The sequence below is a fragment of the Dreissena polymorpha genome, chromosome 14 (genome assembly GCF_020536995.1).
Source record: "Dreissena polymorpha isolate Duluth1 chromosome 14, UMN_Dpol_1.0, whole genome shotgun sequence".
NCBI classification, from domain to species: domain Eukaryota; kingdom Metazoa; phylum Mollusca; class Bivalvia; order Myida; family Dreissenidae; genus Dreissena; species Dreissena polymorpha.
In genome coordinates this window covers 48834095-48906183 of record NC_068368.1, presented here as the reverse complement: position 1 = coordinate 48906183, position 72089 = coordinate 48834095, and the positions used below count along the sequence as shown (strand labels likewise).

The following is a 72089-nucleotide window of genomic DNA, read 5'->3' as shown; positions in this document are numbered from 1 at the left end:
AATCTACATGTAACTGGTTATACGAATAAGTGGAAATTAAATGTCCACAAACTCTGTCAGCAAATTTTATTAGAATACGTTAAAAACTATTTTAATTAAACTACAGACACATTAAAAATGGTAATTTTAATAATTCAAGGGCCATAATTCTGAAGTGTGATCTAGCTGGTTATAAAACATGACCGAGATATTATGCCTAGAAAAATTGTATCCAAGTTAAATGATGATCAACGTAAAACTGTTTGAAATAGGAATCATACATCATAGTGGAAAAAGGCAGGATCTCACCGATTTTAAAAGGGGCGTATAAAAGTTATATACCGGTATGAATGTTATGTGACAATTGGGTAAATTTTAAGTAGCAACAAAAGAAATGTAATAAAACATAACACAGTCACAGCTAGAGTTTGGGTTTATTTGGTTCAAAACAGTGTGTTTTTTTACCAGGACATAAAAGTTTATGCTGGTAAAATAATTACATCATAGTATTTCAGTTTGTTCTCAATGTTTTAAGCATATTGAGACTATTGGTAACTTTTTAATAAAGAAGCAAATTATTCATAATGCCCATCCATTTAATATCTGGAATTCTATTGTTTTAAAACAATCAAATGCCCGAAAGTTCAGTACAGCAAAGTAGGAATTGGGTATTTTTATGATAATGGTCATGGTAATAACACACAACTATCTAAGAAAAGGGATTATATCCACTAGGTGTTCATATCTTTCATCAAACAAAATTTCATTTCCAAACCAGGAATGTGACATGTTCATGTTAAAAAATAAAGTTTAATTCTGCAGTGTAAGAAAGTAATATACTTCAGACAAAAAAAAATTCCTTGGTCAATGATCGATGTAAAATATATAATGGTTGGGGCTGGTTCAGCTGCACAATTCTTCGTTACAATATTTGGTTTACCAACTTTAAAATAACACAGTAGAAAATATAGGTCTTGCCTTTATACTAAGATTGAGTTAGGGGTGTTTCCTTTAGTAAAAACTTGTATGAATCGGTCTGTAAAGGCCCAGTCTCACTATGATGCCAGTGGAGCCCGGCGAGTGATCCGGGATCTACCAGGATGAACAGGGGCTCTACCTGGATGAACCAGGGCTCCACACTGGCGACCAGGATGAAACGGGGACAACGGGGAACAACCCGGGCTCCACTAGGAAAGTATTTAAATGTTTAATACCTCCGGGATGAACAGGCAATTACCGGCGCGGCACTGGCAACAACCGGGACAGCACCGGGAACAACCCGGACAGCACCATAGTTCCACAGAGGCCCATACAGACCCTGACAGAGCTATGGCAACGCCCAATGTCGCTGGTGTTGCCCCGGTGAATGCCGGCAGTCTTGGTATAGCTACGGTACATGGGTTAACCAGCGCTCTGACGGAACACCACTGGGGCTCCGCCTGGGCATTACCAGCGACAACAGGGGTTAAACCGGGGTGTTGCCATAGCTCTGCCAGGGTCTGATGCCGGTATAGCCCCGGTGTATGCCGGTGCTCTGCCAGGACCCTACCAGCTTTTACCGCGGCTCCACCTGGGCATTACGGAAACAACTTCACCGCGATAAACCGTAGCTAGTCCAGGGACTCAGGACTCGGCCGGGTTGTTGACCAGCTTCAACGGCGGCACCGAGAAATAGTGTGTCAGCTTAAAAAAAATTCTATGAAGCATCCTGGTTCTCATCGGTCGACCGGCCATAGCAAACCGGGATGTACAGAGGCTCTACCGGCAATAGTGAGACTTTGGCTTTAGAATCAAAGCCATTATTTTAAGCCATTTTAGGAGGCGCTATGCCAGTGTTGTCTGGGCTTGACTAGAATTATCTCCATATTGATTGGTTTACATATCCACATGCAGGGCGTTTGTCATCTTTAAATTTGTATCTTGATTCTTAAGCTTATGAAATGATTGGTTAAGATTTGCATAGGTCTTGCCATTAGAAATATTGTTGATTTTATCCTTTTATCATACAATAAGTAAAGTCGTAAAACTTAAAAGCAATAACATACTTGTTTCCCTTTGTCATTATTTTTGTCATAATTTTTGAGTCATTGATATTTAAGTGTTGCGTAGCTGTACAAAACAATAGTCTCGTATGAAAAATTAAAGAATGTCGATATCTGCTAAAGATCATCTTGAGGGCGGTGCCAAGTTTAGCGATGTAAATGTAGTACGACTAAAGGCCGCGTATGACTAATATATGCGCCATCATCCAGAGTGGTTGTCCATTGTGTACACACCGGTCTTAATGACACCATCTGGTAATGTAACGACTCGCCCCCTTAACGACTCGCCCCATCTATGTATAGAATGAGTGGTTGCCGGCTCTTTCGGCCCCGTTTTTTTCAGGCTCATTCGGCCCAACTACCAGGCTTTTTCGGCGCTATTTTTTATTTGAATAAATCGTTGAAAATATGTTGGTCGAAACTCTTTAAAACTATGGAATATTGTTTATTACTGTATTATATTATCTTAATTGAAGATCATTCCATTTGAAAACAGATTCTCTTGCTTCAGGTTTATCGTCGTCAAAATGAGGCGTTATTAAAGAATAAATACGAGAGTCTTAGGCGGCTTTGAAAATAAAACAAATTACAAATAAATTTCTATAACATATATTTGGATAATTTTAAAGTTATAACAATATGGAATACATACGTCTTAACAACACAATACATTAATTTACTATAATTACATAATACATAATTTCCGCATATAAGTTGTTCATTTTATTAATAATTCAATTACATCATAATAATCATCATCATTATCATCTTAATAATCGTAAGCAGTTAAATCATAATAATTATAAGTATCAGCAATTACCGCTGGTCGTATTCATACCAGAGCTGTCAATTTGGCAAAGCTGCTGGTCAAGATTAACATAGTTGTTCCCTCTCGCACCAGCTGGGCCTGCTCCGGCAGGTACTCAGCCTTGCTCTGGTGAGCGCTTAGTCTTCTGACACTGACACGTCTGACAATCCGAAATCATGTGAAATGTCGAACCGCACAAGCAAAGCAGGATCCGCGGATGCCTGAGTATACAACGAATACAATGTATTAATGTCACTAACAATTTAATGACACTTTATATATTACTTATTTACGATTATCGATTGACTCAAATTAACATAACAGCATGATAAAGAGCTAGTCAGTATAATAGAGATAGCAAAATAATACCAATGAACACAATCTTTAAACTTTTGTATTGTTGTGAAATAATTGCGCTAAAAACTGCGAAACCTTAGTATATATATATGTATATGTATATGTAATGCTTATATCGGAGAAGTAGCTAGTACCTCAATCAATAACGTTTTCTAAGTTAAGGCTGATGTCAGGGCGGTTGCAGCAGTCATTGCAGGTGAAGGTAAGGATTATAACCCCTCTCTTTGCTCTAAAATATTCTGTCACGGAAATGCCTACAACGTGTTTGCACATTTCGTCATAAATTACGTTTCAAAATAAGGGAATCTGTAAATAACAAAACTGATTTATGAATTAACGCTAATGAACGAAACTGTTAATGTTTCATAGACACTTATCAGTTTAATTTCATAATAAAAGTTTGTTTATTTCTAATTTACAGCATACACTTGTTCATGTTGTGATACACATCGTTTTTGCATTACACATGTCTTGTTGTTTTTAATTACTCTCATCATAATTGATTCATTATTACGACCCCGTCTTTCATTATCGAGTGAAACCATTGACTTGCACCCGGTTGTATGACCTTTATCAGGTTGTTAAATACATGTGTTACCAGATTAACAAATTGTAATGAGGCCATTAGAGTTATTCACGTTTGCATTATATGCCTCAGTTCTCATTTAAAAAGCATGTTTACAATATTTCGCGAGAGAATTTTGAATTTTATTGTTAGTTTTATTATTTGTTACCAAAAGTATACATGTATGCATACCAGGTCGGCTATAATAGATTTTGTTGATTTCCATATACAATTTTCTAATATTGGTATATTGGTATTTGTATAAACGCAACATATGTAGATGAAAGATTGTATAAACTGTCGAAAATCTTTGACATTATATTTAATAGAGTTTGCATAAACACTTACCTGTAATTCAGTTGCGATGCTGCCATCGATCACAAACGTCACATGTGATAACATACTGCATCGAGCGAACGTCCTTCTTACAAAATAAACACGCGTCCTCTTCCATCACCCGTAGAGTTATCGTTGCAAGCTCTCGCATACAATCTCTGCGATCACAAGAAAAGTTTACTAGATTTGGTAGGATTTTACTGTTTCGTTTAAGTATTATACATGTATTATGAAAACGAGTATCATTATCTTTTATATTGTGAAAATATTGTATAAGTTTAGGTTTATAATAAGCAATAAATTTACCCAAATTAATAAAAATTACAAATGGCAACGGTAAAATTATTTTTCCATGTGGGTAAGCTATCTTCACGTTGTTGGTTATGAAGGCTGGGATTTGATCTAGCTATGCTGGTTGCAGTCATATCCCTGCGCGAATATTGATATAAGTGATCATGAATGAAAAAAAGCGGAATGTGTTCATAGAAAAGTCAACCGTCCTATGAAGAATTAGAGCGCATCATATCTAAGGTCCCCAAGAAAAACATCCATATTGTCCGATGCGACTGGAACGCCAATTATGGACCAGGCGCATACAAAGACTAGACAGGAACAGAAGGCATATTTGGCTTACGATAGACTAACAACAGGGGTTTGAGTCTTCTTGAGTTCGCCAGAAGCCACCAACTCACCCTGGCCAACACTCTTCACTCACACAAACCGTCCTTGACAACGACCTGGCATGCTTCAAACGGGCAATTGCACAACAAGATCGAGTTCACACTGGCGCCGCAACGGTTCCAGTCCAGCATCAACAAGACGAACACAAGAAAGTTTCCTGATGCAGACATCGGCAGTGACCATGACGTAGTGCTCCCCGCCATCAAGCTAACGTTAAAGAGCAAGCGCATAACGAAACACCTTCACATTCGATTTGACTTGAAGATATCGTAGGATCCAGTGATAGCAGAAGTATTTCAAGCAAAGATAGGTTGCAAATTGCAGCCCTGAACAGCTTTCACCATAACTAATAATATCCATCGGCCGAAGATGTTTGGGAGAGAGAGAGAAGAGAGAGAAGAGAGAGAGAGAGAGAGAGAGAGAGGAGCGAGAGAGAGATAGAGAGAGAGAGATCGATCATGCTCGCGCCGTAGCTAGCTCAGACGCTACGCTCAGCCTCATCTCTTCATCTCTCGCGACTTTTCTCTGATAGCTCACACTAAACATCACAATCGCCAATACAGCACAAACACCAACATAAACCCAAATATGAATAAAGCTGGGCGGGTCACCGCCTTTTTCTTGGAACGTTCAATGCAAGCATTGGGGGTTTAACTGTTTATAGAGAGCGCTCAACCTAACACTTGGCCCAGAAATTATTCAAATACAGTTAAAGTGTAAATAAAATTAAGTATAGCATTGTAACTCAAATTAAAACAATATAAAAGGGAATTAAAAACTCATTCAATTTAATTACTATTTAATTATCCAATTGATTGAATAGATACAAGAGTAACAGAGTTACAACTTTTTGACGAACGATCAAATAAAACTATTAACAATTGTCAACTACATTCCTTCTTTATAGAAAAAGATTTGAGAACATAGTGTCATTTAGTTAATATCTCAGATAATCATCGCGCAAATACAGGAAGAAGCAGCAATAATGGTTGTAAAAGTTCCATATTACATAGCTTGGTTGTTTATGTGACTGCTAAAAAAAATAAAAATAATAAAATCAAACAAGAAACGCCTATTAGAGAGAAAATATAAATAAAATGGAACGTTATAAACCCAATGACCTATGCATGTAGATTACAACTGGGAAAGTCGGTCGTATGACGTCACAAAAATCCATAATGACATAATGACGTGAACAAATTCCAGGGGTAGTACTAAATAAAAATATTAATTGGGCTGTGCTACTAATAAAACAAGTTTAGGTGATTTAATATTAAGAAGCAAATGAATAAAAATGGTAATTCCATTAAAGCGACATTATTGGAATCAAACAGTATATAGGTGTTTTGACAACTGAAGACAGAAATGATTTGATGTACGATTTGAGTCCAAATATAGTTTTCATGCAGGTTTGTTCATACGACACAATGACACAATTTTATTAAACAGTGAAAAATGCCTATAATTTTTTCATGCAGATTTGTTCATACGACACAATGACACAATTTTATTCAACAGTGAAAAATGCCTATAATATCACTAATGATTCCAAATTTTAAGGGAAGAAAGATATAGTGAATCGAAAACCATCAAACACGTATTTTTAAGTACATAAGCATCGTATCCTTTTGATAAAAACAAGTTAATTAAATTGAAAAGTTTAATATGAACATTTGGTTTAACATATTTTAATTTGCGGACACGCTTCAAAACATCTCCGTAAAATGATGGATGGGAGATTCCATTATTTAAATGCCATTTTAAAGGGATCTTTTCACGCTTTGGTAAATTGACAAAATTGAAAAAAGTTGTTTCAGATTCGCAAATTATCGTTTTAGTTATAATATCTGTGAGGAAACAGTAATACTGAACATTTACCATGGTCTAATATAGCCATTATATGCATCTTTTGACGATTTTAAAACCTAAAAATTATAAAGCGTTGCAACGCGAAACGATTAAATAATTTGGAGAGTTCTGTTTTTTTGAAATTAAATCACCATACTTAGAGTAAAATCTAGCATATTTATTTCTTAAGTTATTATATAAAAAGCCTTGTTTTAGCAATTTTTTAGTTAATATTAGATTACGATCATTAAAATCTTTAATACACGAACATGCTCTGGCATAATGTACCAACTGCGAAATGTAAATACCATAGGAAGGTCCTTTAGGGATGTTGCCATCTAGAAACGGAAAATTCACAATTTCAAAGTTAAAATCGTCCCGTTTGTCGTATAAACTAGTTTTGATCAAATTATTATTAATAGTTAAATGTAAGTCTAAATACGCAGCGTCTGTATTGGATATACACGATCTATTTAAGACTAGTTCTTTTGGGTAGATTTTGTGAATATATTGTTCAAATAATGGATTATCTAAATTAAGTTTGTCATCAATGTACATGTACCTACTAGTAAGGTTAAAACAATTAATCAAATCTACTTGCTTAGTTTTAGATAATTCTAACATAAATTCGCTTTCATAACAATATAAAAAAGGTCAGCTATAAGTGGCGCACAATTAGTACCCATAGGAACGCCAATAATTTGTTTAAATATTTTACCATTAAATTCAACAAACAAGTTATCCAAAAGAAAAGTAAGTGCTGCACAAAAGACAAGACCAGTCCAAATGATGTAATTATCTAATATCTGATTAGTAAAAAAAGCTGTTTTAGTGTTAAAAGCTAGATACAAACACTTCTCTCTAGCAAAAGTTTTTTCAGTCAAAGAAACAAGTTTGGATTTTATTAAAGCGTGAGGAAGCGTTGTATATAGTGTAGAAAAATCATAAGTACTTACCTGTGACACCTTATATTTTTTATTTTCAATTTTACCATAGTTAGACCACAGGTTAAATATGCTTCTTCCGTATGGAGTCCTCACACTTTACAAAATATACACAAAAAATGAAAATGTACAGCGTAGAGCAGTCCGCTGGGTCAAGCATAACTATTCCCCATACGACAGTATCACCTCCATGCAACAGGAACTTGGTTGGCAGACCCTACAAGACAGACGTAATGACACTAAATTAATCATTTTTTACAAAATTGTCCAAGGTTTAGTGATCTGTGCCCCTACTATCATGTATCGAGCGACCCACCAGATTCACTCGTCACATGCACTCCCCTCTCCTACAGACAGATCCATTCCACTGCATATTATTATAAGTTTTCATTTTTCCCACGTGCTATTGTGATGTGGAACAACCTCCCTACCACTACAGTTGTATCCTTATCTTGAAGAGTTTTCGCAGTGCCTGCTTTCCCCTTCTGCCCCTTGAACTCCGGGAGACATGTTTTTATCCGTTTTTAACTTTAAATCACTTCACCTTAAATGATAAATCTATCATACTTTTATCTTTCTCACTTATTCACTTTTAACAATTTTATCAGGCACTGACTACGCACCTGTTAATAATACCCGCAAGGGGAGTTAGACAGTATAGACAGACAGACAGACAGACAGACAGGCGAGCAGGCAAGCAGGCATGCAGGCAGGCAGGCTGGCAGGCAGGCAGGCCGGGCGGGCGGGCGGGCGGGCGGGCGGACGGACGGACGGAAGGACGGACAGACAGGACAGACAGACAGACAGACAGACAGACAGACAGACAGACAGACAGACAGACAGACAGACAGACAGACAGACAGACAGACAGACAGACAGACAGACAGACAGACAGACAGACAGACAGACAGACAGACAGACAGACAGACAGATAGAGATCGACTTCGAGGCCGTCAGATGAGGGCAATTAAAAATAGTGGACATCCCTTCCATTCCCGTGGATGAATTACTCATAGCAGCACACAACAGACTGGAGGAGGATTTCTGTATCGTCGTACCTCATTTCCCCAAACGGCTTAACCGGTCAAGGGAATGCTGCTGCTGCTGCTGCTGCTGCTGATGATGATGATGAGCACAGAAAGCCTTTTTTAAATATAATTTAGACATAAAAATCGTTATATGTAAAATAATACATGTAACATATGGATACGTTTTACATCGATCGACTGTTTCTTTTATAACCCTAAATGACCGACCGGTCAGCTTTTAGACAACACATGCTTTGTCTTGTTAAATGCTCTCAATTTAAATAATTTAAACTGATCAAACATTAATTAATTGTTGTTTTTTTACATTATTTTTTTATTGAAGGAAAAAGAAGCAATATTAGCTTTCAACCTCCGCGCAAAGATTTGACTGGATTGACCATCTTTATCAGTCTCTTGCACGACGGTTACATTACATTCATGTGTATGTGAGACTCACAACTCTGCGTGGCATTCTATACATAGATGGTGACGTCACTACGTTATTGTCAGTAAAGACCGGTGTGACACAATGCTCTGCGTGGAGATTACATCTTTATTCCGGTATGACTAAATACCGAAAACAGTTAGAATTCCCATATTTACAGCGTGATAGTGGCGTTAAACTATGATTTTGATGAATGTTTACAACAGTACGCATTTAAATGATGCTTTACATTTATTATTACTTTTTAATAAAATTTATATTAATAAAAAAAAATCTACATTCATTTTCTTTTTTTTATATACGAAAACAGTAAAATGTACGCCCGAAAACAGTGTTTTATTATATGAAAACAGTGAATATTAAGACTAAAACATCGCTTTTTCCTATGCATGGTTTAAAAAAGAATAGTAGTTTAAAGATATTTCAACTTATATGTTAAACCTTTTTAATAAAATTTATATTAATAAAAAAATCCACATTCATTTTCTTTTTTTGATATACGAAAACAGTAAAATGTACGTCCGAAAACAGTGAACAAATATACGAAAACAGTATGTATTCAACATGCTAGCAAGAAATAGATATCGATAAAACATAACCAATACTATTTTATTCATTTGTAATGAAATTAACTATTTCAAGAAACCACAAACAGCATACCAAATGGGTGTTATAATTGATCGCTTTAATATATTAGTTGGCAAAGTCGGCAATGTATGATTAAAGTAGCGGTTCGCGTGTTCTTTTGTGTCGCATTTTCTATAAATATCAAACTGTGATCATTAATGGATTGTAATTAGAGAAAAACTAAAGAACATGATTGGTATAATTTGTTTGTTGTTATCACAATTTCATAATCGTAATTTTAATTGTTTCAACAAACATTGTTGTTTTTCGTGTAGATTGATTAAAGCAATCATAAAAGAATTACTCAAATCAGACCGACTTATTTGGGTATAAAAAGTTGGAAGTTCAGTCTTGAATCCTTCTTAATACTGTTCAAGTTCATTGTGATAACGTGTGAGTGACTTACAAGTGCAATTGACAAGTGTAACGTGTGTTCGTTCATATGTACGGATAGCTGTATCCTGTGTGAGGTAAGAGATATACTTAAATATTTATGGTCCGTATTTTTCCTATAATTGTGTAATTCAACAACTACTTATTTTTCTTGCATTAATAATTAATTGTCAATAGCAAAGAATTTTGCGCGGTACTGACATCCGTACTTGACTATAACAATAATCTACGACTTTCACATTCTATATTTACTTTTACTTTAGTATAAATAATTTCACATCATTTAATATTGTACAGAAATGTGTTACTTTAAAATAACAAAATATGCAACCTATGAATTCGTTGTTTGTTCGTCAGTCGTTGTCAAACACTTTCAATTGTTTGTATAAATATAGGGGTTCATTACGTTTTTTGGAGTGTATTGTCACAGTTATCTGTCAGGTGTAAAACCGTTGTTTAATACCGGTATACATTTTTTTAATCCAATTACGCAACTGTAATGTGCTATTGCCCTAAGGGATTTATCTGCATTATTACCATAATCCGGTCATAAAAATGGTTGATCGAAGTGACACCAGACTGATAAGTGAAGATAGGGAAGAAATCTGCTGAAATAGCGCTTTAAAATGTACTGTCCGAAAAGTAAGAATCACCAAAAATATTAACCGAATACTTAGAGTAATTGCAATATGTTTCGTGCGAATGAACGTAAAATGCCAGATGTTTTATAGTAAAATAGAGTTTTGAGCAATATTTGTAAGGATATTGAGTATTGTAGGCATTATATCCTTTGCGAACGTTACTCATTTTTTTTTTACATTGAACATGTTATATTTATTCGCACTAATACTTCTGGACTGTAAATTTGTTGTTATGGAATCTTTTGATTTCAAAGGACATACAATTATTTAAACAATTTGACAAACAATCAGGGTTTTGATAGTGATTATGTTTACAATTATTATTAAATGAGACCAGAAAATATGTACAGATACGGCTAGTAAATTTCTGTGTTAAAACATTTCAAGGTAGAGTCGATTATATGAGTCGCGCTCTGATAAAACTGGGCATTATGCATGTGCGTAAAGTGTCGTCCGAGATTAGCCTGTTCAGTCCGCACATGCATTATGCCCAGTTTTATAAGAACGCGACTCATATTATCATGCTTGTATCCCTTTCAAATGTTCACACGCATTCATTAATTAGTAACATCAAATGATGAAAATGTCCGAGGGAAACAGTTTCTACCTTACTTTGTCAACAAATTGGTACCGACACTACATGATTACCGTCTTTAATAGGAAAGGTTAGCACATGGTTGACTAACAACAATTGTGAATCCGCCAATCACATATTAAAAACTGCTACGCAATGGAAGTTGATGGACCTCAGCAAATTCATATCAAAGGTAGAGCAGATCGTTGAGGGAGAAAAAATGGAGAGATGTAGGGCCGTGCGAGGTACGGGTAATTTAAGCTTGACGGAACAATTTAAACACCACCAAATTTCCATCGACCTTTGGGAGATGTTTACAGAAGAACAAAGAGAACGGAAAATAAAGAAATTCTTATGTGACTACGGGAAGTCTCACCCAAATGTAGTGGTTTCCACTGATGGCTCAAGAACACTGATTAAAACACCCTCTGCCGGTAAAAAACCCTGCCAACGAAAAAGAAAACGAGCAGAGCGGTCAAGAACGCCATCAGCAAAAAGAAAACTTTAAAACTGATGCCAAGCTGTTGCCTTTATTGTCGACACATTATGCATGAAATGTATTTTATTATGCTGTGATTAAATTTCCCTTATGCTGGGATTATTTTTAGGCATGTTGTCACTTTAAAGCTGTTGTCTTAATTGTCGTTGCGATCAGCACATGTTTAAACTTTAAAACACGGTCCGATACCGAATGTCATAATTATAATGCATCTTATTATGAAATGTTATTTATTTCCAGAATGTCTTTATGTAAAACATTTAATTTAATTTTGTCTACTCTACCAAAAATACCAATATTTAACATGCATTCATTGATAAAATATATATTTTGATGATGTGTTCTTTTATATAACCATTGACTTAATAACAGGTACCGGCTTTCTAAAGTTATCATATATTAAAATCATGATTTAACGGAAATAGCACGATGTAAAGGTGGGAAATCTAACTGTTTTCGGTAAATTTACTGTTTTCGATATCATGTCCTCGTATTATATAATGCGTCCATTTAAAACAGTAATAACATACTTATCGTACAAAAGAAATAATTAATATAAAGCATCATTTAAATGCGTACTGTTGTAAACATTAATTAAAATCATAGTTTAACGCCACTATCACGATGTAAAGGTGGGAAATCTAACTGTTTTCGGTACATGTTAATGTTTTCGGTATCATGTCCTCGTATTATATAATAATCTTTTATTTTGCCTTTTATACTTAGCTCTAAAACTTAAGCACTATATGCATGTATGCTATTGAGGATATGTACACACACTCATATTATATCTAAGATCAGGGCCGTACCCAGGATTTTTTACAGGGGGGGCCCAACCGGGGAGGGTTTGGGAGGGGTCCCCCTCCCTATATATATATATATTACTTTTTTAATTTGGCACTTTGCAAGGTGAATTTTAATGCTTATAAAATAACGTATTTTGTGATATGAATTAATGGAATATAACAAGTATATCAGCACATTTCGGAAGTCTTAAGCTTTTAGCATTGGTGTGAATTCACAACAATATTAAAAGCTTTTGATTTCCGAAACTTACAGGTTTAAACTGACGATTATCCACATCAACTCTCGTATTTCTTCCACCATTTTTTCACAAATCAATAACGTCACAGGTATTTTTAATCTGATTTTTTGGGAAAGACCTTGCCATTTTTGAGGAAAAAAATTGCGCGAAACGCCTAATTTTTCGGGGAAATAATGAGAGTCTTAAATAATCACTTTAACATATTTTACTGTTTTCAAACAAATTCAAGGAAAGAGATAATTTAATTATACAATATTTTTCTACACTGGATCAGGTTAACTTATATAATGAGATCGATTTGTTGTTTCAATTTTCATTTTTTTACCAATGAGCCATTAATAGGTTGATATTACTCAATTCTCGGCACTCAATTATTTTAAATACTGAATTCTGCCAAATTCTTATCTGTTACTCGGCAAATTTATGAATCTGTTTTTCTTTCTTTTAAACAAACATGTTAACTTTCTCATCGTAGTCTTTTTCAGTGATTTCCTTTCAAAAATTATAAATACTCAGTTTTAATACCTTTGTCAGTGTTTTTGTTCTGGTTCAAATTCAGGGCCCTATTCTCAATGCAAAAAGTATATATTGGGACCTAAAAATTCCCAATAAAAGGTTTCAAAAAAAAAACAATTAAACTTTTAGAAGGGAAAAATACGTCTAGGGCCTTCTCAAAGAAGGAAAAAAACTTGCGTCGGCAATTATCAGACCATAGTCTACGAACTCCTGTAGCAGTTGCTTCCATTCGCTGCACGTATCAAAATACATGTTACATCAACCATCGATAGATAAAGCATTCATGATAACAATGGGGGACTGATCGGGGATGTGTGTACAAGGCGATAAGAAACCATTGCCTAGAGGCTTATCTCGATTGGCGAGCGTTAATCCCCTTGTTTATCAGGGACAATAAAACATAGCTGCTCTTTTGTTTTGAGGGAAAGTGTACTGTGGGCCCTTGCACCAGAGAAAAAATTGCAGTGGGCCGATTATTAAAAAAAAAAAGATAGTTCGACAGCCAGATGGGGGGCCCGGGCCCCTGGGCCCATGGCCTGGGTACGGGCCTGAAGATGAGTCTGGGTATATAGACTATGTTTTCATTCATATATGTGCTTTGTAATGTAGCTGCTGATCATTTCCTCGCAGAACTGATCTGAGGTAATAGCAGTTTTCTCAAATCAATTTTTTACCTGTCGCACCTTTGTGCCCATATTTCTCACTCAGTTTTTTACCCATTTGCTTTTAAGGCAGCTTTTAGACATTTATAAGTCAAGATCAGCAGGTACAACACACATTTTTTAATCATACGATGTATTTATGTTATTTTGTTTTAAACCCACCTTTGATCTTTCATTTCAGTGAATCCACCATGTGTTTAATATAGTCATTTATTTATTTATTCTCATTGACTCTCGCATATGCTTGTTTAATTGTTACATGTTATGTTGTTATGATATGTCGGTAAATAGCTATACATAGCTAATGTTTATATTGACATATATGCACCGACTAAAATAAAAATTGAATTGAATTGAATAATGCTTTCATTTAAAACAGTAATTACATGCTTGTCGTAAAAAAGTAATAATCAATATAAAGCATCATTTAAATTAGTCCAAATAGACGTAAGCTACCCCGCTTACGTCTAAACGGCTACCGTCGTTTTCCTATTGCAAATTGAGTTCAACTTAAACTTCAGTTTTTCTCGTTAAATCTGTGCTAATGCATAAAATTATCATTAATTAGACATAAATGTGAGCGATTACCTCTTAAATGTGTAAAAATTGTGCTTTTAAACCACTTATGTACATTTTTAAAAATAAACATACACAACACACGAAGTGTGTTTGTCGTTTATAGAATTACATTGAATTATCTTGAACGAAATTATTTTTTGAATAGGTTACACATAACCAATTGTTGTTGTACAACAAACCACATCACTTTTTAGCTTTATGTACTCTATAATTAAATGAAACCTATATGTGTGTGTTAAAGCTACAAGTTGTATCACGGAGTGTATATTGATAGGAGATGAATCGAGTATTTGACCCTTACTGTAGTAAATTCAATCTTATGCAAAAACTATTCATCCGATTTTATTGGTTTATACGTTATCTTGTTGCTTATTAATTCCTCTTTCAAAAAATAAACGTTTTAGTATATTCCCGTTGTTATTAATGGATTTATAGCGAGATAAACACAAGAAAAACACATTTTATGTTTTACCACCGCGCGTTTTACCGTATTGTGGCTATCGATCTTGTACAATTAGCGTACAGCGAAGCGCCGAGGTTATACATTTTGATGTACCCACTCACGTCTTTTGTTGAATTATAGTTTCATTTCTTGGCCGATTTTGACAAATTATATATCATTAGAAAGCTTACGTTACGTAGCAAACAGATATATAAATATATAATAAGTTTTTCTTCTGATTTCGACAGCCCGGCGAGTTATAACTTTAACTTTTGCAAATATCATACCGTTTTGGAGTTTTAGAATCTAGATTTACGGTTGACATGTTCGTACTTTATACCAATTTGTAGCGTTCTTCTGATTTCGACAGCCCGGCGAGTTATAACTTTATCTTTTGCAAATATCATACCGTTTTGGAGTTTTAGAATTTTGATTTACGGTTGACATGTTCGTACTTAATACCAATTTGTAGCGTTTATATTTGGAGTTCAGTTTTAAAAATTACATCTTGCTTAGGAGAATAGAATTCTGTGTAGGATAGACAAAAAATGTTTAAAAACGAAAGTAATTAAGGAATGAAGGCGGAAGAAAGTAGCGCGCGTTCCTAACGCACTGAACTGATGCTACGGTTTTGGCGATTATGCTTTTGTTTAGAAGCCGGCCATTGAATTTCCTTTGCCATGATTATTATATTTTTTATGGAATATATTGTAGTATTTTGTTCATGAAACATATCAATAAAGCTTATTATAAATAAATCTTAATAAATTAACGATTTCAGCTCTTGTTTATAACACAGAAAGGGTGTTAAATTTATGATGAAACAGCGTATATAGCGGACCCTCTCGATTTTATTCGGCTTTGCATGCATACTTGAAATAAAATGGGTGTCAAAAACATTCATCGTTTGCTGTTAATTATCAACGAGGGAATTATGTATAATTATATGAAATGTTATTTACCTTAAATTATCAATTTTTTAAAGATTCTTGAAAATCACGGTCGGTGTTACGCGGGTCATTTCGTATTTTGACATCAGGGCATCATGTCCAACTATTCAAAATCAGATTTTTTTTCACTGGGACGATGGCGGCTTAGAATTAGACAGGCAGACAGATAGTTTATTCAGACTTATACAACAGTAAATCGTCTTCAACTCGAATATATAAATTATTTTTAGACGAATTGTTAGGTGATTACACATATAGCAGTGATGATTCTGAGAATGTTGCCGTGTTTCTTATCCGTGTAATCTAGAGTCCGTTGTTTGAGCATTTTTATCGCGGTGTTCAATAAAAGATATCTCAATAATCTTGTTTATTGATAGATCTGTGGTTCTATTGCCCCTGTGTTCAGCACAAACCAATTATCTTGTTATGATCATTTACTGTGCCGACCAATACTAAATAACACTATGGTGTCATACGCCACAGCAGGGACCTATACTTGTGATCATGGAGTCTAAGTGCAAGACTTAAAAAAGTATGTTGTTTCGCTGGCGGTTGTTAAATCCAAAACGGGGCTTCCCAGCTGGCATAGCTGCTGATATTCGAATCTGAATACTTAAACTTATTCAGACCTTATTCTTAACCGTTGCGCGTTTTACGATATCGGATTTTAGGCGTGAATACAACTCAGTGAAACTATTCAATTTCTTATACAACATTAAGCATATTAACAGTTATTGAAATGATCACTATCAGCGACATCTTTTTAAAGACTAAACACCTTTTCAAGTATCGAATTTAACATGTCAATAAAATATATTAATATCAACAAGAAATATCTTTAAAAAAGATATACGGCGTTGATTGTGGTCGATTTTTATGAACGATCAAAAGTTATCTCTATGAGATAAAAAGGAGCGGATGCCTTTTTTCTGCGCAGTTCTTAGCTACATCATAAGCAAATCAATTACGGGGTGTTGCGCCAGATTTCGTGGCTTATTTTGCTTTATGTGATATTATTACTCAGATATCTATATTTACAGAATAGAAAAACACAAGAAACATGAAAATAAACGAGTGCATATAGGTCAGCCGGCAATACTCGAATCTTATTTAATTGCATACTTATAGTATAGTGAATTATTGTGCTCATGCTTAATAAACTGGTCTAAATGGATAAATATTTCTAATTAATATTATCAAAATTGGCCCTTATCATGCAAATGTTGAAACCATATTCAAAATCGATGATTGACATACCACAATAATATCGCCGAATATCTTTATTTAGTATCTTTCTGATCAAAACAGACTTCAAGTGCACAAAGTTTACGAGACGGCGTTTATATAAAGATTTCTGCAACTGACCGCAAACTGACCTTGATACCTTGCGGATTGGAATGCAATGCATCACAGTCACTACGTTATTGTCAGTAAGGCCGGTGTAACACAATGATCGCAACCCCTTCTGCGAACTCCGGTGATGAACTGTATATAAACTCTGACTTTCACAAATGGCCGCGAAATGACCCGAAACCTCGCGGGTTGAAATGCAATGCAAGTAAGTACTAAATATGACAACATAGCCTTTAGTATAAACGCTTTTGCGCTGGTAATTCTCTGAAAATAACAGGTGAACGCACAAACTGTATTTATGTCGAAAATTGATTGTAAAACTGTTCTATCTATTGAGCCTTTTCATTAGAGATAAATTTGTTTCATGCAGTAAAACAGTGTTACAAAGACGCGGATATGTTTCCAATGTTCTGGTGTTCTACTCAAATCAGCCAATGGAATAAATGAAGTGTACTCATTCGTACCTAGCCGCGGGAAATTTTATTTGAGTATTATTGGACACTTACAAAGGTCAAGTCAGGGTGAAAGGCTGGCTTAATACAGCATACGCCGAAAAAAGGTTTCATTTAATATTGTTCACATTAAACCTTTAAATGAAAGTGTCGCTTAAACTATTTTCCGTGTCTTATTAAGCCGCGAATCGTTTGCTAAAAACAGTTATCAAAAAGGGCTACACGTTCTTATTCTTAATGAAATACAAAAATAAGTATAACATAATTAATAACGTCCATAAACACACACGGCAAGATCAAAGTTTTAATGGAAAACTAATATGACATTCCACGTAAATTATTATTTTCGTCTAAATCGAATACTATATATAGAGAAACAATGTATTTATAACCGACCAATGAGGTAACATTATGCAACTTTTATTTTACACAGTGCTATATGGCAACAATATGGAATTTGAACAGTGGTAGTGTTTTAAGGTCTGGACTATCATTACTTGTAAGTTTGTATAAACATTTTTCTAATGCAATTAGTAAAATAATGTTTATATTTTATGTTTAATAATTTATTGCATGATTATTCTGTGATGTTATATGAATTTGATGCCATTAAAGCTTCCGACATGAATTCATGTCGGAACGATGCTATTGCAAAATAACGTTAAACGATATGAGGTCGATGTAAATCGACCTCATATTTATAGGAGTACATTTAAATGCGTACTGTTGTAAATATTCATCAAAATTATAGTTTAACGCCACTATCACGCTGTAAAGGTGGGAATTCTAACTGTTTTCGGTACATGTTACTGTTTTCGCGAAAACAGTACTGTTTTCGGTATTTAGTCATACTCTTTATTCTTCCATTTTTGGCCATCGTATCCACAACCGCGAATGAGTCGATCACGTGTTGTAGACGGACTGGTGCAAATAGTTGTTCAATTTTAACGAAGAGCCAGCTGCATACCCGGTAGGTTCTCTTTGTTGGTGCATGTAATTGACTTTTCTTTATTTTTGCATTGTCAAACATAATTTAAAAAATCAGCCTTTTTTTCGAAGGCCGTCATGCCAGAATAATGTTGTTTCTGGGTGTGCATAAAACGCGGCATTTAGCGCAGACTGCAAATTATCGGGCTAGCTGAAATAATTCGCGTTCAGAATAAATCTGAACGCTGAAACTCCGGTCTGCAAAAACCATAACGAAAAATAAATACAATACTATTATATCAATATGCTTAAAATTGCAAAATAACATTACCAACTCATAAAGTTTTAGTTAATTAGTCCATTTTTACCTCAAATAGCGTCGATTTGAAGTTAAAAGGCATAATTTGTTTCAGTTAAACTTCTGCTTAAATCGCAATACAATCACTGACCTCTCGCCATGTTATGAAATATTTAAATATCAACCAATCAGAAGAAGGCATTACGGTGTAATAGGCTGCGTTATCGATTAAAATCTACCTGCCGTATACAGCGGGCACAGCGATTGGAATTGAAAATGTGAGTAGTGTGTTGATTTAAATTGGTCAGGCGTGCAAAATTGAAAGAGTCATTACATAATTCTTACGGAACATTATTGAGAAGTGAATTATCTACACAGGTACGTAAATATTATTGCAATCCGTTGATATTAACTGTCTGATATCGGGGCTTGAATGTTGCGCACCAAATTCCTTGCGCCTCGATATAGACAAAGAAGGAAAACTCTCGCTATTAAAAAGATAGAGTGGACTATTGACGCCAAGAGTCTGTCAAAGCAAAAATCATCAAAAGACTCTTAGGCCAGGGTTTTTTTTTAGAAAAAGGGGAAGACGCTGGACGCTGGGTAAAACTAAAAGGGGAAAATCGAGCGCGAAAAAGACATATTTGGGGAAAAAATAAAAACTGTTCATTTCAATGTCTATAACTCGCCAACAGACTTCAGATTTTTTTTTAGAAAAAGAGACATGTCTCTGACCTTTTTGTTCTTAAACACATGAACAAGTATGATATTAAAGTCAAAGTCCTAAATAAAGTTGCAGGGGTAGATCTAATAATGGGAAATGTTTTCAACTGGGGCTGGGTTGACGATCTAGATCTGCTACAGTATTGGAAGGGAAAGGTGCGGCAGCTGCCGATTGTCTACTTTCACTTTCACAATAATCCGACAGTATTAATCGATGTTGATTACATGTACCTCCGAATCCTGCTGGGTTTCAACGGTTTTTGATGATTCATTCTTAAAAAATGCGTCAACGCAATTAATATTTTCCGAGTCCGAACGTTTTATTTTGTTCGTGTATGAACGCCAATTGTGAGACTTTTTTTCTGTTTTAACTTTTATACACATCTTGGCTTTCACATAACCCGGATGAAAACTCGACTGGTTTCCGGTAATTAATTGAAAAATCACCCTTCTCGCGCAAGACCGGAATCCAGTAAAATAGTCACATGATTAATACGATTAGTTGCCCAGTTTCCATGACGTAATTTAAGAGCTATATATAGAATCACTGGGAATCCAAGATTTGAGTGTTCGTCGGGAGAGAGAGAGAGCGAGATCGTTGTACATGATACAAATAGGATAAGTGTCGACTTCCCAAAAGAAAGAAAAAAACATTTCTTTGAGGGTAAAATATTATATTTTGGTGAAAAATTATATTTTTGGAGGGGAAATGGTAGTTTTAGGGGAAAAATTCTGGTAGGGGAAGACGCCGATTATCGGCATCACTTTCTTAGTAAAAAAAACCCCTGTAGGCGGCAATTTATATTGACTAATTATCGGGCCATAAAACGCAGCCAATATAGACATCGTTGCAGTCAATATAGTCCAAATTATTGACGCTCTCAAATATTAAGCTACTTTTTATATGGGTAATATTTGGAGCGTACAAAGGTGGAAAGACCAAATTAATGGTGGGAATTTTTCCTTCTTTGTCTATATTGTTGCGCAAGAAATTTGTGTGCAACATTCAAGCCCCGATATATGACACTTAATATCAACGGATTGAAATAATATTTACATACCTGTGTAGATAATTCATTTCTTGATAATGCTCCATAGAAATTATGTAATGATACTTTGAATTTTGCACGCCTGATCAATTTAAATCCAACCACTATTCAATTTTTCAATATCTCTGGATTCGCTCGCTGTGTAGATATAATTCGATAACACGACCTCGATTTAAAGCAGCTGGTTTAAAGTGGGAGAATAAACAGCGTAAAATACAGTTTGCGTTCGTCTGTTGTGGTGCAGAGCGTTACATAGTAAACCGATGTTATACTTTTCTGGATTAATTTAGCATTGTTTTTTTTCTAAATTGACAATTAAAAAGTTCTGAAATAAATTACATTTTTTATATTTTTACTGTACACAAATAATTTTGATACAGATCGTACAGTATACCGTCCTATGTAACGTAGGATGTAAGTAAATTAAACAATACAGACAGAGGTGCGAAAAAGACATGCATAAAAACTTGCTGAATCTTAGAACAGTGAATAGAAACTGCACCATATCTGTTTTGAACATATGCTTATTAAATCGACAAAGATTAGCATACTAGATCTAGTTAGGTAAAAGTCGGTGTTAAAAGCTCATGTTAAATAAAATTACGCGTACACGTTACACCGTAATGCCTTCTTCTGATTGGTTCATATTCAAATCAGTTTCATGACATGGCTACAGGTCAGTGATTGGTTTGCGATTTAAGCAGAAGTTTAACTGAAGAATTTATGCCTTTCCAACTTCATTTCGACGATATTTGAGGTAAAAATGGACTTCTGAACTAAATCCAAATGAGTTGGTAATGTTATTTTCCAATTTAACGCAAATCGATGATGAACTTTCTGGTTTTCAACACATTTTTTACTTTTCCCCGATAAGACGTTGCAAAGAATTTAGCCCATATAAAAAGTATCTCTAAATTCTTTGCGCATCTTATAAATGCGCGTCTTATAAATAAGACTACAGTCAATATAGATATCGTTGGAAAACGCAGGCAATATAGACAAAGAAGGAATATGCAGACGATATGCAATATAGTTTATGTGCTATATTTAACTAATTAAATACTTGTAAGTTTTATTGCATTTCGTTGAATTTATGAACCATTAAAAAAATTAGTACACGCACCTAAATGAAATACAAACTACAGAAAAAGTGATAATTATTTATTTAAGCACAACAAAAAAATAAAATTAGACACTCTAGATGATAAAATTCTACACTGATGGTTTGAAACCGATGAACTGCTCATATGGGTGGGGGAACTTGTCACTAATCTTCCACACAGCACATGCCAAGATAGGAATCCTCACTTCAGAGCTGAAACGACCATGCCTCCAAAGGGTATAATTCATGTAGGCATGAAACCTATTGGCCACATTGTTGTTGTTTTCTTCTTCGCCCAGTTGTTCATCTGGGAACACAAGAATATTTCGACGCAGCAACCGTCCTAGAGCCAAGACACGCTCATCCAATACCAAGGTGTTGAATTTCTGTAAATATATTACAGGAAATATTTTGTTAAAAATAGGTGTGAAACACAAAGCCATAAAGAATGTGGTTTAATATATATTTGTTTACAAGGAAACTAACAATCTTAACAAAACAATCAAAACAGAAGTAATTTTCAAACTTATAAACAAATATGCATAAAAATGGAAAAATACAAAACAATATTCTGCACAAAAAGTTTTATATTATTGTCCCCTTCCAGTGAAACAGGAGGGGACTTGTGGTTTGTGATCTGTCTGGATCCTGCGATAATTTTGAAAGTTCTTCATATTTTTTCGTAAAATGTCATGGATAGATGGCAATAAAGAGATTATGCAGGCCATTTCATTTTGTTCCTACGTCAAGAATTCTGGTTGCTATGGCAACAAATATATATATATATATATATATATATATTTATATATATATATATATATATATATATATATATATATATATATATATATATAATCTGACAATGGTGGAGTTTCACCGATAGGGGACCATATTGTTTGGCATTCTCTTAATCAGTACTAGTTTATCATGTTGTAGCACAGCTTCTGCTCTAGGACACAGTCGGTTTGAATTAAATCTTGATATTTCATTATTTCACCTACTGGGGTGTGAGTGATGCACACTCTTTTCCCACAGCAAACACGCTCAACGGAAGTTGGCATATCACTGCATTGGCCGCAGCTACACCAAGGCGGGTATTGCTGGCTCCTGGTGGATGGAATCCGCCGTCCGATGCAACAGCAGGCCTCGTGAACAGGCAGAACATCAGACCTGGGTTGATCCTTACTGTCTGCACCAATCTCCTCCCTTGATATTGCATGGATCTCATCCTTCAAAACAATTATTACAAGTATGTTACACACAATGCAGACTGGAAAAATAAAAACAAAAAAGTGTGCCACTGTAAAAGATATCTTAGTGTTATGAAAAACTGTTACACAATCATTTTTTTTTAAAGATAACAAATCGAACGTCTTAATTTTTGTTGGTAAATTATCTGATCCGCCTTTAGTGGCATGAGTGTGCAGTGCTGAGGGGCCTACTAATGGCACATAACAATACATAATACTGTTTAACTTTGAAGAGACAGATAAAAAACATTTAATCAATTTTATTCTTTACTCAAACACAAGTAACAGACATATGCTCTATCTTACACTTCCAAGTCCTTAGGCAACATAACCTTGATCAGCTTCCGTTTCAAACTCTCCATGAATTCTGCCTCTCCCGCTTCACTCAGATGTACCCCGTCATAACTCCAATGCCCAACCTCCTGTACATAAACCATTGATGCCACTGGGAAATGCTTTGCCATGTAGTGAGTTATGGAGCTACCCATTGCAGCAAAGCGGTGGGCAGTGAGAGCGTGGTCACGGGAAGGACCACCACTTGCATACGTCTACCACCACCACGGTAGCGACGCCCATGGCCTTGATTCACCGGCACAACTCTGCTATGTACCACCCGATCCTACGAGGCTGCTCCCTGGCGGATATGTCATTTCCCCCTAAACAGAGGATAACCACGTCAGGCCCAAATGCAGCATTTGCTAAAATAGCTCCTTATTTGGCGGCATAACGCGCATCCCACCTTGACTGAAAAACCAATAACGTCCAGGCATCTAATAAACAAAAGAAAACAGTTAAACATAATGATAAGACAGGATATATGCGGGTATAAATATGAAGAGAATAAATATATAAATAAACAGCTACGTTTTACATTTACGAAGCAGATTTTTATTCCATCAACATGATCAAACCTTTTCGTCCTAGAAATAATGCATGTCATTTACGTTTACGCTAACAAACTAATTGGCAAATATCTAATAATTATCGATTGCAACCACCACCCAAACATGATTTCAAATATCTGAAATTAATGTGCACGATTCTGAAAACAATATCCAAAATGATTGTTTACAATTCCACAAATGAAATTCGGATGGACAGTCCGAAAATTCAACTTTAATTCTGATGGAAAATGCCAATTGCTGTATAGTTGTGTGGTTCATAAAGATCATCGTGTGCGCAGTAAGGCTTGAAATGGAAATCCCTCCCACAAGTATCACACTGCAACTGGAATGCGACAGAATAAATATAAAGGGGATAACAGCCGCGGAAAAATTTGAAAAAAAGGAAAGAATATCCATCTCGAAATAATGGAAGATAATTGCGTTTCAAACCAACTGTTTTTAAAGATTAACATGTCTATATTTTCTTTTGATTGGAATATATTTGAATTTCTTTCATAATTATAGGTTGTCAAAAAAAAATAAAAAAAATAATTCAATTTGCTCCTCCATCTTGGAGCTGTTAAAACGGAACAGGCTGTTCAATAGGCTGTGTTCCGACAACGAATATTCCCAATCCAAAAGGACCCTGACTAATTCCAAAAATAGTGAAATAAAAAATTGAAAATGTTTCTTTTATTAAACACATTGCTAGTCTAATGGCTGTATCCCCAGCAAGCAACTTGTTCATTCTTTGCAAATATTCCCACCTTTTTCGCCCGCTCCCACTAGTGGCATGCTGGTCAACTTTCTTCTTGTACCTGAAAAAACAACACTCGTCTTAAAAAATGGATAATGCATTTATTAGTCCCTACCACCGGAGGGGACTTATGGCTTTCGCTCTGTGAGTCTGTCACACTTTTCTGGATCCTGCGATAACTTGAAAAGTTCTTAATATTTTTTCATGAAACTTGGAACATGGATAGAGGGCAATATGGACACTATGCATGTCATTTCATTTTGTTCCTATGTCAAAAATTCTGGTTGCTATGGCAACAAACAGACTCGAAATACTGCTGAAAATGGTGGTTTTCTGGATCCTGCGATAACTTAAAAAGTTCTTAATAATTTTTCACGAAACTTGGATCATTGATAGATGGCAATATGGACATTTGGGCTGTCACTATACGCCGTGAGCGTACCGCGGTATATCGTGGTACGGCAACACTGTACGTACCGCAATATTTTACAGAATATGTATCTGAAGAAAACAGCAGAATAACAAGTTTTACAAACTTTATTAAACTCAATAATCAGAAAACACTGGTATCATAGTATGACTAGAAACTGTAAAAGAAACTGTAATAAACTTGATAGAAGTAGTCATTGTTATTGTTATTCGCGTCTTTTTCTAAAATGTCCGCCATGTTGTTTACAATAGCTGTGACTACGATCTGTGTAAATCGAACGCTTCAAGGGCATGTCTAAAATGCAGAGTCAGCAGGCCCAGTATTGAAAATCCGTAGCGTTCTGACTCTTCCTCGACTTATTCAGAATCTTATGATAACATGATTCAGAAGTGCCATGCTTTGAACGATCGATATACTAAAGAAAGAAAATAAGAAATAGAATAAACATCTTTTGGATAATTATGAACTTATTTGCAAAGGAAATCTGTCCCAAATTCCAAAAAAGGTACGGACCCATACATCGCCGTATTTTAAACGTGAAAGTTAAACATCTACCAGTGGAAGCGCTTGCTTGACCTGGATATTAACGGATTATTTAGTTAGCCCTTTTGAATCGCTTCTACAGTTTCAGTTAGCCCTTTTGAATCGCTTCTACAGTTTCCAAACGATATCTATATCAAAATAATTATGTAATGTATTTATATCTGTGCTAAAATAATAATATTTAAAAAACCGGTGCGGCAACACCGTACCGCGGTGCGATTTTTTTCACGACATGCACCGCGATTTACCGATATACCGGTGAATCGTGACAGCCCTAATGGACATTATGCACATCATTTCATTTTGTTCCTATGTCAAAAATTCTGGTTGCTATGGCAATAAATAAAAAAAATATTCTGACAATGGTGGAATTTCTGACAATGGTGGAGCCGGTATGGGACTTTTATTGCTTGGCAATAGTCTTGTTGAATATATTTAGTATTAAGTTGACACATAATTATAGATACACTTCATTTATGGACAATGACATTGACATCTATAATCCGTTTTCAGTTGTAGGTGTATTTGTTTCATTCAACCAATCTAATCAAGACATTTAAACAAAAACCTTTAGTTTCTTAAGTAAGACAAATATAATAAAAAGTTGCATTATATCTAAAGTAAGACAAATATAAAAAAGTTGCATTACATGGTGTGCATTTTCAGGGTTTTTTTTGGCCCGATTTTATAGCCGAAATTCGGCTATGTTCCCAATCCCAAAAAGTATACTTTTTTCCCAAAATGTGGCAAAAAAATCCCATTTTTCCAAAAAAAAAAATTTTTTTTTTAGAAAGAAGTCTTATCCGTATTTTATCTCAATTTCAATTCAATTACATCTAACAAAGTATTATATGATTTTGTTCTTTTAATTTGAATGATTATAAAGAGTTATATCAAATTTAGTATTTCCCTAATCAGTGGACTTTTCATGTGGAAAAAAAGGCTAATGATTTTATTGTCCCAATTTCATGAAAATGCCGATAAAATTCCCAATTCCAAAGCCATGGGCTATCTTCCCAAAAAAGTGGAAAAAAACCCTGATTTTACTGGAACATCATCAGCCTGACTTTATTGTTACAGGCTTCACCCGTGACATATGAATTCCTTTTTCGGCTATCTGCTCAGCTATCATTTTCCACACGTTCTTTTTCTTGAATGCTGAGGAATCAAACTTCTCTTTGTGTTCCTTGTACAGGGACAACAATAATATCGCATCATGGGTCCATCGAATGGCTAAAAATAGATCAAGGACTTTTACATGTAAGCTTTTACCATCAAGTGACTAGCTATCTTTCTAGGATTCTGATTTTGTACTATTAACAAATACCTGAAATTGAGTCCACAGTTTGTTTTTTTCCTTCTTTGGGACCCGCCGAAAATCGGCCCTTTCGCCTCGGATTTTTTTTCCTCTCAGCTGGTAAATTTTCCCCTAGATTTCATTTTCCCCTCAAAAAAAAAAAAAAAAAAAATTTTTTTTTTTTTTTTTTACTTTTTATACATAAGTTAACCTGGTCCACTGTAGAAACTACAAAAATATTGCATAATTAAATTATTTGTTGCCTTGAATTTGTTTTATAAACAGTAAAATATGTTAAATTGATTATTTTAGACTTTCCTTATTTTCCCCCAAAATTCAACGTTTTGCACGATTTTTTTCCCCTCAAAAAAGGCCAGGCCCTTTCCCCAAAATCAGATAAAAAACCCTGGTCCATGAAATATACACTAGATGTCATACATTTCTTTCATAACACAAAAGCGAAAATATGGTAAAAAAGATGTGTTTGTAAAACACTATGTCCCCGTATATGACGTTTGACCTTGGAGGATGACCTTGACCTTGACCCTTCACCACTCAAAATGTGCAGCTCCATGAGATACACGTGCATGTCAAATATAAAATAGCTAGCTTCAATATTGCAGAAGTGACATTACATGAGCAATTTTGACCCATATATTTGACCTTGAAGGATGACCTTGACCTTTCACCACTCAAAATGTGCAGCTTCATGAGATACATGTACACATGCATGCCAAATATCAAGTTGCTATCTTCAATATTGCGAAAGTACTCATCAAATGAGCGATTTTGGCCACATATATTTGACCTCTGACCTTGTAGAAATTTGACCCCGCCCTGGGTGTCACAAAATTGAATATATGCTTATTTTTGTGAAAACTTAAAAAATCTTTTTTGTCCATATCCATTGGGCCTAGGGCTACCAAATTTGTTATGTAGTCCTCTACCAAGTTTGTTCAAATTATGCCCCTGGGGTCAAGTTTGACCCTGCCCCGAGGGTCACAAAATTGAACATATGCTTATATAAGGCCTATTGTGGGAAAACTTTAAAAAAAATCTTTTTGTCCATAATTGTATGGCATAGGGCTACCAAATTTGGTATGTAGTGACATGTTTTAGTTCTCTTCTTAATTTGTTCAAATTATGCCCCTGGGGTCAAATTTGAAACTGCCCCGGGGGTCACAAAATTAAATAAATGCTTATAAAGGGCTTATTTTGTGAAAACTTTAAAATCTACTTGTCCATAACCATTGGGTCTAGGGCTACCAAATTTGGTATGTAGTGACATCTAATAGTCCTCTACCAAGTTTGTTCAAATTATGCCCCTGGGGTCAAATTTGACCCTGTCCTGGGGGTCACAAAATTGAACATACGCTTATATAGGGTCTATTTTGTGAAAACTTTACAAATTTTCTCGTCCATAACCATTGGGCCTAGGGCTACCAAATATGCTATGTAGTGACATATTATAGTCCTCTACCAAGTTTGTTTAATTTATGCCCCTGGGGTCAAGTTTGACCCTGCCCAGAGGGTCACAATATTGAACATATGCTTATATAAGGCCTACTGTGGGAAAACCTTAAAAATCTTGTTGTCCATAACCGTATGGCATCGGGCCACCAAATTTGTTATGTAGTGACATGTAATAGTTCTCTTCTTAGTTTTTTCAAATTATAGCCCTGGGGTCAAATTTGACCCAGCCCCGGGGGTCACAAAATTGAACATATGCTTATATAAGGCCTATTTTGTAAAAACTTAAAAAATCTTTTTGTCCATAACCATCGAGCCTAGTAGGGTGGCATAAAGCAGTTGAACTGTCCGTCAGTCAGTATGTCAGTCTGTCTGTCCGTCCGAAAAACTTTAACATTGGCCATAACTTTTTAAATATTGAAGATAGCACCTTGATATTTGGCATGCATGTGTATCTCATGGAGCTGCACATTTTGAGTGGTAAAATTTCAAGGTGAACATCATCCTTCAAGGTCTAGGGTCAAAAAAACAAAGTCAAGGGAAGTAATAAGCTTTAAATGGACATAGTTATCTGACCTGCCCACGTATATATTTTTATGCCCCCCTTCGAAGAAGAGGGGGTATATTGCTTTGCTCATGTTGGTCTGTCGGTCAGTCTGTCGGTCCGTCCACCAGGTGGTTGTCAGACGATAACTCAAGAACGCTTGGGCCTAGGATCATGAAACTTCATAGGTAGATTGATCATGACTTGCAGATGACCCCTTTTGATTTTGAGGTCACTAGGTCAAAGGTCAAGGTCACGGTGACCCGAAATAGTAAAATGGTTTTTGAATGATTACTCAAGAACGCATAAGCCTAGGATCATGAAACTTCATGGGTAGATTGATCATGACTTGCAGATGACTCCCATTGATTTTGAGGTCACTAGGTCAAAGGTCAAGGTCACGGTGACCCGATATAGTAAAATGGTTTCCGGATGATAACTCAAGAACGCATACGCCTAGGATCATGAAACTTCATGGGTAGATTAATCATGACTCGCAGATGACCCCTATTGATTTTGAGGTCACTAGGTCAAAGGTCAAGGTCACAGTGACCCGAAATAGTAAAATGGTTTTCGGATGATGACTCAAGAACGCATACGCCTAGGATCATGAAACTTCATAGGTACAGTACAGCCAAAGCAGAACAAACGTATTTCGCGATCCGCGGCGGCAAGGCGAAACGAGTCGATGCCGCGTCAGTCGTTGAAGCCGCGTCAGTATGCGGCGGAAGTCGCATTTCGCCGTGAAACTTCGCATCTGTCCGCCGAGGCATGCCGCGGTCCGCGACATGATGCCGAGTCGATGCGATCATGAAATAATTTTTTTTTAAATTATTAGCTACATGTAGTTAACAAATTTTGAAAGAACAATTATAATAATAATTAAAATCATAATAAATTTATTGTGCGCGGATTGTATTAGCATATACATGTAAGCATAGTTAATGTGTCTGGCCAATTATTAAGTCTGTTTCCCGCCCGTAGCGTATGTATTTCACACATAAACAAGGTCACGTAATTATGTTTTCGCACATACAAGTGGTCAAGGCTCCAGCATATGGTGGATTTATAAATTAATTGCATGTTGATTCCGCTTTTATATTTTAGCTGAGAAAATTAGCAGTTTGAAGCCACATCAATAATCAAGACGGTGACGACGTATTTGTAGTTTTGTTAATTATCAGCTTATTATAACTATTGTTTGAATATGCGTATATAAACACGTTTTATTTTGTTCATATTATACAGTTAATATCGCCACTAATTACCCGATAATCCCGTATATTCCAGTTTTAAAGCAAATGCTGGTAAATATTTACGATACACAAACATACAACGATATTTCCTTCAGTATCAAATACATTTTGGCATTTGTTACTATTTATAGAGATGATGAAATAACGTCTAATCGGGGCGTTTTTTTCTCCACTGAACACGCGATTTACGCCTGACGTGATGTTCATATATTTATACAACACAAAATACACCCAAACTTTCCAAACGGCGTTCTACACGTCTGCATAATTTTCGCGCGCTTTTTATGAAACAAAGGATATTTTAGCACTGTTTATTTGACGCTAGAATTTGCCAAAGGACGCCTTAGCATTAAAATTCGGAAGTGTGTTTCGGATTACAAATTTAATAATGATAATCGAATGAAACATAAACAGTTGCGCGTAATTAATTCTACGCTACACATACATGTATGTACATGTAGGTGGATATCTTTTCACTCGATCCGCCGCGTACGTATGCGGCGGATTTACTCCGCGAAAGTATGCGAGGTTAATACAGACTCGGGGTCGTTGCGCGGATCGATGCAGAGTGCCACGGCGATACGCCGCGTGAACACACGATTCGGCCGCCGCGGACTAATAATCTGGCCGTGGCGTAGCCGCGGATTATGTTTGTGCCGCTTTGGCTGTACTGTAGATTGATCATGACTTGCAGATGACCCCTATTGATTATGAGGTCACAAGGTCAAAGGTCAAGGTTACGGTGACCCAAAAAAGTAAACCACGGTGACCCGAAAAAGTAAAATGATTTTCGGATGATAACTCAAGAACACTTTTGCCTAGGATCATGACACTTCATAGGTACATTGATCATGACTCGCAGATGACCCCTATTGATTTTCAGGTCACTAGGTCAAAGGTCAAGGTCACAGTGACTTGAAACAGTAAAATCGTTTCCTGATGATAACTCAAGAATAATTAGGCCTAGGATAATGAAACTTCATAGGTACATTGATCATGACTGGCAGATGACCCCTATTGATTTTCAGGTCACTAGGTCAAAGGTCAAGGTCACAGTGACAGAAAAGCGATTCACACAATGGCTGCCACTGCAACTGACAGTCCATATGGGGGGCATGCATGTTTTACCAACAGCCCTTGTCATTGTAGAATCTATAAATAAACATAGACTTTATATAATATCAGTTATTGCTATGGCTTTAAATAATATCAATTATTGCCATGACTTTGTTGTAATTTGGTGAATATAATCATCTGTTGTATTTTACTATATCAGCAATAAACTATGTTTCTAAAATTGTTAAAGTAGTTTTTATTATAGCAGAAAATGTATAAATGTAAACACTTATCGCATATGCATAGAACATCTCTGCAGATTCATCCTAAATTAATTATTAAAAAAAAACACATTGTATATATATATATTATATATATCAAGTTTATATAAAGAAAACCTTCGATTTGATATAAAGAAAACCTTCGATTTGATAAAAGCAAAACACTTACATCCGAAATCAATTCGAAATGCGATGCTTCTGCAGGCGCACCAGCTTCGACAGGTGTTGGTGCTTGTGTTGATGGTGGTAATAGCGCTGGTGTTGATGGTGGTAATAGCGCTGATGGCACTGGTGATGAAGGTGGTAATTGCACTGGTGGTGCTGGTGTTGATGATGAGTCCTAAAATTAGAATAAACACAATGTTCATGTTAAATATTAAACTTGTAATATGAATTAATTTTATTTTAATTATATTTTATTTTAAACAAATACAAGAAAGAACCAATATACATATATAACTTACCCCATGCCACAAGGCATTGTACCCTTGTATGTGGGGTACTAATCCCATTAATGCTTCCACTTTGTGGATGCTCAGAGAAACAAATTTACTCTTTTTATTATCAACAATGTGCACATACGTACCCCCCCCCCAAAGGGAGTTACGGATAAAGCTTTATTTTGGCTTAAGGCCGTTGAGGCCTTCACTACTTCTTCGTATGCGTTGCGTTTTTCAGCAAACATGTTTATGGGATTGAAATGAGAATAACCGTTTTATTAATATCGAAGCTCATACAAGCCTTTTCCTCCACTACTCATAGAGGGTGTGTATTGTACATAGTTGAAACCCCTCCCCCAACGCCATTGTTTTAAACCACACACGATATTACGGAAAAATTGGTGAGGATCCCTCAAAGTCACTCATGTCGGGTGCACCTCTCATGCATTCCACTGCTGCACATCTTTTGCGTGTTTTCTCCGCCTTTTTCAGGACACAATGATTAACCTTCAGTGGTACATTTTGTCTTCTTAAAACCGCAATAGCTCCGAGGAGGTTTCTGACCTTAGCATGCTCTCTTGCAAGTTCCAATTTCAATGCGCCACTGTTGAGCTGTTATATTCCATATTTCAAAGCAAAAACTTGAAAGTCACAAGCAACCAAGTAGACTTTCACACAGGCTTTGAAGTTTAGGTTATTATGCCCCCCTTCGAAGAAGAGGGGGTATATTGCTTTGCTCATGTCGGTCGGTCGGTAGGTCGGTCCGTCCGTCCACCAGGTGGTTTTCGGATGATAACTCAAGAACGCTTGGGGCTAGGATCATGAAACTTCATAGGTACATTGATCATGACTCGCAGATGACCCCTATTAATTTTCAGGTCACTAGGTCAAAGGTCAAGGTCACAGTGACTTGAAACAGTAAAATCGTTTCCTGATGATAACTCAAGAATAATTAGGCCTAGGATAATGAAACTTCATAGATACATTGATCATGACTGGCAGATGACCCCTATTGATTTTCAGGTCACTAGGTCAAAGGTCAAGGTCACAGTGACAGAAAAGCGATTCACACAATGGCTGCCACTGCAACTGACAGCCCATATGGGGGGCATGCATGTTTTACCAACAGCCCTTGTCATTGTAGAATCTATAAATAAACATAGACTTTATATAATATCAGTTATTGCTATGGCTTTAAATAATATCAATTATTGCCATGACTTTGTTGTAATTTGGTGAATATAAGGCGTAACAAAAAAAGTTGTTTGTTTGCGGTGGCCCGACCCTACCTAATTTTTTGCTGCCGGTCCTTATCTTTTTTTAGCCCAAAATTCGAAAAAAATCGGACCGCGTATATTTTCGGCGCGCTCAATAAGCCTTCAACGTTATCGGCGCCGTACATTAAACTTTCAACATAAACAAGATGGCGGCGCCCAGCGCCATTACCGGATCATTGCGCATAGCGGATCACTTTGATGTTCAAGACTGCGTTTTGCGATAAATAGTTGAAATTGTTAGATGATATTTTGCACAAAGCATCTTCAAGGCCTATTATTTAAACGCATTGATTGAGTCGTAATTGGAGCGTCTCTTTGTCAAACATTTCGGTATGTTTTGCTGACATGTATATACGACTTTTTTGACTTCTGTCTCGTTTCCAAATCGAGGTTGAACATTTTTTGTGGCCACTTGCTATAACTCTGTTGGAAAGTAAGAAGTTTACCCATTATTTTAAAGGCCATTTAGGCCAACATTCTTAAATAAATTGATTTACGGGATTTGTTTTAGAAAAATAGGGTCGGGGGGTCGAAATAAAAATAAAAATAAAAGAACAAAAATCACACAGTCGACACAGTAATAAAATTAAAAACTTGTCGATTTTTTTTTATTTTTATAAACCAACTTTTTACGTTACTTTTGTTATATATATCTTATTAATAAAAACAGTTAGTCACTAGAAGCAATAGAAATAGTGTTATTAATGCATTTTTCAAGAACATTTCTTTTTAATCTTAATTCTTGTGGAATGGCTTCATTGTCTGCTATTGAATAACAAATTGTATAATAAAACATTATTAAAAGAAATCGCTCAGTGTTTATTTTATATCAAATAAAGTGTAATCTAGCACTTTTTTTATTTATTGTTTAATATCCTGCTTCAAAAACCTTTCTTAATAAGTAGAAATCTATGTTTAATACTAGTAATATTCATGAAAAAAAGAGTCCAACACAAGCCAACTTTAAACTGTCAAATTGACTAGGACCTAAAATGTCATATACATAAACACAACAGTTGAACACCATAATTATGTATGTTTTTGACTAGACAGTTAGACTGTTATATTCCGGAGGAATGCTAAACAATAAAACAGTATAACACCATTATTATGTATGTTTCTGACTAGACAGTAAGACTGTTATATTCTGGAGGAATGCTAAACAATAAAACAGTATAACACCATATGTATGTTTCTGACTAGACAGTTAGACTGTTATATTCCGGAGGAATGCTAAACAATAAAACAGTATAAACTATAACACCATTTGTATGTTTCTGACTAGACAAGCAATCAATCCCAGAGGCACACTGAGCACTAGAACACCATAATGTATGTTTTTTTACTTAACTTTAACTGTTAATATATCCCAGATGAACAAGTGAAAACTAAAACACCATATTGTTATTTCCCATTGATTGGAACACTGCACGGTCACTTTTGAAGGAACAGAACGGTCACTTCTTTTTTTGTTTCTTCACTTTCTTTGCATTTCTAGTTTTTATGGGTTTAATTTCTTTGCAAGCTTTGCAGATTGGTCTTACTACCCGAAGTCTTCTTTGAACCTTTTCACTTCATCAGTGTCTAGTACCTCTGAATCGCCACAATAAAAACAGACGTCGTCAAATACCACCGTTTAACCTGAAATATATGCCAATGATCAAGTTTTTGCAAATTATATTTCAAACTTCTGCTTAATTTATCTTTGGTAAATACGGATATATAAAAATAGATATATAAAGTAAACACATTTAATACCGTTCTTCCGGAAAACTTGTATAGCTGCATGATGCCTTCATCAGGACATCAAACACGTACGATTCTTTCTTGTCAACATGTGTAGCAGCAGCAACCCTCTGAACCTCTATAGAGACAGCTTTGCAACTATTAATGAAATATATATATGTTTATGAATACAATTTCATAAAAGCAATGAATTTGACTGTAGTCCATCATCCATCTTTTTGACTGTTGTCAATGTCATCACTGAATTAGTTGTTTTTTTTTTGCTAAAAGACTCACCGACAAAGTCATTATATAATTCTGTAATGACCAGCGTATTATTAAAAGACTAGTGACAGGTGTTAAGAAATATTTTGCAAAATGCAAACCCATAGACATACTGCATTAATTTAATTATTAATTGTAGGAGCAAAATGCACGAAAAAAAGACGAACCCGAAATCCTTCAAGACACCGAACGTGATTGTTTTATCAATCTGCGTCCGATTTGCCACAAACGCTTTTTTCACGAGCACTATCTCGTCCTCGTCATCAAACATCTCGGTCACAACATCGGCCACCGACATGGATAATTCAATATCCTTAATGTTTGACTTAATCTTGTCATTTTCGATAATATCTTTTTTGAAATAATGCCGCGGACTCTTTTCATTATTATTGACGTCATCCCGAACTTTCGAGCACGCCATTTTGCATGCGCAAATGAAGCCTTAACCTAAACAGGAAAACGATTGGTTTATTCTATTTTAAACAGCCAATGAAATTTGCCGATAGTAAAACAAAAGCGGATGCGATAAACGCGTGCGAATTTGATTGTTGTCGTCGACAGTTTTATTTTTTCACGCGGGACTTAAACACTGTCGGCGGAATTTATGAAAATAAAATTGCAGATAGATACTTTTATTTTTATTTCATTTTGACATAAAATACGGTCGGCGGTCCCGTAAATCAATTTATTTAAAAATGTTGGCCTTAGTAGTCTTTCGGCATGCAAAAGTCCATTTCAGTTTTGATTGATGTTTAAGATTTTGTCTGCGTGTAAAAATAAGACTATGTGCTGAATCAGTTAGCAACGGTAATTTTTAATCAAACTGGTGTTAAAGAAGTCTCAAACCGTTCATTGTTTTTCACCAGCACAACTTAATTACGCTACTGATCCGGTAATGGTAACTTGACTGTACTGTTGAAGGAAAAAGTAATACCAGTTTGTGTCTTTGCCAAAGTTTTGACAATTTTAAGTCATTCAAATGGTCTGCAACTGACTGTTTTAATACATGTAGCTTGCTGGATGGTTTTGTAATTGGCAATTCAAGATAGTAATTTTTTTTTCCACAATGGAATACAAAGTTTAAAGATTTCATGTTTTAAAATCCTCTTTAACGACTGGGTGCATCTCTACTAAACTTTTACATTGGATCTCCAAGAAATGAATATTGCCTAGAATTATTTCTGGCAGGATTATGGTCCTTTGTCTTTTTTTTCACTTTTGAATTTATTATTACAAAAGTGTGTGTGTTCAACTCCTCTGCTTGACAAATTTTGCTTCAACTTTCACAGCTGAATGTAAAGATGATCATTATGGTAGGACTTCTGACTGCAAACAGTTCAGCCATTTTTCATTTTGTCTACTGTATATATAGTGTATTTGTCTCTGTCCAAGCATAATTGTCCATGTCAAAATTCTAGTTATATTTAATAAGTAAAAATGTTATCATTTTCAGGGCAAGCACAGTCATAGTGCTATAGTGGGGGACATATTGTTTTTGCCCTGTATGTTGGTTCATTTGTTTGTTTGTTTGTTTGCCCCAACTTTAACATTTGCAATTACTTTTGCAAGATTGAAGATAGCAACTTCATACTTGGCATGCATGTGTATCTCATGGACCTGCACATTTTGAGTGGTGAAAGGTCAAGGTCATCCTTCAAGGTCAAAGATTTAGCTTCAAAGCGGCGCAGTAGTGGACATGGTGTTTCTAACAAACACATTTCTTGTTTAAATTTATAAGTATAGTTTGATACAAGAAGCATTAAATTTCTGCTTTTCTGTGCTTGGTGTGATTTGATTTTGTGCTTGTTTATTGATTTGTGTGTGTGTAATTGTATGTATATAATACAAGTCGTAATAAATTTTCTGTTCTGTTCCTGAAATTCATGGGTAGATAGACCCCACGCCACCAGTACATAATATAATCTGAAAATGTGGTCCTTTGGGAACATTAACTGCATCCAAGAAATATAAAAGCACATCCGGTTTGATTGGGTCTTTCCATGGTGATAATGTTTAATGCAACACCACTGGCGTTCCCGTAGCACTGCTTTTGAGGTATTTAATATATTATAAATAATAAATAATATAGAATACACTGCATGAACCCAAAGGACCAGAAAGTATAACAACACTGAATCCCTATAGACACTGAGGGTCAAGCTCTCTGTGACTTGTTATAGTTATGCCTTTTATTGGTCATAAAATGGTATATTTAAGCCGTTGCCAGAAGTCAACATTAAACTAGGAATTAAGGAAAGCAACACATTCAATATTAATGAACAGCAAGTTTTTATTTCATAAAAGCATTTAAATATAGTCATATAGCATTACAGACATCATCAAATTTATTGTACATACAGTTATACACAAAACATGAGAAGAAAATGCACCATGTACGACAATTTCTAAAAAAAAAATATTTTTAAAAATAAAATTATTTGCCTACCTACCTACCCTAATTTTTTTGGCCATGTCAGTGGAAACAAACGATTTTTTTTTTAGGCCTAATCATCTGTTGTATTTTACTATATCAGCAATAAACTATGTTTCTAAAATTGTTAAAGTAGTTTTTATTATAGCAGAAAATGTATAAATGTAAACACTTATCGCATATGCATAGAACATCTCTGCAGATTCATCCTAAATTAATTATTAAAAAAAACACATTGTATATATATATATTATATATATCAAGTTTATATAAAGAAAACCTTCGATTTGATATGAAGAAAACCTTCGATTTGATAAAAGCAAAACACTTACATCCGAAATCAATTCGAAATGCGATGCTTCTGCAGGCGCACCAGCTTCGACAGGTGTTGGTGCTTGCGTTGATGGTGGTAATAGCGCTGGTGGCGCTGGTGTTGATGGTGGTAATAGCGCTGATGGCACTGGCGATGAAGGTGGTAATTGCACTGGTGGTGCTGGTGTTGATGATGAGTCCTAAAATTAGAATAAACGCAATGTTCATGTTAAATATTAAACTTGTAATATGAATTAATTTATTAACCAGGTTTTCCGAAGGAAAAAACTGGTTATTAGATTGGCAAATGCGGGCGGGCTGGCTGGCTGGCGGGCGGGCGGGTGGAACAAGCTTGTCCAGGCCATAACTATGTCGTTCATTGTCAGATTTTAAAATCATTTGGCACATTTGTTCTCCATCATTGGACGGTGTGTCGCGCGAAATAATGACGTCGATATCTCCAAGGTCAAGGTCACACTTTGAGTTCAAAGGTCAAAAATGGCCATAAATGAGCTTGTCCTGGCCATAACTATGTCATTCATTGTGAGATTTTAAAATCATTTGGCACATTTGTTCACCATCATGGGACGGTGTGTCGCACGAAAGAATCACGTCAATATCTCCAATGTCAAGGTCGCCAAGACTAAAAATAGATTTAAAAAAAAAAAAAACTTACAAAGGGGGTTAATTTTGTTTGTTCATTTCAAAAGTTCAGTTTGAGTTTTCTCCCTTTATCAGATTTTTTTTCACAATGAAAACCTGGTTTTGTGACAATTTTGTCCCTTGTTTTAATTATATTTTATTTAAACAAATACAAGAAAGAACCAATATACATATATAACTTAACCCATGCCACAAGGCATTGTACCCTTGTATGTGGGGTACTAATCCCATTAATGCTTCCACTTTGTGGATGCTCAGAGAAACAAATTTACTCTTTTTATTATCAACAATGTGCACATACGTACCCCCCCCCCCCCCCCCCAAAGGGAGTTACGGATAAAGCTTTATTTTCGCTTTAGGCCGTTGAGGCCTTCACTACTTCTTCGTATGCGTTGCGTTTTTCAGCAAACATGTTTATGGGATTGAAATGAGAATAACCGTTTTATTAATATCGAAGCTCATACAAGCCTTTTCCTCCACTACTCATAGAGGGTGTGTGTTGTACATAGTTGAAACCCCTCCCCCAACGCCATTGTTTTAAACCACACACGATATTACGGAAAAATTGGTGAGGATCCCTCAAAGTCACTCATGTCGGGTGCACCTCTCATGCATCCACTGCTGCACATCTTTTGCGTGTTTTCTCCGCCTTTTTCAGGACACAATGATTAACCTTCAGTGGTACATTTTGTCTTCTTAAAACCGCAATAGCTCCTAGGAGGTTTCTGACCTTAGCATGCTCTCTTGCAAGTTCCAATTTCAATGCGCCACTGTTGAGCTGTTATATTCCATATTTCAAAGCAAAAACTTGAGTCACAAGCAACCAAGTAGACTTTCACACAGGCTTTGAAGTTTAGGTTATTATGCCCCCCTTCGAAGAAGAGGGGGTATATTGCTTTGCTCATGTCGGTCGGTCGGTAGGTCGGTCGGTCCGTCCACCAGGTGGTTTTCGGATGATAACTCAAGAACGCTTGGGGCTAGGATCATGAAACTTCATAGGTACATTGATCATGACTCGCAGATGAACCCTATTGATTTTGAGGTCACTAGGTCAAAGGTCAAGGTCACGGTGACCCGAAATAGTAAAATGGTTTTTGAATGATAACTCAAGAACGCATATGCCTAGGATCATGAAACTTCATGGGTAGATTGATCATGACTTGCAGATGACCCCTATTGATTTTGAGGTCACTAGGTCAAAGGTCAAGGTCACGGTGACCCGAAATAGTAAAATGGTTTCCGGATGATAACTCAACAATGCATACGCCTAGGATCATGAAACTTCATGGGTAGATTGATCATGACTCGCAGATGACCCCTATTGATTTTGAGGTCACTAGGTCAAAGGTCAAGGTCACGGTGACCCGAAATAGTAAAATGGTTTTCGGATGATAACTCGAGAACGCATACTACTAGGATCATGAAACTTCATAGGTAGATTGATCATGACTTGCAGTTGACCCCTATTGATTTTGAGGTCACTAGGTCAAAGGTCAAGGTCACGGTGACCCGAAATAGTAAAATGGTTTTCGGATGATAACTCGAGAACGCATACGCCTAGGATCATGAAACTTCATAGGTAGATTGATCATGACTTGCAGATGACCCCTATTGATTTTGAGGTCACAAGGTCAAAGGTCAAGGTCACGGTGACCCGAAATAGTAAAATGATTTTCGGATGATAACTCAAGAACGCTATTGCCTAGGATCATGACACTTCATAGGTACATTGATCGTGACTCGCAGATGACCCCTATAGATTTTCAGGTCACTAGGTCAAAGGTCAAGGTAACAGTGACAAAAATCGTATTCACACAATGGCTGCCACTACAACGGACAGCCCATATGGGGGGCATGCATGTTTTACAAACAGCCCTTGTTGTTAAATAAGTCAAAGTGGTGCAGTAGGCAGCATTGTGTTTCTGACAAACACATTGTGGTAAAAGGTCAAGGTCATTCTTTACGGTCTACGGTAAAAAATACAGATTTAAGGGAAGTAATAAGCTTTAAAAAGGGAGAAAATTATTCAATATTGAACATAGCCACTTTATATATTTGGCATGCATGTGTATCTCATGGAGCTGCACATTTTGAGTGGTGAATCTACAGTCACGGTAGTGGCTTTTAATTATTTGCTACTAAAAATAGAGATTTGTTACAGACAATTATTTTCAAGGGAAGTAATTTATATAATTATAAATCTCATATTATATATTTCCTTACCAAGAATTGAAGTTCTTTTCACAGTAACTGTACAGATTTATTATTTTGATTATTATGCCCCCCTTCGAAGAAGAGGGGGTATATTGTTTTGCTCATGTTGGTCGGTCGGTCGGTCTGTCCACCAGATGGTTTCTGGATGATAACTCAAGAATGCTTACGCCTAGGATCATGAAACTTTATAGGTACATTGATCATGACAAGCAGATGACCCCTATTGATTTTCAGGTCACTAGGTCAAAGGTCAATTTCACAGTGACTCGAAACAGTAAAACGGTTTCCGGATGATACCTCAAGAACGCTTATGCCTAGGATCATGAAACTTCATAGGTACATTGATCATGACCCGCAGATGACCCCTATTGATTTTCAGGTCACTAGGTCAAAGGTCAAGGTCACAGTGAATCTAAATAGTAAAATGGTTTCTGGATGATAACTCAAGAATGCTTACGCTTAGGATCATGAAAATTCATAGGTTCATTGATCACGACTGGCAGATGACCCCTATTAATTTTCAGGTCACTAGGTCAAAGGTAAAGGTCACAGTGACTTGAAACAGTAAAATCGTTTCCTGATGATAACTCAAGAATAATTAGGCCTAGGATAATGAAACTTCATAGGTACATTGATCATGACTGGCAGATGACCCCTATTGATTTTCAGGTCACTAGGTCAAAGGTCAAGGTCACAGTGACAGAAAAGCGATTCACACAATGGCTGCCACTGCAACTGACAGCCCATATGGGGGGCATGCATGTTTTACCAACAGCCCTTGTCATTGTAGAATCTATAAATAAACATAGACTTTATATAATATCAGTTATTGCTATGGCTTTAAATAATATCAATTATTGCCATGACTTTGTTGTAATTTGGTGAATATAATCATCTGTTGTATTTTACTATATCAGCAATAAACTATGTTTCTAAAATTGTTAAAGTAGTTTTTATTATAGCAGAAAATGTATAAATGTAAACACTTATCGCATATGCATAGAACATCTCTGCAGATTCATCCTAAATTAATTATTTAAAAAAAACACATTGTATATATATATATTATATATATCAAGTTTATATAAAGAAAACCTTCGATTTGATAAAAAGAAAACCTTCGATTTGATAAAAGCAAAACACTTACATCCGAAATCAATTCGAAATGCGATGTTTCTGCAGGCGCACCAGCTTCGACAGGTGTTGGTGCTTGCGTTGATGGTGGTAATAGCGCTGGTGTTGATGGTGGTAATAGCGCTGATGGCACTGGTGATGAAGGTGGTAATTGCACTGGTGGTGCTGGTGTTGATGATGAGATCTAAAATTAGAATAAACACAATGTTCATGTTAAATATTGAACTTGTAATATGAATTCATTTTATTTTAATTATATTTTATTTTAAACAAATACAAGAAAGAACCAATATACATATATAACTTACCCCATGCCACAAGGCATTGTACCCTTGTATGTGGGGTACTAATCCCATTAATGCTTCCACTTTGTGGATGCTCAGAGAAACAAATTTACTCTTTTTATTATCAACAATGTGCACATACGTACCCCCCCCCCCCCCCAAAGGGAGTTACGGATAAAGCTTTATTTTCGCTTAAGGCCGTTGAGGCCTTCACTACTTCTTCGTATGCGTTGCGTTTTTCAGCAAACATGTTTATGGGATTGAAATGAGAATAACCGTTTTATTTATATCGAAGCTCATACAAGCCTTTTCCTCCACTACTCATAGAGGGTGTGTATTGTACATAGTTGAAACCCCTCCCCCAACGCCATTGTTTTAAACCACACACGATATTACGGAAAAATTGGTGAGGATCCCTCAAAGTCACTCATGTCGGGTGCACCTCTCATGCATTCCACTGCTGCACATCTTTTGCGTGTTTTCTCCGCCTTTTTCAGGACACAATGATTAACCTTCAGTGGTACATTTTGTCTTCTTAAAACCGCAATAGCTCCGAGGAGGTTTCTGACCTTAGCATGCTCTCTTGCAAGTTCCAATTTCAATGCGCCACTATTGAGCTGTTATATTCCATATTTCAAAGCAAAAACTTGAAAGTCACAAGCAACCAAGTAGACTTTCACACAGGCTTTGAAGTTTAGGTTATTATGCCCCCCTTCGAAGAAGAGGGGGTATATTGCTTTGCTCATGTCGGTCGGTCGGTAGGTCGGTCGGTCCGTCCACCAGGTGGTTTTCGGATGATAACTCAAGAACGCTTGAGGCTAGGATCATGAAACTTCATAGGTACATTGATCATGACTCGCAGATGAACCCTATTGATTTTGAGGTCACTAGGTCAAAGGTCAAGGTCACGGTGACCCGAAATAGTAAAATGGTTTTTGAATGATAACTCAAGAACGCATACGCCTAGGATCATGAAACTTCATGGGTAGATTGATCATGACTTGCAGATGACCCCTATTGATTTTGAGGTCACTAGGTCAAAGGTCAAGGTCACGGTGACCCGAAATAGTAAAATGGTTTCCAGATGATAACTCAAGAATGCATACGCCTAGGATCATGAAACTTCATGGGTAGATTGATCATGACTCGCAGATGACCCCTATTGATTTTGAGGTCACTAGGTCAAAGGTCAAGGTCACGGTGACCCGAAATAGTAAAATGGTTTTCGGATGATAACTCGAGAACGCATACGCCTAGGATCATGAAACTTCATAGGTAGATTGATCATGACTTGCAGATGACCCCTATTGATTTTGAGGTCACTAGGTCAAAGGTCAAGGTCACGGTGACCCGAAATAGTAAAATGGTTTTCGGATGATAACTCGAGAACGCATACGCCTAGGATCATGAAACTTAATAGGTAGATTGATCATGACTTGCAGATGACCCCTATTGATTTTGAGGTCACAAGGCCAAAGGTCAAGGTCACGGTGACCCGAAATAGTAAAATGATTTTCGGATGATAACTCAAGAACGCTTTTGCCTAGGATCATGACACTTCATAGGTACATTGATCGTGACTCGCAGATGACCCCTATTGATTTTCAGGTCACTAGGTCAAAGGTCAAGGTAACAGTGACAAAAATCGTATTCACACAATGGATGCCACTACAACGGACAGCCCATATGGGGGGCATGCATGTTTTACAAACAGCCCTTGTTGTTAAATAAATCAAAGTGGTGCAGTAGGCAGCATTGTGTTTCTGACAAACACATTGTGGTAAAAGGTCAAGGTCATTCTTTACAGTCTACGGTAAAAAATACAGATTTAAGGGAAGTAATAAGCTTTAAAAAGGGAGAAAATTATTCAATATTGAACATAGCCACTTTATATATTTGGCATGCATGTGTATCTCATGGAGCTGCACATTTTGAGTGGTGAATCTACAGTCACGGTAGTGGCTTTTAATTATTTGCTACTAAAAATAGAGATTTGTTACAGACAATTATTTTCAAGGGAAGTAATTTATATAATTATAAATCTCATATTATATATTTCCTTACCAAGAATTGAAGTTCTTTTCACAGTAACTGTACAGATTTATTATTTTGATTATTATGCCCCCCTTCGAAGAAGAGGGGGTATATTGTTTTGCTCATGTCGGTCGGTCGGTCTGTCCACCAGATGGTTTCTGGAGGATAACTCAAGAATGCTTACGCCTAGGATCATGAAACTTTATAGGTACATTGATCATGACAAGCAGATGACCCCTATTGATTTTCAGGTCACTAGGTCAAAGGTCAATTTCACAGTGACTCGAAACAGTAAAATGGTTTCCGGATGATACCTCAAGAACGCTTATGCCTAGGATCATGAAACTTCATAGGTACATTGATCATGACCCGCAGATGACCCCTATTGATTTTCAGGTCACTAGGTCAAAGGTCAAGGTCACAGTGAATCTAAATAGTAAAATGGTTTCTGGATGATAACTCAAGAATGCTTACGCTTAGGATCATGAAAATTCATAGGTTCATTGATCACGACTGGCAGATGACCCCTATTAATTTTCAGGTCACTAGGTCAAAGGTAAAGGTCACAGTGACTTGAAACAGTAAAATCGTTTCCTGATGATAACTCAAGAATAATTAGGCCTAGGATAATGAAACTTCATAGGTACATTGATCATGACTGGCAGATGACCCCTATTGATTTTCAGGTCACTAGGTCAAAGGTCAAGGTCACAGTGACAGAAAAGCGATTCACACAATGGCTGCCACTGCAACTGACAGCCCATATGGGGGGCATGCATGTTTTACCAACAGCCCTTGTCATTGTAGAATCTATAAATAAACATAGACTTTATATAATATCAGTTATTGCTATGGCTTTAAATAATATCAATTATTGCCATGACTTTGTTGTAATTTGGTGAATATAATCATCTGTTGTATTTTACTATATCAGCAATAAACTATGTTTCTAAAATTGTTAAAGTAGTTTTTATTATAGCAGAAAATGTATAAATGTAAACACTTATCGCATATGCATAGAACATCTCTGCAGATTCATCCTAAATTAATTATTTAAAAAAAACACATTGTATATATATATATATTATATATATCAAGTTTATATAAAGAAAACCTTCAATTTGATATAAAGAAAACCTTCGATTTGATAAAAGCAAAACACTTACATCCGAAATCAATTCGAAATGCGATGCTTCTGCAGGCGCACCAGCTTCGACAGGTGTTGGTGCTTGCGTTGATGGTGGTAATAGCGCTGGTGTTGATGGTGGTAATAGCGCTGATGGCACTGGTGATGAAGGTGGTAATTGCACTGGTGGTGCTGGTGTTGATGATGAGTCCTAAAATTAGAATAAACACAATGTTCATGTTAAATATTAAACTTGTAATATGAATTAATTTTATTTTAATTATATTTTATTTTAAACAAATACAAGAAAGAACCAATATACATATATAACTTACCCCATGCCACAAGGCATTGTACCCTTGTATGTGGGGTACTAATCCCATTAATGCTTCCACTTTGTGGATGCTCAGAGAAACAAATTTACTCTTTTTATTATCAACAATGTGCACATACGTACCCCCCCCCCCCCCCCCCCAAAGGGAGTTACGGATAAAGCTTTATTTTGGCTTAAGGCCGTTGAGGCCTTCACTACTTCTTCGTATGCGTTGCGTTTTTCAGCAAACATGTTTATGGGATTGAAATGAGAATAACCGTTTTATTAATATCGAAGCTCATACAAGCCTTTTCCTCCACTACTCATAGAGGGTGTGTATTGTACATAGTTGAAACCCCTCCCCCAACGCCATTGTTTTAAACCACACACGATATTACGGAAAAATTGGTGAGGATCCCTCAAAGTCACTCATGTTGGGTGCACCTCTCATGCATTCCACTGCTGCACATCTTTTGCGTGTTTTCTCCGCCTTTTTCAGGACACAATGATTAACCTTCAGTGGTACATTTTGTCTTCTTAAAACCGCAATAGCTCCGAGGAGGTTTCTGACCTTAGCATGCTCTCTTGCAAGTTCCAATTTCAATGCGCCACTGTTGAGCTGTTATATTCCATATTTCAAAGCAAAAACTTGAAAGTCACAAGCAACCAAGTAGACTTTCACACAGGCTTTTAAGTTTAGGTTATTATGCCCCCCTTCGAAGAAGAGGGGGTATATTGCTTTGCTCATGTCGGTAGGTCGGTCGGTTCGTCCACCAGGTGGTTTTCGGATGATAACTCAAGAACGCTTGGGGCTAGGATCATGAAACTTCATAGGTACATTGATCATGACTCGCAGATGAACCCTATTGATTTTGAGGTCACTAGGTCAAAGGTCAAGGTCACGGTGACCCGAAATAGTAAAATGGTTTTTGAATGATAACTCAAGAACGCATACGCCTAGGATCATGAAACTTCATGGGTAGATTGATCATGACTTGCAGATGACCCCTATTGATTTTGAGGTCACTAGGTCAAAGGTCAAGGTCACGGTGACCCGAAATAGTAAAATGGTTTCCGGATGATAACTCAAGAATGCATACGCCTAGGATCATGAAACTTCATGAGTAGATTGATCATGACTCGCAGATGACCCCTATTGATTTTGAGGTCACTAGGTCAAAGGTCACGGTGACCCGAAATAGTAAAATGGTTTTCGGATGATAACTCGAGAACGCATACGCCTAGGATCATGAAACTTAATAGGTAGATTGATCATGACTTGCAGATGACCCCTATTGATTTTGAGGTCACAAGGTCAAAGGTCAAGGTCACGGTGACCCGAAATAGTAAAATGATTTTCGGATGATAACTCAAGAACGCTTTTGCCTAGGATCATGACACTTCATAGGTACATTGATCGTGACTCGCAGATGACCCCTATTGATTTTCAGGTCACTAGGTCAAAGGTCAAGGTAACAGTGACAAAAATCGTATTCACACAATGGATGCGTCTACAACGGACAGCCCATATGGGGGGCATGCATGTTTTACAAACAGCCCTTGTTGTTAAATAAATCAAAGTGGTGCAGTAGGCAGCATTGTGTTTCTGACAAACACATTGTGGTAAAAGGTCAAGGTCATTCTTTACGGTCTACGGTAAAAAATACAGATTTAAGGGAAGTAATAAGCTTTCAAAAGGGAGAAAATTATTCAATATTGAACATAGCCACTTTATATATTTGGCATGCATGTGTATCTCATGGAGCTGCACATTTTGAGTGGTGAATCTACAGTCACGGTAGTGGCTTTTAATTATTTGCTACTAAAAATAGAGATTTGTTACAGACAATTATTTTCAAGGGAAGTAATTTATATAATTATAAATCTCATATTATATATTTCCTTACCAAGAATTGAAGTTCTTTTCACAGTAACTGTACAGATTTATTATTTTGATTATTATGCCCCCCTTCGAAGAAGAGGGGGTATATTGTTTTGCTCATGTTGGTCGGTCGGTCGGTCTGTCCACCAGATGGTTTCTGGAGGATAACTCAAGCATGCTTACGCCTAGGATCATGAATTTTTATAGGTACATTGATCATGACAAGCAGATGACCCCTATTGATTTTCAGGTCACTAGGTCAAAGGTCAATTTCACAGTGACTCGAAACAGTAAAATGGTTTCCGGATGATACCTCAAGAACGCTTATGCCTAGGATCATGAAACTTCATAGGTACATTGATCATGACCCGCAGATGACCCCTATTGATTTTCAGGTCACTAGGTCAAAGGTCAAGGTCACAGTGAATCTAAATAGTAAAATGGTTTCTGGATGATAACTCAAGAATACTTACGCTTAGGATCATGAAAATTCATAGGTTCATTGATCACGACTGGCAGATGACCCCTATTAATTTTCAGGTCACTAGGTCAAAGGTAAAGGTCACAGTGACTTGAAACAGTAAAATCGTTTCCTGATGATAACTCAAGAATAATTAGGCCTAGGATAATGAAACTTCATAGGTACATTGATCATGACTGGCAGATGACCCCTATTGATTTTCAGGTCACTAGGTCAAAGGTCAAGGTCACAGTGACAGAAAAGCGATTCACACAATGGCTGCCACTGCAACTGACAGCCCATATGGGGGGCATGCATGTTTTACAAACAGCCCTTGTCATTGTAGAATCTATAAATAAACATAGACTTTATATAATATCAGTTATTGCTATGGCTTTAAATAATATCAATTATTGCCATTACTTTGTTGTAATTTGGTGAATATAATCATCTGTTGTATTTTACTATATCAGCAATAAACTATGTTTCTAAAATTGTTAAAGTAGTTTTTATTATAGCAGAAAATGTATAAATGTAAACACTTATCGCATATGCATAGAACATCTCTGCAGATTCATCCTAAATTAATTATTAAAAAAAAACACATTGTATATATATATATATTATATATATCAAGTTTATATAAAGAAAACCTTCGATTTGATATAAAGAAAACCTTCGATTTGATAAAAGCAAAACACTTACATCCGAAATCAATTCGAAATGCGATGCTTCTGCAGGCGCACCAGCTTCGACAGGTGTTGGTGCTTGCGTTGATGGTGGTAATAGCGCTGGTGTTGATGGTGGTAATAGCGCTGATGGCACTGGTGATGAAGGTGGTAATTGCACTGGTGGTGCTGGTGTTGATGATGAGTCCTAAAATTAGAATAAACACAATGTTCATGTTAAATATTAAACTTGTAATATGAATTAATTTTATTTTAATTATATTTTATTTTAAACAAATACAAGAAAGAACCAATATACATATATAACTTACCCCATGCCACAAGGCATTGTACCCTTGTATGTGGGGTACTAATCCCATTAATGCTTCCACTTTGTGGATGCTCAGAGAAACAAATTTACTCTTTTTATTATCAACAATGTGCACATACGTACCCCCCCCCCCTCCCCAAAGGGAGTTACGGATAAAGCTTTATTTTGGCTTAAGGCCGTTGAGGCCTTCACTACTTCTTCGTATGCGTTGCGTTTTTCAGCAAACATGTTTATGGGATTGCAATGAGAATAACCGTTTTATTAATATCGAAGCTCATACAAGCCTTTTCCTCCACTACTCATAGAGGGTGTGTATTGTACATAGTTGAAACCCCTCCCCCAACGCCATTGTTTTAAACCACACACGATATTACGGAAAAATTGGTGAGGATCCCTCAAAGTCACTCATGTCGGGTGCACCTCTCATGCATTCCACTGCTGCACATCTTTTGGGTGTTTTCTCCGCCTTTTTCAGGACACAATGATTAACCTTCAGTGGTACATTTTGTCTTCTTAAAACCGCAATAGCTCCGAGGAGGTTTCTGACCTTAGCATGCTCTCTTGCAAGTTCCAATTTCAATGCGCCACTGTTGAGCTGTTATATTCCATATTTCAAAGCAAAAACTTGAAAGTCACAAGCAACCAAGTAGACTTTCACACAGGCTTTGAAGTTTAGGTTATTATGCCCCCCTTCGAAGAAGAGGGGTATATTGCTTTTCTCATGTCGGTCGGTCGGTTGGTCGGTCGGTCCGTCCACCAGTTGGTTTTCGGATGATAACTCAAGAACGCTTGGGGCTAGGATCATGAAACTTCATAGGTACATTGATCATGACTCGCAGATGAACCCTATTGATTTTGAGGTCACTAGGTCAAAGGTTAAGGTCACGGTGACCCGAAATAGTAAAATGGTTTTTGAATGATAACTCAAGAACGCATACGCCTAGGATCATGAAACTTCATGGGTAGATTGATCATGACTTGCAGATGAACCCTATTGATTTTGAGGTCACTAGGTCAAAGGTCAAGGTCACGGTGACCCGAAATAGTAAAATGGTTTCCGGATGATAACTCAAGAATGCATACGCCTAGGATCATGAAACTTCATGGGTAGATTGATCATAACTCGCAGATGACCCCTATTGATTTTTGAGGTCACTAGGTCAAAGGTCAAGGTCACGGTGACCCGAAGTAGTTAAATGGTTTTCGGATGATAACTCGAGAACGCATACGCCTAGGATCATGAAACTTCATAGGTAGATTGATCATGACTTGCAGATGACCCCTATTGATTTTGATGTTGGAAACACTTGTTTAATCTAGGGGTACTGGACTTATGATGGATGATATTGGTGCTGTTTTATTTTCTTGATATGGTTCTTCAGAATGCTGGTTAGCTGCTGTTCTGAAGAATACTTCATTCTCTTGTTCTGATTCGGAGTCTGACATTTTGCTGTCGAAGACTGGATTCAATCGCTGAATCTATGTAGAAATCAAAGATTCCACTTCGCTGCCACCATAAATTATGTCACGAGCCGAGCGGTAGCAGTGATTTTTTACTTTCTTCAACTTTTCCAAACTTGAAGCTTTTGTTCAAGTTTAACATAGAACTAAAATGGACTCTGATAAACAGTAAACTAAGAATAACATTTTGCCTATTCAGTTGTTTTAAAATTGTCAAAAAATATAAACTCAAAATTTATAACCTTTCTAAATTGTATTCATTCATAACGAATAAATTAATAACAACTCTCAATATATATATTTCTTAACAGACAGATTTATTGTCAGACATTTACATGTACATTACAATACAGCAATATACATGTATCATGTTAAGTATTTGCACTCTCTATTTTATAATGTCCTAAAAAGATGACAAATGAAATTTTAATTTTTTATAAAATTCAGTCTTAATTTTAATACCTAAGTCTTATTGAAAACTGTATTTTAAATGCTTACATAAGAAAAATAAAATAGGTCTCTCACCTAGGAAAACAAAGTTCAGCAGAGTTCACGAATGAGAATTTTCAGTGCCTTTTATACTCTCCAAAAGCGCACACATAACGTTGTGCAATAATAACATAAAAGCTCACATAATGAATTGTGCACAAACAACGCACAGTAAAGCGCGCAAGAGCGCACAATAGAGTTTGAGCATTTTTATCACGGTAAATGCCACTCGTATTAAAACGATATTTCTGAAAATATTACAATGAAACAGAAATCAAATACATATCAATTAAATCAATAAATCATTTATAAAGACAACTATTACCTTTTTAAACAATTTTTAAGAAGGAATATGAGTATTGATCAAATTATTTTGTATGGCTAAACTGTCAAAAATACTGTAGTCAGAGTACTTAACCAGAAGGCACTTATGTCAGCATTGATTGAGGAAATCAACTTCCTGTTTATCCAAAAATGGCTGCCATATTAAGAGACGCTAATACAATGAGACTTAAAAAGGATATTACAAATAATAAAGAAGCGCAAAAGGTAGGCATCGGCTGTTATCAGCTCTAACTTCCACACAGCATCCAATAAAAGCATTAAATAACAGTGACATAGTCATTTAGATGCAAAACATAAATGGTGAAAATGAACAATGTACATAAACACATGTTTTCATGAACAATCTAGGGCATGACAATATGTACCGGTGTAAAACAAGTATACACACAAAATTTCCTTGAGGTACTGAAGAAACATTGGCACCGCATATTTTGTAGCTTGTTTTGTTTTTAAAGAATCTTGATCGGAGACTATTAATTCTTTTTTGTCCACCACCAGACAACATTTTTGTAAACAAAGGAAACAGTACACTGCAACTCCAATATATCGCGGTTGAAGGGGTCCAAAGATCGCCACCGTGATATATCCGGCGCCCGATATAAATTGTAAGGTTATGTATGCATGTATATGTATGCATTAGCATCGTCATGCAATCTCAAAACACGCTATTTACCTACCTTATTCAATTATGTGTTATATCCATATGTTATTCATTGGTATAACACAAAACATTATTCCTTGTGAGTATTTTCAAATGCATATAATTAAATTTGTAATCCGAAAAACATTGCCGAGTTGTATTGTTCAAGAAAGCATGCACAAATTAGACCCATGCACAAAATGACGTCATTCATTCTCATGAAAAGCATGGAAAGCATGGGTTTTAATAGTAGTGCATTTTGACAAACTGAGGGATCTTTACCTCTAAATCAAAGCAAATTCAATACAGAATGGTAACACCTGAAATGACCTGTGATGTTTGACAAGAGGGGCTATTGTTTATCGCAGTACACAGGTGTTAAAAGTGATGTACGCTGTAAGCAAACAATCTGGTCAAAACTGGATAATGAATATTGGATTAAAGTTGGTGAAAAAGGGAAAAATACTAGCTTGAAACGGATTTTAATTCATCAAATTGTCAGATTAAAACATTTTATTTGGGGAATATGCTCGTCAGATTTTTGGGAGCCATAGCCTATTTGCGATATATATTGGACAACGCGATATAACGGACCGTGATATATTGGAGTTGCAGTGTACTTGAAAAATCTTTGGGTTGTAAAACTTGCACAAATGTTACAAATAACTACTAGTAACATTCTAGCGGGCGGGCACTATAAGATGCGCGCATCTATTTAGCAGGCGCTGTAATAAATAGAGCGTGCTGACTAGATGCGCACTCATCTTTACTGGGCACTTTTCAAAATAACGCACCTTTGTAGTTTTTATGCGCAAAGAAGAAACACATTATTTGAGGTATAATATTTCATAATAATAATGTTAATATGTTCAGTTATATATGCAATATTTAACAACATGTTATGTTTTAAAAACAGCGTTATCTTTCGATACATGTAAGGTATTGTGTTTAAAGTAGGGGTGAAAATTGACACCAAATATTGAAAGCGCTTCATATGACAAACATAAATTATTCGCATGTTGAACACCTTAGGCAACAACATGCCATAACGATATAACAGAAAATTAGCCATTGTAGTATTACGATTGTCCGTGCATTAAAATTACTTTATTTATGATGCAATAAGAAAACTTTTCTTCATCAGTCTCCATGTCACACTAAATCCGTATTTAAGTGCGATAAATGGAACGGTGATATTGTATTTATAATAAGACTGATATACTACCGTCTAGCCTCCTCCATCTGTCTCCATATCACAGTACACCTGTATGTTAGTGTGAATGAATGGAATATTGATATTGCATTTATAAAAAGACTGATACTACTGTCCAGCCTCCTCCATCGGTCTCCATATCACAGTACACCTGTATCCTGGTGTGAGTGAATGGAATAGTGATATTGCATTTATAAGAAGACTGATACTTCCGTCTAGCCTCCTCCATCTTTCTCCTTATCACAGTACACCTGTATCTTCGTGTGAGTGAATGGAATAGTGATATTGCATTTATAAGAAGACTGATACTTCCGTCTAGCCTCCTCCATCTGTCTCCATATCGCAGTACACCTGTATCTTCGTGTGAGTGAATGGAATAGTGATATTGCATTTATAAGAAGACTGATACTACCGTCTAGCCTCCTCCATCTGTCTCCATATCGCAGTACACCTGTATCCTGGTGTGAGTGAATGGAATAGTGATATTGCATCTATAATAAGACTGATACTACCGTCTAGCCTCCTCCATCTGTCTCCATATCGCAGTACACCTGTATCTTCGTGTGAGTGAATGGAATAGTGATATTGCATTTATAAGAAGACTGATACTTCCGTCTAGCCTCCTCCATCTGTCTCCATATCACAGTACACCTGTATCTTGGTGTGAGTGAATGGAATAGTGATATTGCATTTATAATAAGACTGATACTACCGTCTAGCCTCCTCCATCTTTCTCCTTATCACAGTACACCTGTATCTTCGTGTGAGTGAATGGAATAGTGATATTGCATTTATAATAAGACTGATACTACCGTCTAGCCTCCTCCATCTGTCTCCATATCACAGTACACCTGTATCTTGGTGTGAGTGAATGGAATAGTGATAATGCATTTATAAGAAGACTGATACTACTGTCTAGCCTCCTCCATCTGTCTCCATATCGCAGTACACCTGTATCCTGGTGTGAGTGAATGGAATAGTGATATTGCATCTATAATAAGACTGATACTACCGTCTAGCCTCCTCCATCTGTCTCCATATCGCAGTACACCTGTATCTTGGTGTGAGTGAATGGAATAGTGATATTGCATCTATAATAAGACTGATACTACCGTCTAGCCATCTCCATCTGTCTCCATATCGCAGTACACCTGTATCTTGGTGTGAGTGAATGGAATAGTGATATTGCATTTATAAGAAGACTGATACTTCCGTCTAGCCTCCTCCATCTGTCTCCATATCACAGTACACCTGTATCTTGGTGTGAGTGAATGGAATAGTGATATTGCATTTATAATAAGACTGATACTACCGTCTAGCCTCCTCCATCTGTCTCCATATCGCAGTACACCTGTATCTTGGTGTGAGTGAATGGAATAGTGATATTGCATTGATAATAAGACTGATACTACCGTCTAGCCTCCTCCATCTGTCTCCATATCGCAGTACACCTGTATCTTCGTGTGAGTGAATGGAGTAGTGATATTGCATTTATAAGAAGACTGATACTTCCGTCTAGCCTCCTACATCTGTCTCCATATCACAGTACACCTGTATCTTGGTGTGAGTGAATGGAATAGTGATATTGCATTTATAATAAGACTGATACTACCGTCTAGCCTCCTCCATCTGTCTCCATATCGCAGTACACCTGTATCTTCGTGTGAGTGAATGGAATATTGATATTGCATTTATAAGAAGACTGATACTACCGTCTAGCCTCCTCCATCTGTCTCCATATCGCAGTACACCTGTATCCTGGTGTGAGTGAATGGAATAGTGATATTGCATCTATAATAAGACTGATACTACCATCTAGCCTCCTCCATCTGTCTCCATATCGCAGTACACCTGTATCTTTGTGTGAGTGAATGGAATAGTGATATTGCATTTATAAGAAGACTGATACTTCCGTCTAGCCTCCTCCATCGGTCTCCATATTACAGTACACCTGAATCTTGGTGTGAGTAAATGGAATAGTGATATTGCATCTATAATAAGACTGATACTTCCGTCTAGCCTCCTCCATCTGTCTCCATATCACAGTACACCTGTATGTTAGTGTGAATGAATGGAATATTGATATTGCATTTATAAAAAGACTGATACTACTGTCCAGCCTCCTCAATCGGTCTCCATATCACAGTACACCTGTATCCTGGTGTGAGTGAATGGAATAGTGATATTGCATTTATAATAAGACTGATACTACTGTCTAGCCTCCTCCATCTGTCTCCATATCGCAGTACACCTGTATCTTCGTGTGAGTGAATGGAATAGTGATATTGCATTTATAATAAGACTGATACTACTGTCTAGCCTCCTCCATCTGTCTCCATATCGCAGTACACCTGTATCTTCGTGTGAGTGAATGGAATAGTGATATTGCATTTATAAGAAGACTGATACTTCCGTCTAGCCTCCTCCATCTGTCTCCATATCACAGTACACCTGTATCTTGGTGTGAGTGAATGGAATAGTGATATTGCATTTATAAGAAGACTGATACTTCCGTCTAGCCTCCTCCATCTGTCTCCATATCACAGTACACCTGTATCCTGGTGTGAGTGAATGGAATAGTGATATTGCATCTATAATAAGACTGATACTACCGTCTAGCCTCCTCCATCTGTCTCCATATCACAGTACACCTGTATCTTCGTGTGAGTGAATGGAATAGTGGAGGGCTGTTAGCAGCCTGTTCCACCAATGGAAAAATTGATGAGGATCTAAGTCACTCGTGTCGGGTGCACCTCTAATGCGTTCCACTGCAGCACATCTTTTGCGTGTTTTCTCCGCCTCTTTCAGGACTTAATGATTAACCTTCAGTGGTACATTTTGTCTTCTTAAAACCGCAATAGCTCTGAGGAGGTTTCTGATCTTAGCACGCTCTCTTGCAAGTTCCAAATTCAAATGCACCACTGTTGAGCTGTTAAATTCCATATTTCAAAGCAAAAACTTGAAAGTCACACCTGTATCTTGGTGTGAGTGAATGGAATAGTGATATTGCATTTATAATAAGACTGATACTTCCGTCTAGCCTCCTCCATCTGTCTCCATATCACAGTTCACCTGTATCTTGGTGTGAGTGAATGGAATAGTGATATTGCATTTATAATAAGACTGATACTACCGTCTAGCCTCCTCCATCTGTCTCCATATCGCTGTACACCTGTATCTTGGTGTGAGTGAATGGAATAGTGATATTGCATTTATAAGAAGACTGATACTTCCGTCTAGCCTCCTCCATCTGTCTCCATATCACAGTACACCTGTATCTTGGTGTGAGTGAATGGAATAGTGATATTGCATTTATAAGAAGACTGATACTTCCGTCTAGCCTCCTCCATCTGTCTCCATATCACAGTACACCTGTATCTTCGTGTGAGTGAGAGGGGTGGTTATGATGTACACACCACTTTTCTATGCGGCACCTCTGCTTAGAAGCTCGGAACAGTATTTCGCTAAGCAAAAACAACACAAATGTATCAAAATAAAAAGTTTGTTGTATTCATTTTATTCTTACTCTCTTTTTAGATCTTTACAAGACGGCTATCTAGCTCTTGATCAATATAATCATATAATTGAATATCAAAATATTGCAATCTTTAGTTCGTAGTATCATATAAGTTTATACAAATTTGCCATTGTACTTTCCATGGTGATTGTTTACACGCCACTTAGTAGGGAGGAGTCAATATTTTGCAGTTCAAGAGATCTTTTGCAGCGCTCTTCACAATAGTAGTGTACATTATATAAATTAATATATATATACAGTTACAGCAGCTTAACATTTTTAACATCAGACACAAAGTCACCACAAAAACCTGGCACAATTGACAACACAGCTGGGGGTTTTCCAGAGAGTTTTACTGATAAAATAGTTCTTCATTTGTTGGCTCTGGATTTTTTCTTCTGCTGTCTTGCACTGACTGGCTGGGTGACAGTGTATGTGCCAACCAACATGTCCTCAAATTTTCTTTTCAGTGTTTTCTTACTTGTTAAGTCAATTTGACTGATTTCTTTGTATTGGCAGCCCTGTCTGACATTTTAAATAATATTTTCTTCAAAGAAGTTTTGTTGTAGTCATGATCAATGGTGGTTGACTGTTCCATAAAATTCACTTGATTTATACACAGTGTTTTGGGTCAGATTTGTTATGATAGCTGCTGTCTTACTAGAAACACTTGTAAAACCGAAACTCATAACCTCGCCATTTTCAAAGGTGACTGAGATTTCCTCCATCTTATTTCTTTGTCTGCTTGTTCCAATACAGGGCTCGAAATTTACACTCACACAATGTGAGTGAAAAATACCGATTGCGAGTTAACTTTTAGGCCAAGAGTATTTTTGCAAGTAAAGAAATAGTGAAAATAACACAAGTAATATTGCTAAATGCGCTCCACGTCATGAACAATAAATCGTAGGTCAATTTATAGAATGTCCAAATACCTGTATGCGGAAGCACACACCTTGTATGTAGACTGGTATACTTATATTACAGATACGCGTATGGTATTGGTACAAAGAACGTGAAACAGTCTACTATTCACAAGTGTTTATTTAACTTAAACAGACTAGTTGCGAAAAAATAACTAGTTTCTTTTTGCCCACAGACGGAAATAACAATACGAAAGATAAAGCAAAGTTAACCGTTGAGTTAGGAAAAAAACAGAAATTAAATCCTATGAAAACAGTAAAAATTGGGGAAAATAACTTAATATAAAACTAAAATTTGCAAGAATGTTTTTGATTTTGCGAGTTGTTATTAAAGCTGCTCGAAATTGTTTTGCAAGTAGTAAAAAAAGTTAAAATCAAGCCCTGCAATATGCAAACCCCAATATTTGCAATTGACAATTTTTGTCTCAAAGTTTTTGCAATTAAATGACCTTCATCAATAACTGTCTGAACTGAGATGTGATTTAAAATTTTCTTAGCTAACAAATTTCAGGTCGAAAAGTGCCTCTGCAACAACCTCTATGACTGGGGTAACTTTTCAGTTGCAACCTCAAGAGCTGCTAACTTTTGTATTACCTTCAGCTGTGACAGATGAAATTTTGCCTTTCCAAAAAGCCATCTTACTCCTCAATTTACAGTTTGTTTTACATATTAGATTTCTTCGTAGCCCTTTATGAGTCCAGTTGTTTAAAAGACCGCTGTTTGGTCAATTAAAAGTGAACAACTCTTAAGTGACAGCAAAGTTTCTTGTTTTGACTAGGAGTCTTTTCAGAGTCTTAATAGCGTTTGCAAATAACTTCTGTCAGTATGTAGCATTAGAATCACTTGCACAACCATTATGATGTGTAGCCACTTGCTCTACAGATGACACATGTGTCACATTCAATGCTGAATTTGAATGCTCAGTTATGTTTTTAAACTCCTGGATTTTCTTCTTGTTTATTAGCTTCTTTTCAGTTCAGCAACACACAGAATCTTTATGTTCAGAGCATTTGCAGTAATGAAATTGTCATTCAGACATCCCAAAACTAATTGTGGTAAATCTCAATATTTTCTTTGTGTTGATGTACATCTTCCTTCCTCTGTTTTGCTGCTTACATAGTTTGAAGTATGACATACAATTTATGTTTACAGATGATATCTTAAAATGCCCAATGGCTGACAGGTTTCTTTTCTAGCAGTTCCCTTACTTCTGGCTCTAACCAATCACCCTGAGGTATTGAAGGCATAATGGGCTGCTTTGGTAGCAGAGTTGGGGGATATTCATTAGAATCTGCACTTAACATTAATGTTTTATAAAAATCTGTCCACTTTTTGTAATTTTCTTGCTTTATTGACAGTTGTGAAATGTATTGTAGGGAAAGGTGACACGGGAGCACACATGACCCGATTGCTAAATGAGGCACAACATATTTTGTGGCCCTTATATTTGTTCCTTTTTGCCTGTCAGGATTGGTATTGTTGTACTGTTAGAGTTCTCATACAGACATACTGCTGAAGCAGAACTTTCCCCAGGATTTTGCTAAGGCATAGTGCAAACACCGTTTTTTGGCAGCTGACCAGGCAGATGGTTGCACATTTTATTTTTACTTCATACTTTCAACTAAAAGATAAAAGTACACAATGTTTAAAAGTAACACAAAAATAATCTGCAATTACTTATTTTCTCTCAAAGCCAGTTTTTTAAATGTTATGTTTCAGAAGCCCAAAATAATACAAATGACAAGAGCAAAAATTGACAATAACATACAGCAAATAGCTACACAAATGAAGATTATAAGGTGTGTGGTTTTAACCTCAGAATAGTCTTCATATTTTATTGCAGTTAGCCACCAGCCTGTGGAATCAAAGGTGTAATGGGCTGCTGTGGTTACAGAGTTAGGAGAAATACACCTAAAATGTCACTTGAACTAAATGATGTATAGAAATCCCTACACTTGCTGAGACAGTTTTATAAAAGCGTCAATATTTTGATTTGTTTCTTGATTTCTAACTTTGTAAAAATCTGGTTCCACAATTTCTTGAAGTCTACATTGTAATTTTTCAAGAACATTTCCATTGAGTTAATCCAATGTTGTTATTGTAGGCCTTTATAAAATATTAAAACACTGCTTTTGAAATTAACAAATTTGTAATAAAGAGGCTGAGTTAAGTGCTTAACTTGGTTCAGATTCGGTTTCATCTGTTTTTCGCATCATTATCCTCATGGTAGTGTCAAACAAGTTAAAAAGGTCACATGCACCAGAAAAATACTGAAATATGGCACTTTTCCTAATCTCAAAAAGGAATATTTTGTAAGATAGTCAGTTGTGTCTTTGACATAAGACGGAAGTTTTACTACAAGAGGTCTAAGATGGTAGTCGACAAACTCCGAAATCAGTTCAGTTGGGTGGTTATTTGCTGAAACAATTGGACGCCCAGGGTTGCTGGGTTTGTGTATTTTTAGTGTAGCATTTCTTTAAGTTTTGTATTTACTTTTGTTTGAAATTCCTAGGTGGGATCTGAGTCCAAACGCAAGTTAAACCTGGTATCGTTGAGTTGTCAGTCAGCTTCAGATATATATATATATATATATATATATATATATATATATATATATATATATATATATATATACATAACAATATTGCAGTATATACATTAGTTTACAAACCAACATGAGACCACATTCATGCAGGGGCATGCCCACACACATGTAAGTTCAGAGAAATAGTAAACGTTCTCACTGCTTATAATCTCTTTTTGTTGTTAATTCTTGTTCACTATGATAGTGAACTTAATAAAACTATAATAAAAAGAACTCCATGTATGACTATGTTCTTTATGTTGAAGCTCCTGCACTTCTAGAACTCACTAGGGGTAATGGTGACAGGTCTGCTTTGGTGCTCTCATCAAATCTGTACGTCTTCTTAGGAAACACCACGTGATCAAAGTCAGACTCTTCGTAGGAAGCACCACGTGATCAAAGTCAGACTCTTCTTAGGAAACACCACCACGTGATCAAAGTCAGACTCCACACCGTCTACTGTGTGAAATACACTTGAATTGTCATTTGAACTTTTACATTCATAGAAATCCCTCCATTCGCTGAAACTGTCTTTCTTCAACAATAGTCCAATTAATTTTTTTTTCTGGATTTGTACTCCGGTTTCACAATGTCTTGAACTCCATAATGGACACACAAGCACCACTTAGGCGGCGTCTTGGGTTATCTTCTGCAACACCCGAGGCAACAGGCTGAAAGGGGGATACATATAGTATAATTTGTTTTCCCAAGAAAAAGTAAAGGCATCTATTTTTGTGGCACTTCTGCCGGTAAGTGAATCTATTGGTTCTCAAAGTTTGCGTTGTGTAATTTTAATTATTATTTGCTTTAAATGTCCCAGATTCATTTCACTACTCATTAGTTTGCAAGATAATTGACACAAGTCTTTTATAAATATATCAGTTTTTATTCCTGGTTAAAAAAACATGTATTATTCTTATTTAATATATTAAAACAATATAAGAGACAAGAAATATTCAATTAAGATACTCCGATCAAAAACACAGTCCGTCTCCAAAATGTTAATGTCCGTATCTCTTGCACTATCCCATGAAAGCCGATAAATTGGGATTTAAATTGTGCGAGTTGCTTACAACTTGGCTTCAACTAGAGGTTCTAACACGGTCCGTTTTATAAAAAAAATGGTAACCTTGGCGTCAACCCACTTGTTTTAAGGATTAAACAGCCTTATCCATCACTTTGACATAAACTCATAACCATAAAAAATATATATATAAACGGGTTATAACAATGTCCATCACTTTCTGGTCGTTAAATTATTTCTTACTATTTAGGCTTATTTAACCTGTTAATATAAGCAGTTAGTGTGTAACAAACACAATATCCTATAATAAACACAAAGTCCTATAACAAACACAATATCCTAAGTCCTACTATAAAAAAAGTCCTACTATAAATGTAAAGTCCTATCATAAATGGGAACACTTTTGTAAGTCATACAAGCTCACTGTTAAGTCAAGAGTCTACACGTGCCACAAATGTCACTTGGTTCACTAATCGCCTTCGTTGCACAAGTCGCCCGGTCAAGACACCTGGCGGCTTAGTGATGAACCATTGTCGCCCTGCACGTGTCTCCAGTGTTTCGCGGTTTATGAAAATATACAGACATACTATTAACATATCATAGTACAGTACAGCCAACGCGGAACAAACGTATTTCGCGATCCCCGGCAGCAAGGCGAAACGAGTTGATGCCACGTCAGTCGTTGAAGCCGCGTCAGTATGCGGCGGCAAGTCGCATTTCGCCGCGAAGCTTCGCATCTGTCTGCCGAGGCATGCCGCGATCCGCGACATGATGCCGAGTCGATGCGCATCATGAAATAACAAAAATGTATGCCCCCCTTCTTTTTTCTTTTCACAGTTACTGTACAGATTTATTATTTTGATTATTTATAACCCAAATGATTGATTTTTCAATTTTTTTTTTTAAAGATATAATTATAATTTCTTTGATGTTCATTACATACCTGTGGACTCATGTCCATAGATACATGATCAACTCTGGCTATGATCTCTTTTAAACCACAGGCCTGGGTTGTCAGTGATGTCTTACATGGTCATAATTTACAGTGAGACCCTCCCCCCCCCCCCCCCCCCCCCACCCCGACACCCCCCACCCCCGGTTGGATTGGACAAAATTCAAGAGAAGTAATAACCTTTAAAAGGAGATGATTTCTATACCTGCCAAATGATAGATAGAAATTTTATTTCAATGCGGAGCAGTAGTGGGCATTGTGTTTCTGACAAACACATCTCTTGTTGATACCTATTGTGAACCCAGACTGTGCTTTGCTCCAGTCCTTGTTTGTTTGTTTGTTCTTGCCATTTCAATTCCACTGGAATAAAACTAGGCAGGATAAACTGATGATTTATCCACACCCACAAAATCCATATCAATCCTCAGCTCTCTCAGTTTGTTCTTTGTCGGCTGGTAGATATGCTCATTGCCTAACCAGAATTCACCTCTCAAGTCGTCGAAACCAGCTTTGTAGCTGTATTGGGATGATCTTTAAAAAAAGAAAAAAGAACATATTTCTAATATTCATATTGAATAATATCGTGTAATTCTATGTAGAATTTACAATAAATCTTAAATTATTTCACACAATATCATCTCAGTAAATAAGCACAATGAAATCACTAAATGTCATCTCAGATAATAAGCACCATAGAATCAGACAACATTATCTTATTAATTCAAATTAAGATTCCCTAAAGTAAATGAATATTTAAGTACTTCATTTTTTTTAAGAGAGCCCAATTCTTCTAGATTTATGTCCCTAAGAATGGCATTTCTTTTTTCTCACCTCTTTCAGCATCTCTTTTTGAGTGTGTGTCGAATTGTTTCCACATGCTTAAAACTTTGCTGAACACATGCACCACATGGTCCTTGTTTGTTCCAAGTACCTGAATGATATTCATCCACAAATGCTATTAAGACAACGGTGCCTTTTTATTAATAAATTATTAAAATACAAACAGTAATATTACATTTCTTGTTTGCAACTTCCACTGAATCATGGCCTCTTCAATATATAGCTATTATTTTATGTTTTCACCCCATGTTGTGTTTTTTTAGACCTATGCAAAAATAATTAATCATCGGCCTATAATTTGGTGAATAATTTGAAATCATGCACTTATCAATGTTGTCTGATATCAGAATCCTGAATTAAGCATATTTTGGTAACATTGGTTCTTTGCTGGCTGCCATTGTTACACAATAACTCACATGAATGTAAGTCCTTTAAATTATTATCCTAATGAATTATGTTCTTTACAACCATCTTTCAATCATTGCTGGTATGATGACTGAACCTACTAGATGTGGTCATCAGAAAACGTAATTGTGCTTTATGTCTGTATGGTGCCTAAAAGATGTTCAAAGAAACTAGCCTAGAGCAAGTAAAATTCAAATCTATAAGTAAGCAGGATAATGGAAAAGAATCTTCTTATGAGCACCAGGCTATTTAGAGATATGATTGTGTTTTGTAATTGTGTGAGCAGCTTTGAGCAGCTTTGATAGAACATGTACACCATGAATATAGGTGTACTACAAAGAGTAAGTTGGCTGTGCTGGAACCAACAAAGATTGGGTGCAGCATGTCCTCTGATCCTGGTATCAATTGTGACCAAAGAACATGAGATGCAATAAGTTCTGGAGACAAAAACCTTTTGCTCCACTTTTGGAAAAGCTAAATAAAAATTAAATAATAATGGCTGATGCCTTGTTTTTGTAAGGAGAAGCAGGATTTTATCTCAACAGATGTTTAGAAATAATTTCATGCCTATTTTCGCTTCTATATTTCCAAAATGGCAGTCATCAAAGTATCAACAGCCAAAAATGCTTAAGACTGTCCATATCTATCACTTGCAGTGAAGGACTTCCAAACTGATCACCTTAAGCTACAGATATATAGGTCTGAAAAAACACTACCGATGGTGAAACACATTATTCATATAGCTTAACTTAACAATTGATAAAAGCTTTGAAAATTGTAATGTTTGCATTTATATCAAGTTATACTGTCAATTCTTTGTGATACTCAAAGCATTACTACCAAATTAAGAGGCTTGGAAGTTTTCAATTCAAAAGGTCATAAAAGCCCTTGCGACTCTTCCTTCAAACGTTTTAAGTAAAAAAAACATTAAATATTAGTAGTATAAAAGTAGGGCTTTCGCGGCCATCTTGGACGGTTTATACCGCCATCTTGGACGTTCCAACGTTCTGATTGGTTGTAATGGAGTGAGATCGGCCTTCTGATTGGTTGATAGGTTTGGCGGTCTTCTTGGCGGTTTACAACCGTCGGTTTTTGGCGGTTTGATATATGATGAGTAAGAATGTTGGCGGTTTGACGCCATCTTGACGGTTTCACTTCCGTCGGTTTTTAGCGGTTTCGTATGAGTAAGAATGTTGGCGGTTTGGCGGCCATCTTGACGGTTTCCGTCGGTTTGAAATATAATACGTGAGCATTTTATCGGGCGGTTCGAATATTTGCCGCTATATTGACGATTTCACTTGTGTCGCTTTGAAATATGATAAGTGAGCATTTTTCCTGTTTCACCGCCTTCGGTTTAACATTTCATGAGCGAGCATGTTGGCGGTTTGAATGATTGCCGCTATATTGACAATTTCACTTGTATCGGTTTTAAATATGATAAGTAAGCATTTTAGCTGTTTTACTACTATTGGTTTAACATTTCATGAGCGAGCATTTTGGCGGTTTGAATGATTGCCGCTATATTGACAATTTTACTTTTGTTGGTTTGAAATATGATAAGTCTAATTTTACAGACCATATTTTGTAAATCAGTATGTGGCAAGGCTTATGTATGGTAAGCCTGTTGTAGCAGACGATAAATTCCATTCTCCTAGCAGAGTTGTCGTTGATACCTCAACATAACGTGATGAATCGCTGTGTATTGGTACACTTTGCAAAGGGTTTATAAATATGACTTAGTGTTTAACAGCCAGTAAAATGAGATTGGCCAGTCTGGTGTTTATCATTGAAATCTGTACATATTGACTGCTTTCAGTGAAAACGGGGCTAAATGCATATCAAATGAGATTAGCCTGTGTATATTGATTAGCCTGTGCAATGCGTAGAAGCTTATCAGAGACATTTTACAACAGCAAACACGTTCAGTGCTTATACATCAATTTAACGAAGCATTTTCGAGTGGTTATTCTTTTCGAGCCAGTCCGCTAGTATAAATAAGCGCGCGTCTTTTACTCAATAAACTTCACGAGTTGTTTGTTGATTGCATTAGTAATGGTATAATGGTGATTGTGAATAGGAGTTAAAAACATGAAAGCATTTTACTCTAAAATAAATACAGCAATCAAAATGTACCCGACTAGTGGTTTACATACTTAAGCGTCACAATCATGGGGTGTAATTTGTAGTTAATTTAACCAAGAGACTTTTAAATCTGTTAGTCAGCGTTTGAAGTATCATTACACTAACCCCCTTTTCACTGAGCGCATTTTTGTAATTTCAAGTACAAAAGAGAAGTGAAGCGGAGTTCATTACAGTATATTATCTAATCAACAATTCATTGCGTGGAGATTATCAAAATAGCATTTGACAGGGGTGTCTAAGCTCCGACAGAATTATTCAATTATAAACAAAGGTCAATATAACCTTTAATTTAGATAGTTGCGGGTTTTTTTATGATAAAAGCCTGGAAGACCGATTAGATTTGTCATACATTAAGTTATTATTTTTGTTTTTAATTTCAGGGTAGTTAATTTAATTAGAAGTAGTAAGAAGGATTTATTTTCTGATAACATCACCACAAGACCAGTTGAAATAAAAAGATAACTTCACAGGAAATACTTAAATTGCCAAAGTCATTACTTGGCTTAATGTCAGTAGTAATTAGTTAATACACGAATCCCACGCTTGACTTCAACATAACTCCAACAGTAAAGGAATTCACCACACACATAGTCCAAGTCCATTTACTGGTACAACTAATGAAAAAAGCGTTTTCCCTCCAAAACTTTATTTATTAAAACAACAAAACATGTAAAACAATTAAGATACATATATAAATATTTATCATTTGTAAAACTTTGAAAAAACATGAATGTAAGAAGTATAGTAAAACAATACAAAACATAATAATAAAACATTACAAATATTAAAACATCACAAACAAAATAACTATTTCTAAATTACTACTGAAACAATAAAATAATAAACATTTGTAAATCACAACTGGAAAAAACATTTATAAATCACAACTGGAAAAAAAAAAAAAAAAAAAAAAACAACAACAAAAACAAAATAAAACATTTCTTTACTGCCACCATCATCATCACTAAGACAGTCCAGATGACCTGCAAAGATTAATACAAGTTCAATTTTGTAACAATCTTTGTAGGTCTTAGTGATCGTCTTAGTGATGATGGTGGTGGTGGCGGTGGTGGTGGCGGTGGCGGTGGTGTTGGCGCTGGTGGTGGTGGTGGTGGCGGCGCTGGTGGCGGTGGTGTTGGCGCTGGTGGTGTTGGCGCTGGTGGTGGTGGCGGTGTTGGTGGTGGTGGTGGCGGCGGCGGTGGTGGCGGTGGTGTTGGCGCTGGTGGTGGCGGCGGTGGTGGTGGTGGTGTTGGCGCTGGTGGTGGCGGCGGTGGTGGTGGTGGCGGTGGTGATCTCGACGGTGGTGGTGGCCTCGGCGGTGGGTAGGATGGTAGTGGGAACATCTCTATGTTCTCAACATTTCTGCTTCTTATTCTTCTTGAGGGGCGAACTACCACAACTCCAACAACTATTAAAAACCCTACCACTAAAGCTATACCAATAGCTATAAAAACCACTTCCGTGATGATATCTAAAAGAAATAATATTAAAACATGACATGTTTAAATCAGAGTATCCACTTTCGTGATGCTATCTATAAAGAATAATAAAACATGACATGTTTAAATCAGAGCAACCCATGGTTTTATAGCATTAACACTTATAGCTTTAAACATACTATTTAAAAATTACTGATTTATTAGCAGTTTTATTGAACAACATTAATATGTTTATTATTAAAAAAGTTTGGATATGCTAATAATGACCAATTATTTGGATAATATAAAGTGCATGCATATAATTTACAATAATTGTTTATAATGACCAATTATTTGGATAATATAAAGTGCATGCATATAATTTACAATAATTGTTTATAATTAAATGAATGACTTTACCAGATGATACAAAGCTTGTAGGAGGCAGAGTTGTGGTGCTTGAGGCCTTACTAAGTGCCTCAGTTGCTGATTGTGCCTGCGTTGTCGTTGGTGCCTGCGTTGTCGTTGGTGCTTCCGTTGTCGTTGGTGCTTTCGTTGTCGTAAAGGGCTGTAACAAATATAAACGTAATATTATACACACTTTCTTACATAACTTATAATGGACTCGAGGAGAGCTTTAATTGAACTTATAAGTAATATATATGTATAAGTACCTGTCAATAATAACCATTTCAACAGCAATCATTTAAGATTCTTTAGATAACAATCATTATTTATTTTTTTAAATGGAATTTTGTGTTTAAAATGAAGACAGAATTAAGGGAGATTAGTTATAATTTATTATGGAATTATATACAGTAGATCTAAGATTTTTGATAAAATAACACACAAACAGCTGCTAGATCTATAACTTACCGCACATAATAATGTGTCCTTGGGGGTGTAGAGTTGTATACTGTTCATGTTGTTATGAATCTGTCGGCAGCTGAATGACTGATCCGTTTTAATTATCTTGATATTGGGTGCCTCTCTCAGGTTCAAACCCGAGAGATATCCATTAACCTGGACACGGACTACGTTTCGGTTCCGCAGATGATACAGCCTACCACCATACCCATGGCATTCACCTACACTTTCATTATCGTTATAATTGCAGCTTAATGCGATTAAAATAATTGTTGTGAGTAAAGACATTTTAACATGTTTAATGCTCCGCGCGCAAATAAATCTAAAACAGTCATTCCAATATATATGGGTTTATTAAGTTTCAATTTAAGACGATTTAATTCTACTCCAACAAGATCTTCACAGAAAATTCTATGGAGTTTATAGGTTGATTTTGCAGCGACCTTCTTCAATCTTTTTTCTGTGTGGACCAACTCTACTGAACGATGCTTTCGAAGATTTTCCATTGTTTTACCTGAAATATAATAAGAAGTATGTATTATTATTTTTTCTATTATTGTTGAAATACATGTATCGATTTTTATGCAATCGCTGTATGCTATCCTATTTACTTTCAGCTCATTAGTACTAAAATTCTCTTTCGGTTACTTAAATCTCTTTCCTATAAATTATTAACATGGGGGTTCATTTCATCGACGACCATCTTGTTGAAAATTAACATCAACAAATCTTCTGAAACTTTAATAACTGTTATTTATGGTAAATACATTGTTAACTCATTAAAGGAGGTATGTGTATGATTATTGTACTTTTAACTCTTCCAGTACTGGAACCGAATTTTAAAGACCTTTGAAAACAGTCTGGATCCAGATGAGACACCACAGGATGTGGCGTCTCATCCGGATCCAAACTGTTTGCTATTATGATAGTACTCTTTGAAAAAAAAAAATTGAAAAAATCGAAGAAAATCTACTGACTGAAAACAAAAAGGTAATCAAAACACTTTTTTTTTCTTTTAAGCTTAAACCATTGTATTGTTTTAAGTTAAGAACTAAAATATACATACCAAATACTGAATTATTCATGAGTTTGTAGAAGTTCTGTTCGAAGCTTGATTTGGCTTGCTGTCTCAGCTGTGTGTTGAGTTGTACATATTTAGCCATGAAATCATCTTGTTGGAATTCTAATATTCTATGAATTTTTTTCAATTTCATTCCCAGCTGGAGATAGAGTTGCAGGTTTCGATAATGGAGTACGTAGTCTTTCTTGTCTTCTAGAGTGGTAAGTAATTTTTGAACTTTTGCTCTGGGTGGTAGTTGATCATTTACATTTAAACTTTGGTGTTTTGATTTTGGATTTAATTTTGTTAATATTTTTTGTGCATAAGGTGACAATTTCTCATTGGGTATAAACTTTCGTTCTGGAGCAAGACAAAAGTCATTATGACTATCATGTAATTCTTTAGGGTATTCAAGGTCAACTTCCAAAATATATCCCTTGGATCCATCCTCTGGTATTGTTTGTACATTAAAACAATCAATTTCTTCTTGATTTAAAAAACTAAAGAATCCGACAGGTAACTTTTGTGACATGCTGTAACCATACAAGTTATTCACATCGAAATAAGCAAGATAAGATGTTGGTTCAGAAGGGTCATAATCATCTAAATAGGGGTTGTTTGCTTTTTTATATCTATTTGAAATTTGACTAATACCTCCACGAATGCCCTTTTCAATAAACAGAACCTGATTTATGTCTGTCATCAGTTCTAATGTCACACCGGTAATTTTTAACATAGCTTGCCAACTAAGTCCAGGACTTGTATAAAAATGACATGGGTCAAGATCATAACAATTTTGAGATGTGTCACGAAAATTCTCAAAAACATCAGCTAAGAGCAAAACATCTGTTTTTAGGTAAAGATCATGGTATTCGCCTAAATTGTTTAAATTGTGGACTTTGAACACTTGTTTGGCATGGTTATAATCATCCTGAGAAATGTTATCACTTGTTAGTGATGAATAAAATTTGTCAATTGATGGAAGTTGAGATTCATCAAACTTTTCCCATGAGGTCATGTACTCATAGGGATAAACACCTTTTCTTAACAATAGATTTGTATGTTCATGTATTTCACTATGGAAATGTTTAAATGGCTGTACACTTTCTTGAGATAGATTATCTACAAGACCTTCTAATGATGTGTTTAAAAATCCAAAAGAATCAATAAATCTTAGTTTTCCCACACTGAAACTGATATACTTTTCCATGGTTTGTGGAATGCATTTTAATTTGTAATCTTTAAATGATCCAACGCTTTGACATAACAAATGACCATCAAAGTTTTTCAAATTATGGAAGATAACGGGGACAAAGTTAACCTGTTTACATTGCAAGTTACAGTTCATATGTGTGGCACCTATAAATGCTCCAGTGGTATGATTATGATGTCGTGCCTTTTTCTCTTCATCTATGAATACTTTTTTGCATAAACAACATTGTTTAGACATTTGAAACATTCTTTCTTCATAATCTGTCAAGTTCAGTGGTTTAATGTTTTTTAAATGCTTATTTATCTCTTCAGCTTCATGCAATAAACATTCTTAAAGTTTTTTAGAAGCATCAAAACCTCGATACACAACTGTATCCTTAGTGTAATTAGGGTCAGTGCATACCACTTTATACCCAAAAGAGCAGGGTTCCAACAGCTGTTTTTTTAAAGTACAACTTAATTCATTGTCTACATCTAAAGGTTTATTAAGGGTTTCAAAATCCGCATAAATGACATAAGGAATGCGCAAAGTTTTTTCATAGTCTTTAAACTCAAGAAAACTGTCATCTCCTGATGGTAATTCAATTTTTTGGGCATCATGAACCTGACAATACTCTATATGATCTTTTAATAAAGTCTCATTTTTGAACCCATGAAGACAATATTGACAAAAATACAATAAGGCTTTTCCTTTTCTGAAATATGTTAAAAATCTATTTATGTCCTTAATGAGAACATAGTGGGTATTAGTTTCTGATTGCATTAACAACAAATTAATGTGATGCTGTCTGTGCTTACATTTTGTAATACGTAATGGTAAAACATCATTATCCTCATATGCAAAAACATTGACAGATATTGATGGGTTCTGTTTTTCAAATTTAGTAATTTGATCAATGGATAATGGATAATTCATATTTGACATATTTAATTCATTCTCAAATGGCTGATAAGTACTCACCAAAGGACAATTCAAGGGATGTATGGAAGCGAGACAGCACCATAAAAAACATTTTTGATCCACATTTCTAATGTTTAACAAAGACTGTAAACGCTGTATATTTTTGGGTAAATCCATGAAACTAGATCCATTTAATGGTGAAAAGTTTACGGTGTGGATGATTAATTTCAATACTTTCTTTAACACCCACCCAGAGCTTTCTCTTACATACTTTTCAAAACTTTCAAACATTTTAAGAAATGCCTCAGATAGATTTTCCAAATCAAATGTCTCTATGTTTAAACTAGTGTAAGTCCAACTAACAAAATATGGAAAAACTACAGTTTCTCCATTTTGTCCATCTTTCATTAGTTCCACTTTAATAGATAAATACCACTTGATTGATTCTTTTTGGAGTCGTAGTTTTAAAATATGTTGAATTTGCTTATCTGCATTTGCAAAAAATGTTAATAAATCATACTGTTCATGATTATTCGGAAGTAGTGTGAAATCCTGTACTGCATCATTTATAGCAGAGTTCAATGATGGCGGTGTGGAAGCAGCTTCCAAAGAAGAGGCACCTGCAGCACTCTGGTCTTCTCGCATTGCATAGTGGTGGTCATTATCGATCAGTGAAGAGGCACCTGCAGCACTCTGGTCTTCTCGCATTGCATAGCGGTGGTCATTATCGATCAGTGAAGAATTTTTTTGAGAGAGTAAGTCCTTAGATATTGTTCCTTTTTCATTACCACCATTCTGATGTTTTCTTTTTTTATGTTTTTGAAGGTAGTCTTTTCTTCTAAATTTACAATCACAGTATTCACAAGTGACAAATGTATTGTGAG

At 36.0% G+C, this 72089-nt stretch overlaps 2 protein-coding genes and 1 long non-coding RNA gene across 5 annotated transcripts in view; 1 reads left to right on the top strand and 2 right to left on the bottom strand.

The window, feature by feature from the left end:
* LOC127857539 (uncharacterized) overlaps positions 1 to 2265 on the bottom strand; it is a 7652-nt gene extending 5387 nt beyond the window's left edge. The window contains exon 1 of the mRNA XM_052393978.1: positions 2025 to 2265. Within this exon, the coding sequence (XP_052249938.1) occupies positions 2025 to 2149 (125 nt within the window). The 5' untranslated portion in view covers positions 2150 to 2265. The remainder of the gene's footprint in view (positions 1 to 2024) is intronic.
* Positions 2266 to 21937: 19672 nt separating this feature from the next.
* Positions 21938 to 23713, bottom strand: LOC127857541 (P2X purinoceptor 7-like). Of its 2 annotated transcripts, XM_052393983.1 has the most exons (3): positions 23422 to 23713; positions 22867 to 23094; positions 21938 to 22251 (listed from the first exon to the last, which is right to left on the bottom strand). In XM_052393983.1, exons 1-3 carry the CDS (start codon positions 23601 to 23603, stop codon positions 22209 to 22211), a joined length of 453 nt encoding a protein of 150 aa, XP_052249943.1. In that variant the 5' UTR covers positions 23604 to 23713; the 3' UTR covers positions 21938 to 22208. The 2 variants fall into 2 exon arrangements, with proteins under 2 accessions (XP_052249943.1, XP_052249942.1); XM_052393982.1 differs by lacking the exon at positions 23422 to 23713 and having other exon boundaries at positions 22867 to 23375.
* Positions 23714 to 32280: 8567 nt separating this feature from the next.
* On the top strand, positions 32281 to 49352 carry LOC127857545 (uncharacterized). 2 transcript variants are annotated; one of them, XR_008038415.1, is made up of 4 exons: positions 32281 to 32822; positions 39688 to 39974; positions 43593 to 43716; positions 47178 to 49352. It is a non-coding gene; the product is annotated as an uncharacterized LOC127857545 (long non-coding RNA). The 2 variants fall into 2 exon arrangements; XR_008038416.1 differs by lacking the exon at positions 39688 to 39974 and adding an exon at positions 43239 to 43447 and having other exon boundaries at positions 32281 to 32908; positions 47178 to 48227.
* Positions 49353 to 72089: the final 22737 nt, after the last annotated feature.

What these genes read in the sequence shown, in the direction of transcription:
- LOC127857541 (XM_052393982.1), bottom strand. Translation starts at nt 23,328, where the DNA reads ATGTATTGTTATGTGCCATTAGTAGGCCCCTCAGCACTGCACACTCAT. An exon ending in TGTGCATCACTCACACCCCA is followed by an intron (nt 22,252 to 22,866) that starts GTAGGTGAAATA and finishes ATATATTTACAG; the next exon opens with AAATTCAACACCTTGGTATT.